This window comes from Rattus rattus, chromosome 4, assembly GCF_011064425.1.
Source record: "Rattus rattus isolate New Zealand chromosome 4, Rrattus_CSIRO_v1, whole genome shotgun sequence".
Taxonomy (NCBI): domain Eukaryota; kingdom Metazoa; phylum Chordata; class Mammalia; order Rodentia; family Muridae; genus Rattus; species Rattus rattus.
The window spans coordinates 163,361,883-163,412,640 of NC_046157.1; the positions used below are offsets into that span (position 1 = coordinate 163,361,883).

Here is a 50,758-nt window from a genome sequence, read left to right on the forward strand (position 1 = left end):
TCTAACATACTCAACCTGTTATCAAGGCCTGGAACCAGGAGAATGGAAGGGGCGGGCCTGGGGGCTCAGAAGACGCGCAGAGTGGTGAAGTGGGTGTCCTCAGAGAAAAGGGGTCTTAGAGAGCCACGGGTGCAGGACTAGGAGAGGAGACACTGACCCTGGGCTTCTCTAGGGCGGATGCAAGCAGCAAGCAGAGGCGTGCACGGACTGGATCTGGCGCCCGCCTCCTCTTGGGGGTCCCCTGTGCCTGCAGAGCGCACCCTAGCCACGAGGGGGCGATGACAGTGAGGGCGGCGCGCGCGAGGCGGGGGATTCAAGCGCGTTATAAGGCGCCGACCTGACCAGCCCTGCTTGTTGCTGCCGCCGCCGCCAGCATGGCCTCGACCCGCAGCCCCGGTGGAGCGCGCACGCTGCTCGCCTGCGCCAGCCTGCTCGCCGCCATGGGCCTCGGTGTCCCGGAGTCCGCCGAGCCCGTGGGAACCCAAGCACGACCGCAGCCGCCCGGGACCGAACTGCCCGCCCCGCCAGCCCACAGCCCGCCGGTAAGACGCAGCGGCGCCCCACATCTTTCTGTCTCAGGGGTCCTGAGACGGTGAGAAGGTGGCACCCCTTGCTGCTCAGTGTCCAACACTGGGGATACGCCTCTCTCAGGAGCTCAGTGAAACCCAGGGTTGGGTGGATGTGCCCTCTGTACTGTGGCTTTGGCGGCAGAATTCCACTAGGCCAGTAGGAGAAATTGGGAAAGGTGTGAAATGCAGTTAACTTGCTCCTCGTGAAATCGGAAGGCTAGTGGGAGAGCAGGGCTCTCAGATCTAGTTCCTTTTTGTTAGGTGACTGCGTCTGGGAAAGGAGTGATGTAACCAGCCGCTGCCTCTTCCCTCCCAGGATCTCCACCTGAACTGCTGGGGTGGAGACGCAGACTGGGGAGGGTGTGGCCAGAGGCCTGGGGAGGGCGGATTGGTAGCCTTCATCGGAGCGGGTCAGTCCTGTTGGTGAGAGCTCATAGAAGAGTTTCGTGTCTAGTTGTTCGCACATGCTGTGGGCCAGGCACAAGGAAACCCCAGGCTAGAACTCTTCTGTCCTCAGCTTCTCAGGGACCAACAAAACATCCACTAAGAGGGGGCGACCGCAGTGAGGGCGGTGCGCGCGCGAGGCGGGGGGGGGGGGAATGAAGCGCCTTATAAGGCGCCGACCTGACCAGCCCTGCTCCCTGGGCCCCCTCTGCAAGGTATCACTGGGTCCTTCCACTATTCCATTTCTACCTCAGCCAGCTGCCTCCTTCGGTCTCGTAGTACAAATGTATGTCGCTGTTGTTGGCGGCCTCCCCCCTAACCCAGTCATCAGCCTTCAAAACATTAAAGAGGTTACATCATAGTCATCAGGAAGTGGGGAGTAGGCCGGAACTTCCCAGGGCAGTTTTGGCCTTGGGCCCTCTTTGGATGTGTCAAGGTGTCACCCAGCTCCCACTCCAACTCCTGGAGCCCTGGACCAACATGGCTTCATGTTTTTTCAGTGCTGCCCTCAAGCCAACAGTGATCTGAGTCCATACACAGGCTATTGGTCCCCTGGAAGGGTCAGTACACTTGTCCTGACCTGCGATGGAAAACACTCCATCATGGTTTCCACTGAGGGCATCAGAACACCAAGAAGCATAGCTGCCTCCATCTTCCCAGCACAGCAGCCTGGCCCTTGACCTAGGAGACACCAGTTTGGGTAGTTCTGAGATTCTGGGCCTTTCTATCAGACACTGGAGTCTGTGCCCATGACTTCTTTTAAGGCCTCTTGAACCTTTGCCTTCCTAGTTGGTAGCCCTACATGGGACCCAGACCATCGAGGCCCACTGACCTTGGCTCCTTGGGCTAGTGTTTTAGAAGTGCTGAGGAAGGAAAAGGTCCCATGCAGTGGCCTGACCCCTCTGACCCACCGCTCCCCATGACCTATGACCACAGTGTCCCTGAGGCTGGTCCTCTAGATACTTCTGACTGTGGGGAGGGACAAAAGGACCTGTTGTCAACCAGTATGTACATATTTATAGTTACCCTGCCTAAGCAACTGTGGGTGCTGTGACTGTCAAGGACAGTGACACTCAAGGAAGAGTAGGACGATCCTATAGCACCTGTTCTGGAGCCCCATCCCAACCTTCCTGTAGCCTCGGCTCTCCCCCTCCACGGGCTGGGGATGGGTGCAACACTACCTTCAAGAACACAAGTCACAAGGGCCAGGTGCTACCAAGCAAACCAACCGTGACTGTCTGTGTTCTAGGAACCCACCATTGCGCATGCGCACAGCGTGGATCCCCGGGATGCCTGGATGCTGTTTGTCAAGCAGAGTGACAAGGGCATCAACAGTAAGAAGAGGAGCAGGACCAAAGCCAGGAGGCTGAAGGTGAGCGACTTGTGCCCACCACCCTCACGAGCTCCCCCAACAGCAGATGCCATAGAAAGAAACACAGAATCAAGTATGCAGCCCGGGTCCAGTGAGTCGGGAGTTAGGAGCCCCATACCCTTCACTCCATACTCTCAGGATGCCAGGTCCTCCCTAGATTTTCCTTCATGGCAGAGGGAAAGGCTTGCCCAACATCTGCTTAGGAGGGGAGCTTCAGGCTGCTGTGATATAGGGTGGGAGCCTCTCGGTATGGCCCTGGCCTGGTGCTTGGACTTGATGGATGACTTCTGCATTGAGTTCCTCTAAGTAACTCTGGATCAAGGCTGGGCTTCACTGTGTATTGGGTTTTTCTATGGAGGGTCAGCCTTACCTGCCCGGGATCTGACCCACTGGGCCTGACAGGGTCCGCCCAGCACCCTTAGGCCACTTGGCTTTGCTCAGACTTCTCTATGCAGGAGCTCGTCTTCTTTTCTTAGGTCCTGACCCAGAACACTATAAACTCTTTCAGGGGGCCCAGAAACAAGTTCTGGGCCAAGTGCAGTGAAGACTTGCTGTTATGTCCCATGTTGGACTGAGGAACAAGTCCCCAGAAGCAGCCTGGGGTGGCCCTTTATCTGAGTATTACATCCAGAGAGACAGCAGTAGGGTTCTTCTGCATACAAGCCTGCCATGCCCCGGACAGCCCCTAGTTAGTGAGCCCCACCTCTGCACAATCCCATCCTTGCCTAAGGCTTCCATTCCTTGCTTGATGAGAGGAGTATGAGAGCCCTAAGGACCTCCACCAAGGAGGGAAGAGCCCACAGCCAACGTGGGCGCTTTCCTGCCTGCCTCGCTGTAGGACCCGGCAGGGGTCACCCATGCCCTCCCCTCAATTGTTCTTAACATGTACCTTCCCTTCCAGCTTGGCCTGCCAGGACCCCCAGGGCCACCAGGTCCTCAGGGTCCCCCAGGCCCCTTTATCCCATCTGAGGTTCTGCTGAAAGAGTTCCAGTTGTTGTTGAAAGGTAAGGGTGCCACCCTGTGGGCACACGTTCTGGTGTGGGCATGGACCACCTCTAAGAGGGTAGACTTCAGGACCCAGCAAACACCTGCTATGTTGGTTGGCAGCCCTACCTGCCATGGGGCGGGACTGTGAATGGGAGAATGTGGCAGGTAGAAGCCTCAGGGGGAGAGGCGTTTTATTGGTCTTTTCTGGGGACCAGCCCTGCAGCCCTCTGCTGGGGGGAGGCTGTCACTATCTTCTGCAATTGACTGTACCATGGAGAACTACTAGGATCCCTTTCCCTGCTTCCACGACACGGCTTATTTGGTTTTTAATAAGCTTGCAAAGGATGACGAACCTTTGTGTTTCTTCCAGTGTAGCCACAATAGGTATTTATATACAACTTTTTCCAAAACTACGGGTATGAGGTTAGAGAACAAGGGTGCTGGGTGCTGGATATGCACCTGCTGGAGCTTGTGCCAGATGGTGTGAAGGGAAACTGGCAGCTGCTAGGTCAAGCAGCAGTGTCCCCAGGACCGCCAGTCTCAGTCTCCATGCTCTAAGGCTACGGGCTGATGAGCAGAGTGGTCCACTGCTTTGCATCAGGCGCGGTACGGCAGCGAGAGAGCACGGAGCACTGCACCAGGGATCTCACTACACCAGCCTCGGGCAGCCCTTCCCGTGACCCAGTCACCCAGGAGCTTGAGAGCCAGGACCAAGGGGCAGTATTGGCACTGCTGGCAGCTACCTTGGCCCAGAGCCCGCGGGCACCACGTGTAGAGGCCGCGTTCCACTGTCGCTTGCGCCGGGATGTGCAGGTGGAGCGGCGTGCACTGCATGAGCTCGGAGTCTACTACCTGGTGAGTGGGGACACAGCTGGCTGGGCAGAGCAGGGTGGGACCTACGGTGACCTCATCTGTGTGCTCTGTAGCCCGAAGTTGAGGGAGCCTTCCGCCGGGGCCCAGGCTTGAACCTGACCAGTGGCCAGTACACTGCACCCGTGGCTGGCTTCTATGCGCTCGCTGCCACTCTTCACGTGGGTGAGGTCCGGGGCGTGGTGATGGGAGGGACCGCCCACTGTCCTGGCCCTGCCAGGGTGCGCGAACCACCATGACCTGTCCTCCCTCCCCCGCAGCACTCACCAAGCAGCCAAGAAAGGGACCACCACAACCCCGGGACCGTCTGCGCCTGCTGATCTGCATCCAGTCTCTCTGCCAGCACAACGCGTGAGTGGGCGCTGCAGACTGGCCCTCCCTTTCTAGTGTAAAGGCCTTCTCCCTGTCTACTACCACTGGGGGATGGAGGACCTCCACCCCATCTTACCCTAACTCCTTCCAAGGACTCATGAGACAGGCTCTTCCTGATTCCAAGACTCTCATTCAGAGGACAGAAGGAGAGCCCTATCTGCAGGGGCCTTTGCAGAATTCCCTAAGCCCTTCTTTGGTTATTCTTCCACTTCTTACCTGCGAACTTGCGCTGAAAACTTTTATTGCTTATTGCTGGCAGTGTCCACCCCGAGTGCCACATTCAGCCCATGAGAACAGGGACTGTGACCCTCTGCCTGGTACCTGGAATGAAGGCCAGGCACAGGGCAGGTACCCTGCATAGTTGGAGGAGGTGTGAATGAATAGGGGATGGCTCAGACTTAGGCTGGCTTTGGACTTCCTGAATCTGTTTTCTATGTCACCTGCTACCTCCCATCTTGGTTTTCCATCGGAGAACCAGGCCTTTGTGGCCTTGCATGGTTCGGGCCTTTTCTGTCTTTCCTCCTGAGGACTCAGGTTCAAGTACCGCCTCCTAGGGACGATGGCTCTGGGCCTAGCACTTTCCTGCTTATGGTGTTGACCCCTGAATGAGTGCTGCTGAGTGCAGAGTAAAGCTGGTGAGGCCTAGGGACAGGCTGACCCTCTTTCTGCCTTGGATGCAGCTCCCTGGAGACTGTGATGGGGCTGGAGAATAGCAGTGAGCTCTTCACCATCTCAGTGAACGGTGTCCTCTATCTACAGGTATGTGGGGCTGTGCTGACCGTGTAGGTAGGAGGTTTGGGGGGTGTTGGTAGGTGTTCACGGCTATCAGCATAGCACCCTGAGGAAACACCCAAGTGCTGATGCTGGCTTGAGGAGAGTCGAGCTTCAGGTCCCATTCTCCCTCTAACTCCTGTCCCCCCCCCTGTATTGTGAGGCTATAGTCTCACTTTCAGACCTTTCAAGAATCCGATAAATGTGGCAGACAGGTGCTTCCAGCCACCCATAGTCAGGAGGGTGGACACAGAATTTGATGAGGCCTGAGCCCCTGGGACTGTGGGAGGCGAGACAGCTATATTCTCAGTGGAACCTCAGTGACGGTCTCTTTTGTCTCTGTGGTTGGGATTTACTAGAAAGGGAAGTGAAGAGGTGTGGAGCGCTCATATAGTTGTTGAGCTCCAGGGTGGGTGGCTTGGCTCAAGCCAGCTGCAGTGCTGGAAGCCTGTGTCCCACTGAACTCAAAGGGGGTGTACTACATATGGGTCCTCAGAAGTGACGTCCCTGGGTGTCAGTCTTTATCCTGACAGTTTTCAGGGACCACACTGGGGCACCGGAGCAGAGTAATGCTCATGAGGGCTCTGCAGGCCACAGCCTGAGACAAGGGGAACCTGCTGGCCTCGTAAAGCCGACCTGAGCCCTGAGCAGGAGCTTGCTCCCATACACTGGAAACACGGGAGAGCAGCATAAGAGCCAGACGTATTTGGTTTGAGTGAGACTATCCAGCATTGGCCACTGTGGAATAGGTGTGGTCTTCTCCCAAGTGGGGCAGAGCAGGCCACAGTATGGCACGACTCGTGTTCAACGCTGCAGGCTGCCTAGCATCTCTGCTGCAGGGCCAGCCAGATAACTGACACATGCTCTTCCCTACAGACAGGACACTATACTTCTGTCTTCTTGGACAATGCTAGCGGCTCCTCCCTCACGGTACGTGGTGGCTCTCACTTCAGTGCTATCCTCCTAGGCCTGTGAGAGGCTGCTGCAGGCTCGTACCCTTACCAAGCAGCGTGGTCGATGTCTACACTGCCAAGTGACAGTGGTCCTGTGCGGAAGGAAGCCCACTGGACCTCTGCACACGCTGGCCATCACGTTACCTCCCAGCTCAGCCCCTGCACTGCTGCAGCGGTGACTGGAAGCCAGCTCTCCAGCAACTTGTGGATATCGTTCAGTCCTGCTCGGCTCTTCTGGGACCATCCAGCACACTTGGTGGCACTTGCTATATCCCCAGCTGCAGAGCGGGCATCCTTGTAGTTCTATATCAGCTCGAATTCCTTCCTGTGGCCCAGCAAACCTGCCAGGCCACTCACTACCTGGGACAGCCCAGCCTACACAGGGCAGGGATATAGGGAAATGACTGTAGGTCTTTGTGCTTAAGAAGGAAGCCCAGGCCTTCTTGGACCATACACTGTCTACCTGGGTTCCTATCCTGGAGCACTGTCTATGTCTCTGCCTACAGTACAGCCTCAGGGACCTGGGGACTTCAGGGACCAGTGACCTTGGGCCTGGCACAGTTTCTCCTTCTGGGGTAAGCAAGATGAACTACAGGCCTCCTGGTGAGCACCCTAACACACTGGAGCTGTACTCCTGCCATACCTCACGGACGAGGCCGTCTTTATCCTCTACCAGCAAACTTCTGAGGCTCTGGCTCACTGCTAGGGCCCACACATTAAACAGAAGTTTGAGCATCGTTATGCACACAAGGCACCTGCTCACAAGTCCCGTCCCCACACCCCCGTCCCCGAGACTCTGTTGCAAAGGGGGTGATCTGGCTGAATGGGCAGCTTGGTGATGAAGATGGCTGGGGGCTCTCCCCATGAGAAGTTGCAGGGCTGCCATCCTGCAGCTTGTGTCAGCACAGTCTTCCGGTTTTTAACGAAATGTGGGACCAGCCCCTGTGGTGGAGAGGACTGGGCCCTCCAAGTTGCATGACCTGCTGATGAAAAGGAGATGACAAGCAGCATATCCACGCCCACCAGCTGCTCTGGGATCTCTCAGCCGAGCAGGAGTGCTCAGGCCCGGGATGGAGGGAGAGCTGCCGGCAGGAGCGCTCAGGCCCGGGATGGAGGCATAGCTGCCAGTTGCTCCATCTCTCAGCTGATGCCAGGATGAGGCTGCCCATCAGAATGCCCTTCTGTAATCAGACCTGTCCCCAAATCAGGCTGCCAGCACAGAGCAACAGCTGACTGGAGGGCTGTCTGTGAGCAGGCCTAGCCTGATTCTCAGTAGGGCTGGTACCCACCCTACCAGGAAGACTGTGCTGGCCTGGGTCCTGACTCCCTGGCACTCTGATAAGGACACGAGGTGGACACACCCCACCCTTTTCTGGACTTCACTTTGTATCCAGTGGGCACAGGCATGTTAGTGACATTATCTTCTACCCTTGAGAAAGCCATATAAGCACATATCTTACCTTCCAACAAGCGTGTTACCCAGCAACTTAAAAGTATTTATTGTGTCATATCGCTAGGAGAATGTATTTATGTAAGGGATCACACAAATCCATTAACAATGAAGGGCAGACCTGAGAAGTGTGACTTCTCTTTCCAGTATAACTCACCAAAGACCATGAGGGGCAAGCTCTGGAAAGCAAGGGAGAAATGCCTTTAGTCTTGGGAGTCCCACTGAAGGTAGCAGGAGAGGTTCTTACTGACCAGGAAGGCCACAGTGCCAAGAGTCATCCAGACAGAAGCACTTTGGGACATGGGGCACTGAATGACTCCTGGGTTGCTCTCAGAGATTGCTGAATTAAACTGTCTGGTTTTCTGATGAGTTGGTGTTCTGTTTCTGTATGCCAGGCTGGCCAGCCCTGGTCTCCGAGCAGGGTTGCTGCTTCTTATTCCTTGAAGATGGTACAGCACTTGTGCTCTTGAAGCTACTTAAAACGCATTTCAACTGCATTTATTTGGGAGGCACAGATATGGAGACCAGATGACAACCACAACAGCTTTGTGGGTGAATTTGGGTGCTTGGTAGGAAGTGCCTTTAGCAGCTGAACAAGCTCACTGGGCCCACAGTGTTATTGTGAGAGGGTTTTATGCCTCCTCTTTGTATGTAGTATGTGCAGAGGTCAACATAGCGTGTTCCTCAGGAGTCAAGCACTTTGTTTTATGCGGACAGGATCTCACTAGGTTCCAGATACAAGGTCTGAGGATCTGCCTGTTCTTACCACTCCAGGGATTCTACAGAAATAGGATTATAAGCCGTGTGCCACCACACTTGTCTTCTATGTGGATGCTGGAAATTAAACTCAGGCCCTCACGAAAGGCAAGCACTTTCACCAAATGAGCCAACTCCAGCTCAACCCCTCCCCAGGTTTTTTTTTTGAGACTGAGTCTCGGGTACGGCAGGCTGGCCTCAAACTGGCTACAGTGGAGGGTGGTCTTCCAATTCTGATCTTCCTGCCCCTGATCAAGCGCTGGGGCTGTAGGAATGTACTGCCATGCCTGGTTTATGGTGATGGAACCCAGGATTCCACGCATGCTAGCAAAGCCCTCCACCATGATATGTTCTTCAGCCCTCAGTAGGTTTTTGAGACAGGATCTTCCTATGTAACCCAGGCTGCCTTCTGGGTGTTTAAATGTGGGGACATTTGTATGCATCCACTTTTTTTTTTTTTTAATTATATATAAGTACACTGTAGCTGTCTTCAGACACACCAGAAGAGGGCATCAGATCTCATTACAGATGGTTGTGAGCCACCATGTGGTTGCTGGGATTTGAACTCAGGACCTCCAGAAGAGCAGTCAGTGCTCCTAACCGCTGAGCCATCTCTCCAGCCCATCCACTTTCTATCTATGGCTTTACCATGACAGAGCCTCAGAAGCCATCTATGCTCTGCACAGGATATTCTGAGGTCCTTGCAGCATCACATCCATATTTTCTAGCAGAGAAGGATTGTCACTGTCACAAAACCGGTCCTCAGAGGCAGCTGTGCAGTATCACAGCCCCGGCCAGTGTTCACACGATCTGTAAGAGCTTATCACTAAGTAGCCCAGCATTCATGTGCCTACAGCCAGCCTAGAAGGTTCTTCAGGGACTGATCACGCCAGGGGTTCCCTGCCATGGGTTAGACCGTCCACTCAGCAGCAGAACCAAGCACTCAGCTGTCCTGAGACTGGCAGTGAGTTTGATGCTGTGGTGGGTGGTGACAGCTGAGTGAAAGCCAGGATGACAGTCATCATCCCAAAGCTCACTTCCAGGGGACAGGAGGGAGCGGATGGCAGGTGTCTAGGGACATGGTGAGCCTGGCATGCCATGTGCCATGTGGTTAACTCACCTATGGACCCCATTTTAGCCACACCTGGGCTCCTGCCAGAAACGCACAACATGCACTCTGCACAGAAAACTCAACAGAGCCCCATCAGCATCCCGTCATCCTACTGCGAGGCCCCACTTCCCAAAGGGTCATAGGGACAGCAAGAGCCTGGGAACTAACAGGTCATCATGAGTTTGTCCAAGATGCCCATGATGGTTCTGACAAGGCCAGATCCAGAGCACATTCTAAAGCAAACACAGTTAATCCAGGACCAGTCACTCAAATAACTAGGAAAAAAAGAAACCTTTATTTACAACCATAGAAGCCCCACAGGAGTACACACAGCGTGCACAAACAAGATGAACCTGCAAGTCAAGAGCACACGTGCAGTGTGCAGCCTCAGTGTCCTATCCTCACCACCATCACCGTCACGTTGTCTGCCGAGCCCCGCTGCACTGCCTTGTTAGCCAGCCTGTTGCATGCAGCTTCATAGCGGGCATCAACAGCAGGCTTCCCTTCTCGGGTCTGGATCTTCTCATCCTACCAAAGGGATGGGATCTGAGTGAACAGGGCAGCAGCGTCTGTCATTCTCTCCAGACACTGCGGCTAGGACAGGGCCTGCTCTGTCCTTAACCAGAGGCTGGCAGGACAGTAACTGGTGATCTCCACCACAGGGCTTATGCTGAAGAGTTCAAAGATTACTCCTGACATGGAAGGAGGGCTATGGAAAGAAAGCAGCTGAGACAAGCAGCACACCCTCTAAGATGTCTCACCTCAAGGCAGGACAAGATGAAGTTCACAGCTTCTTCTGGGGTAAAGACCTTGAAGAGCCCATCACAAGCCAGCAAAATGAACCTAAGGTATAAGGAAGAAACCAGGGGTCTCAGCCACAAGCCCTTGAATGGAAGGTGACCTGAGAGCTCAGTGAGGAGTGGCTGGCGCCTACGGTTAAGGAAAGCCCTGGTTCCACTCAGTACCCTAAAAAGAAAAAGAATAATGGCGCACAAACGTCATCTCAGTGCTCTGAAGGTGGAGAGAGGGTCATTCTGGCTACACAGCAAGTTTGACACCAGCAGGGCTACAGGACACATTGTCTCAAAAGAACCAAACCAGCCAGGCTTGGTCATGTGTGCCTTTAGTCCCAGTACTCAGCTGGCAGAGGCCAGCCTGGTGTATACAGTGAGACCCTGTCTCAAAAAATAAAACAAGGGGCTGGAGAGATGGCTCAGCAGTTGGGAGCACTGACTGCTCTCCCAGAGGACCTAGGTTCAATTCCCAGCTCCCACTTGGCGGCTCACAACTGTAACTCCAGGATCTGACAGCCTCATACAGACATACTTGCAGGCAAAACACCAATGTACATAAAAAACAATTAATTAAAAAAACAAATAAAACAAAATCCTCAAAACTAAAACAGTAGTGCTGTGCCTGTCAACAGCTCAGTGACCAAGAAGAATTTAAAGCAGCACTAGAATAGCCCCTTCCATTCCTTCTGCTTATAGTTTGCCTCAGCCTTCCCCATCCTGCTAGGGCCAGGAGAGCGTGCTGTCTGTTGCTCTTAGCCACTCTTGCTAGCTTCCCTGTGCTACCCTCACAAGCCTATGCTGGTCTTGATCTACCTGCAACAGGAGACCCTGAACAGCAAGTCTTTCTCAGCCACTCGTCTTGATCCTATGATTTTCTACAATTATAAGCTAAAACCCAAAGGCCTTGGCGAACCCACAGATCCCACTCAGCCTGTCCCCAGAACTTCTTGTCACGTCCTCCTCCATCCTCCAAGTTCCTAGCCACCACTGTTAGCACTGACCTGGCTGTTCATGTTGTACTTGAGTGAGTTGATACGGTCTGGATAGATAGTCCCTCTGGAATGGGTGTCTCCCCCACACTAAAGCCTCCTAGTACAACTCCTACACTCCTGTGGGAAGGCCAGTGCCCATCTCATTTGCTTCCTGACCACCATGGACCCCATGAAACTAGAACCCACAGGTGTCTGCACCCCAGGGCCAGGCACACTGCATACCCCACCCCCTCAACTTCTCCCAGCAAAGGCTGAACAGAGATTGGAGAAAAATCAGCAGGAGAAACAAGTCCCTGTGTGTGTACACCCACACTTGGTGACCATTTGCTTTTACCTGTCATTGGGGGTCAACTGGCAGCGTCTGATATCAGGCACGGATGTGACCCCGCAACGCTTGTACTGCCCATCTCCAATGGAGCGGGATACCTCCAGCACGCCCAAGACACGGCCATCTCTAAAATGGGGGACAATGGTAGACTCTCACTTGACTGGCCATGGGCCCCTGAAAGTAGAAACTGAGAGTCCACAATAACTGAGTCTGACATTTTTTTTTTTTGTTTGTTTGTTTAGTTTTTTTGAGACAGGTTTTCTTTGTGTAGTCCTGGCTGTCCTGGAACTCACACATCAACAGGACACAACCTCACTCGTGATAATCTCACTCACACTCACATCAGGACTACAACCTCACTCGTGATAATTTCACTCACACGTTTTTTGTGAGAGGAAAAACCAGACGATCTGTAAATAAGAAGAGGTACTTTAGGCAGACACTGTGATCAAAGAGAACCAGTGAGGAGTGCCGCTGCCCCCATGAACCATGCTAGCCCAGGCTCCCATGGTTGACTCCCTGGGCTCTGAGGCCATCATTTTTAAGACTTACTAAATGCCAAAGCAGTGTGGTGGTTTGGTATCCCTGAGGCTCCTAAGTCACACATGAGATGCTGTACAGATAGACAGGTGCGACAGGAAGCTCCTCCTGGGCTGGTGTTACAGTTCTAGAGGCAGGACTCAGCTGAGCCTTAATTCCAGTCACTCCCGTGACTCAGTTCAGTCGCCCTGAATGAATGTGTTTTAATCCCTAAAGACTTCTGCTGGCCCCTGGGAAAAACAGAGCATCCTAGAATACAAATTATTAAACAGAACTGGAGTAGTGGAAGTGCCTATGAGCAGTACTGAATAGGAAGAGTAGGGATGCTCAGCTTGGGAGCACCCATATAGGAAGCAGCCCCAAACTTATGAGCCATGGCAGGACCTCTAATGCAGCTCTCAGATCTAGCTACATGCAGAGCCTTCCTACTCCAGTTCTCGTAAACTAAGACTCCTGCTCTTCCTGGGCTTGGGGCTCATCTGGTTGCTGAAGAAAGTAGGAGAGCACTGACTCCTTTAGCAATGTGGGAAAAGGGGAAGAACGATCCACCCTAGAGAACAGCAGAAGCCCAAAGCCAGTGATGACACTAGCACTTAGCCCAGTCACAGGGCCACGGTGCTGACAGACTGTAATGGCAGTGCCTTCAGAAAGCTTCAGGCTAGACCGTTCTGTGTCAAAGAAGACCAGGCCTCTTCATGCTCCCAGAGGAACCCCTGCTGCACACTGCCTTCGCCGTAATGCACACATGCCAGTCTTTATGCCATCTGTCCATGGGCCACACTGCTGCCCTCTTGTGGCTACTGTTAACGCGATGTAACAGTGGTTCTCAACCCTAAGACAGTTCCTCATGCTGTGGTGAGACCCAATCATAAAGTTATTTTGTTGCTACTTCATAACTGTAACTTTGATACTGTTATGACTTGTAATGTAAATATCTGATATTCGACCCCTCTGAAAGGGTCGTTCAACAACCCAAAGGGATCATGGCCCTTGGGTTAGGAACTGCTGGTGTACAGGAATCTGGTGCTGAGTCCTGTGTGACCCCATGTAACCTGAAGAGCTGCAGTCTCCACAGTGGCTGCCTCTCCCTCCATCCCCACCGGCAATGCACAGACGCCCAGCTCTCACACAACTTATAGAACAGATTCAAACTTCAATTTCAAAGCATCCCAGGAGCTTAGCTAAAAGTAGATCTTTGAACAGATCCTCCAACAGAACAACAGAACAACAACAACAAACCTTAAAGGACAATTATAGAAAGAACCAGAAAACATTTGTGCTCATATTCCGAAGACAATGTCCATGAAGTAGAAAAATGAAGTCCTCATTTGGCCTTTGAAGACAGTGGCAAGTGAACTGAGACAGCACAGCCAGCCATGACCCTCGGTATCAGCAACAGCACGCTCTGAAGGCGCCCCTTACTAACTAATTTCTGAGAGAGTGCCTCACCACATTATGCAGGTGGGCCTTGAACTCCTGAACTCAAATACTCTGTCTCAACCTCCCCAGTAGCTGAAGCCACACATATCCCCATGCCTAGCTCTGAATCTGGCCCACTAACCACTAGAGATTTTCCTCTGGAAACTAATTCATTCAGTGCTAAGGCAGGCCAGTAATCCCAGCAGTGAGGGGCTAGAGGCAGAAAATCAGGAGTTTAAGGCCAGCCTGGGCTAGATGAGACTCCAGTAAAAAAACAAACAAGGACAGTATGAGAGAAGCTTCCCAGACACACTGAAAACAGTGAGTGGTAACTATAAGTATTGACTTGAGACTGACTTCGTCTCTCTGTGCAGCCAGGCATCCACTCTCTACCTTTACTGAGACACAGACGAACTAACTTATCCGTATGCACTGCACCAGACCTGGGAGTGGACCTTAGTACGCACACTAATCCTCAAGCGTGGAGGCCTCAGCTCCTGGGGCTCCTATAAATGCCCTGGATACCTGACGTTGCCTCCGGCCTTCTGTATCCTCATGCGCTCTTCATACTGAGTTGGATTGTGCTCTTTGCTGAGGCTTAAGGCTGCATGCTTTTGACTTTCCTCGTTATATCGACACAGGATCGCCTGGGAAGACAGAGACCACAAACCATGGAGTTCAGTGAGCAGCATCTAGGGCTCAGTTGAAGGGAGACTTACAATGACTTCACATTCGGTGGCCTGCGACATACAGAAGCTCAGAGAATCCAGCATCAAAGAAATAGCAATAGGAAAGTTGTTCTCACTGTCAGGATGAGAAATCCTCAGTTTTGGTATACCATGGGCAAAGTCAGAAGTCTGTGAGTTTATCTAGGAGAGGGGAGGGTATGGGCAAGCACTGTGTGTGCTGCCAAGATCACAGTTACTGTGTCTGCTTCACAGAGGACACCGGCGCCCAGAGCAGTAATTTGCCTAAAGTCACATAAAGAACCAGGGTTCAGACTGGGTCTGGGTTTGAAGAATTGCAGGGGAGGTGGGGAAGGGGGTGTGACACAGTTTTCCTCCTGTTCTGGCTTGAGTTACTTGTTCTAAACACTTACATACTAGAACTTGTCTACAGGGGCTCCTAGGAACATGAGTTCCCTGAGGACAAGCTGTCACCTCAGTTACAGCTACACTCCTAGTTATGGGTACCCAGCCCTAAGCACCAAGGAGGAGTTGTAGAGGCTGCGAAAGTGTGAGTGGTCACTGACAACTGAGGACACAGGGCTGGGTGGAAAAGCAGCATGCTTGAACGGAAGGCCACGCCCTACACCTCCTAAACTGTCCCTGGGCTCCTGGGCTGTGACAGGCTTGGCTTTGTACTTTCCTTTCAGAGCTTTCAAGCTGCTCTGCAGTCAAAGAGCTCTGGAAAGGTGGACTTAATACTTTCATTCACTACCAATGGTGGTCAGAAAAACAAGGATCTAAGTTACTGGCACACTGATTTCATTCCAAATCACAGTGTCACTTAACGGTACGCAAAAAACGAAACAAACAAAACCATACTGGCAGGGAAGAGACAGGATCTCGGTGTTAAAACAGACAGCTCAGGGTCCTCTGGGAGAACAGACTGCCCTTACTCAGCTGCTGATTCCTCCCCAGTGCACACTGGGACACTCCTTGTAGCAACCCCACTAGAAGGCCCAACAAGCCACCAACACTTTAACTTGCTGAAGTTCTCTCCTTGAGACACGCTGTCACCTAAGCAGGTGGCTCAGAGCCACATACCCGACTATCTCCAAGGTTGGCGATATACAGGATGTTGTCCACAGCCAGGACACACGTGGCAGTGGACCCGTCTTTCCAGGCAGGCTTCCTGGGGAAACACATTAGAAATGCAGTCACTACTACTGGCGAGTGCCCAGAGACTAACCAATAGAGCTACACAGCAAGTCTGCCAAGCTAAAACAGACTGTATCCTCTCAACTACTCCACAGTTTGGAAATGGGTGCTGTCCCCAGATGCTCCGGCATCAGAGCTTGGGAGCCCATGGTAACACTATTAGGAAGTACTGTGGACCTCTAGGAGATGGGGCCTTATGAGAAATCTTAGGTCACTGTGAAAGTCTCCTTTTAAAGAAGCTGTGGGGTCTTCCTGCAAAGTCCTTCAAGGGGACTGTGGGCCCGGGCCCATTTCCCCTGTCTCATGCTGTCTGGCACAGAGATGAGCATGCATCCTGATATTCACTGCCACCATGATGCACCACTCGAGTCAAAGGTCCAGACTAGCTGGGTTGCCTATGCTGCGCCGAAGTCCAGAACAGCAAGCTAATCAAGGCTCTTTACTTTAGGCGTGGAGGGGCCATGCACACCTGTGGTTCTCTCCAGAGGCAGGCAGAATTTTTTGAGTTTGAGGCCAGCCAGGGATACACAGTGAAGCCTTCTCTCAAAACTAAAACCAAACATCAATTTTCGCTAACATAGCCCAGGTCGAGGGCTTTCGTTACTGTGCTGCAGAGACACATCCTATATATGAGTGTCTTGCCTGCATGTATTCAAGTGCACACCTGGTGCTCCTGGAGACTGGAAGCGGACATTGGATCCCTGGGAACTAGAGTTATAGGAGTTGTGAGCGAAGCTGGGTCCTCTAGAAGAGCAGCCTGTGCTCTTAAACAGAGTCATCTCTGCAGCTCCAGCATACATTTTTCTAAAAATCATTTTTTTCTGCTTTTTAAATTTCATTTACTTAAAATATATTACTGTATGTGTGTGCATGGTGTGTGTGCGTGCATATGTGTGGAGGGCAAGGTCAACTTTTGAGGGAGTATCTCCTTTTACCATATGGAACTGAACTCAGGTCATGAGAGTTAGTGGCAATCATGTTGACTGGCTTCCCACTGGCCCCACATCCTTCGTAGTTAATGGTTGTAAGAGCTCACACATGGTGCTGGGTACTCCTGAGACAGAAAGCATTTTGCTAAACAGTATCACAAGACCTGAAGGGTGCTCGGGAAAACACCATGCACTGAGCATTCTGCATGGATGTATACTCACTGGCTTGAAGCCTGTTTCAGGAACTCTTCATCGGTGTGCTTAAAAGTATCTAGCAGGCACCTCTTCACAGTCTTCTCCACACTGATTACATCTCCTGGTGGAGAAGGGTCAAACAGAGGAACCTTTCAGGAGGAGAAGCTGCTGCCCACTTGGGTTCTGTTGGTCGTGTTCACATATAAACTCCTTCTAAGCACGTCCTTGTCAACAATCTGCCTCCTCACCTGAGGGAGTGCCATGTCAATCCAGGTGCACTGTTTCCCCAGCTGGGAGGCAGATGACAATACACATTCCAGACACTCAACAAGCTAAGATCTGAGGCGTTACTCACACAGCCTCTTCTGATCCCTGAGCTCACACCTTTAAAAGTCAAAGACTTTTTTTTTTTTTTTTTTGGTGACATTCTTGTGTAGCCCAGGCTGGCTTCAAACTCACTGTGCAGCTGAAGTTGACTTCTGACCTTCTGATCTGCCTCATGACCCTAATACCCAGTATCCATGGTCGTGAGGACTGAATCTAGGGCCTCATGCATGCTATTCAGGTGAACTATCAACTGCTATATCCCTAAACACATCAATGACTTTCCGCCCAAGCAGAACACCCAATCTGACAGACTGAGCCATGCGAACAGCAGGTCAAATGTCCACAGGGTCAGTTCTCAGTCTCACCTTTAGGAAATTTCCTGATTAAGTTCTGGTGCAAATTCTGTGCAGCAAATTTCGAGGCTCGAATTCCTCCATGTCCATCAAAAACAGCAAAGTATGAAACCCGAGTACTAGAAGAATGAATTAAAAGTTAATTACATCCTTAAACCAATGAGCACACCTCTTTACTGAAACTTGCATTATTTAGTTTTGAGATGAGGGCTCCATATTTAGCCCAGTCTGGCCTCCTTGTGGCCCTGCCCAGCTGTGCTGAGGTTCCAGATGGGTAATCTCACCACTCTCAGCTTCATTAAAGCGTGTGGGAAAGGATAGTAATATTTAAGAGAGTTAAGTAAGTTTCATCCACTTTAATTGTTAGAAACTCAAATTTGAGTCCAGTATAGTAGCTCACACCTGTTACCCCAGAACACAGGAGGCTGGAGTGTGAGAACTGATAAGAGTTTGAAGCCAGCCCAGGCTAAGTTGTGAATTCCAAGACCTGCTTGGCATACAGAGCGAGACCTTATCTTAAGACACAAAACCACATTTGTTTAAAAAACTAAGCTATGGGCTGGAGAGATGGCTCTTGCAGAAGATCCAGGTTCAGTTCCCAGCATCCATTATTCCAGTTCCAGGGGATTCAAAGCCCTCTTCTGACCTCTCTGGGTCACATGCATGCATGTGGTACATATACATACATGAAGGCAAAAACTTATACACATAAAATAAATAAAATTTCTAAAGTAAGCTATATAATTTCTTAGTGAATTCAGAACTTTTATCCCATTTAAATCAGACTTTGTTAAAAAATGAAAAAAAGTTACTCATCTACAACTCTTGTCAAAGATGTTCATAAGAACTCGGGAGAAGTTCCAAGACTGTTGCCTAAGTGTTGACTAATGTCTAACTGCAAAGCTTAGATCTTCTCATTCCTATTTCCTACTCAACATTTGTGAGAAAACCCATAGATGGTGAAAGCCACGAGGCAGATGTGGAGCACACGCCTTCAATCACAGCAGAGGGAGGCAGAGGCAGGCAGATCTCTGTGAGTTAAGTGCGGCTTAGTCTGCACATTGAGCCAGCCACGGTTACATAGTGCTACCACGTCTCCAAAAAATAAAAAACCTACTTCAGGGCCAGCGAGATGGTGCACTGGGTAAAAAGTGTCTGGAAAGCCTAACAACTTGAGTTCAATCCCTGGACCCACTCATGGTGGATAGAGAACCAACCACAAAGCTATCCACTGACAACTGCACAGGCACCGTTTCCTGTGTGCACCTTCCACCTGCATCATACATGCACACAATTTTAATTTAAAAAACTGCATTGGAAAGAAAACTCTTTGTGAGAAATGACATTTAGGGTTAAGATCAACTTTTCTTTCAACTTCTTTGCATTCCTTTGCAATGTAAGACATTATGAGAAAACAAGTCTCATCTGGCTTACGACTTGGAACCTGTCACTGTGCAGCTGGTATTATCTGGGGATTCTTCCCCAGGCTCTTTCCTGGCTTAGAACCTACCATGTTCTTGTCTCTGTCATGATCATTGGCTTTGCAGTAGCCACAATGACAAGCTGGATGGCAGCTGCTAGCACACTGTATGTGTCAGGGAAAACCACAGCATGCACATTGTGCAATTCTCAATTACAGATGAAATATTTTAACTATGCAGTTGTTCAATACCTCATGCTATGTATATAACAGAACGATGGCAGTCATGCAATGTGCTACTGTCTGCTTGTATCTCCTGGGCCTGAGAACTGACCAGAGGCTTTAGTTCCATGTGTGCACCGCTTTCTTTCTTTCTTCCTGGTCATTTTGACTATCGTGGTCTTATTGTCTATCTGTACAGCTCTCCCAGTGCCATAGAACTCTGCTCGGTTTTGTTTTTGTTAGTTCTAAGGCTTGCCAGGAACTCCACATCCACTGAGTGCTGGGAATTCAGAACAGGCTGACAAGCATGTACCACCACACCCACACGTCCTGCAGGCTTTACTCAGTGATCTTCAATCCATCTACTCTCTGGGACACAGAGGCAGCTCATCAGTCACTAGGAGAGCACAATTGCATGAAGTCCGTAGCAGGGGAGGCAGTTCCCACTCAGCAGCACTCAGGTGCAACCCTGATGAAATTTTAGACTGGTCAAATCTTTGTTGAGGGGCAGTCCTATGTTTAGCAATGTAATATTCTTGTCTCTACCCATCAAACACCAATATCCACTACTTGCTGCACTGTGACAACAAAAATATCCTCAGATGGTAATAACTATCTCAAAAATATTCTCCCATCTAAGATCCACTGATGCAAAAAGCAGGTTACTCATGGCATCAGTCTTTCTTGGAGAAGCGTCTTCACACAGTCCAAAGCTTGGTAGAACAGAGGAGAAACGAACATCACCAGGCTTGCTGGAATGTACACTCACATGAGAGATGATGGAGGATTACACTCCTGAGTGATATCATTCAGGATGACATGGGCATCCTGCATCTCCTCCCTCTCACCCTTCCGCTCTGCCACGTAGCCTTTCAAACCAAAGATCACCGAAGAGGCTGAGGAAAAAAAACAAAAAGCCATACAAAACTGTGCCTTACCCTCTAGAAGCCCTAGTCCCAGAGCAAATAAGAGGTACTATGGCAGCCCTGCTCAGCGGCATCTCCGTGGTACTAATAAGCACGGTCCCTCAGGGCATCTCCCCAGGTCTAAGGCTATAGCCACAATCAGGGTTCTGACAGAAAGCCTGAGCTGTGACAGACATGAGATCAGAGGTGAGCACAGACAGAAGATCTGAGCTCCACCTAAGGAGATCAGAGTCAAAGAAGTGCTGCCTCACGTGGAGGTGGGACTAAGGATCAGAGGAGAGATCCCCAAGGGTAAACTTAATCTGCTGACAATTTAATGAGGACATAAAAACTCCCATTTCTAAAATCTTCAAATCAGTAGAGTTGGCAACTACACTGCTGGAGACCCTGAAGTATGTTCTCCGTATGCGCCAGGCTGCCAACAGTGGTAACGGCCACTTTCCTGCCAACTGAGAAGTGAAGGGTCAGGGAGTCTGCAGCAGCACAGAATGGCGTCACAGTTAGGGCTGCCTGGTTTAAGATCTCTACAAACCCCTGGAGCACTTCTACAAGAGATGCTTTGGCCATGCCCAGCAGCACTGCCACTCAGGTGCACTACTCTCACTCAGGTGACTCTTCATAGAGGAAGTGAAAGTTTTCAGTCATTTCTCTCCGTCAGCACAGAAAGGGAAGTCTACAGCTATTTCTCTTAGTCAAAGCTTTAAACAAATTTTTAAACGAAGAGTTTTTAAACAAAGACTAGTCGTCAGAAAGAATGGATTGTCAAAAGTCAGCCATTTCTGAAGAGGACTAAGAAAAACGTCCTTCTCAATGCTGAGGAACAATATGGTTTCCTGTCAGGTCAGGCGAATACATGAAAAGCAAAGGCAGTCTTACATATCATTTGCAAAAGGGGGCCAAGCCCACTTCTTACACTCAGAGAAGTGCTACAGTTAGAAGCTGACACTGGCTTTGCTCTGGGATGTTTAAGGTATAAAATCTGATACATTTGTTTTCAAACTGTCTGAAAACCTTTACAAACTTTCTTTTCCACAAGCTCTTCACCGCCATTCTTCTCTTCCTCAGGGGCTTTCCTCTTTGCTCCTTTTCCTTCGTTCTTCACCACCTGGGAGCCTGATGTGGCAAGAGAACCTAGAAATGAAGTAAAGGCCAGACAGAAACAGCTACAGACTGCAGAGTCACCAGCACACCAGGCTCCGTCCACTTGGGCTGGAGACATGAATGCACGTTAGGCAAGGACCAACACATGCAGTGCCCAGGAAGTGCCCAGGCTACGACTTCTGATTAGAAAGACAGAAGGAAGACAGGGCAACATCCAGGCAGAATCAAGAGCCTGAGAGTCTCTGACCAGGAGATTTCTCAATAGCAGAATTTTGAATACAAACTTAGACATCTAGCCTGCAGCATATTCATGATGTGCTACATCCACAGACCCTTGGTGACTGACAGGGCTTTCCCAAAAGCTGCAGCAAACATATGCTCCTGAACAAGTCCAAACAACACATTCCTAAAAAGCTTAACTGAGGTTAAAAGGCAGGCTCTATCAGAAAGCTGGAGCTGCCCCTGCCTCTGTATCAAGCAACCTAGCTGCCTGACCCAGCAGTACTTGTGTGTTTGGAGACCATGAGGTCTAGCTGGCTTCAGTTTCTAGTCTTCCAGCCACAGTTTCTTCACAACATGGTGAGGGTATATCATCTCCAGAGACTGTGTAAACATCAACAGGGACAAGAAACAAACCACCTACTGTGCTGCCTGTTAGGTCAAATGTCTGTGAGTGCTCTCTGCAGTCACTATCCAACCTACTTGTTAGCAAAAAGAAGAAAAAGCTCTGGGCTAAGTTCCTCTCCTTGCAAGAGCTACAAGAATGTATGTTACAGAATGTATGACACTCACATAAAAGAGCAACTTACTGAGAAAATGTCTCCATGAGCATCAGGCTGCTTACTGTTTTCCTTTCTGTATCCTTTCTAATTCAAAATAGACAAGTATACTGCTGTTAACAGCCTCTAGGTGAGTGCCACTGCACCACAGGACACGGTCTGTGTATCAGAGACTCTTCATTAGGACCTGTCTTACAGACTAGCACAGGGCCAACTCCCATAAACTATCTGCCCTCTTGAGAAGAACAGTTTTCTAAGAAATCCAGAATACTGAGTACCAGATTATACATGCTGTGTAAGTCTTCTAATGAGTAACAAGTAGCCAGGCTGAATTATTTTAAAGTTAAACCTACACTTGATTTGCATATTAACCCTCATATAATTAAGAGCACTGACTTTATTAGGACAGTTTTCAAGGCTGACTGACATGAGCATGCTGCAGTTTTTGATATATGAGTCCCTAGTCCTGAAAACTTTGGGATTTTTTTTTTTTTCCTTTTCTTTTTTTCGGAGCTGGGGCCCGAACCCAGGGCCTTGCACGCAAGTGCTCTACCACTGAGCTAAATCCCCAACCCCAAACTTTGGGGTTCTTATAGAAGACAATTAAATGCTTTCCCCCTAAGCAATCCTACTGATTTCACAGGGAAATATGCTATGGAAATGTTCACAGGCAACAAATGAACTTTTAACCACAAAAAAAAATAGAACCACCTGCAGCCTCTCCTCAATCTCCACATAGCAACTCCAAGTGAGAGGCTGTCAATTGGATGGGATAATCAGTCTGCAGCTATAACCTAACAGTATACCCATCACTCTTCCCTCTCCCTTACAGAACACAAAACAGAACACTGTCATGCATCTGTGTCTGTGGGGGACGTAAGGCAGATCAGAGTAACAGACTGAAATTTTTAGAAAAGTTAATAGGAAAGTTCAGAGGACTTTCTGACCTTTTACACGATTGTTATTATTTTGAGGCATGGTCTCATTATGTAGCCCAGGCTAGTCTCGAATTCAAGTTCCTTCTGATTTAGCCTTCTGAATACAGAGATGACAGGCAGGAGCCACATGCCTGGATCTTAATTCTTAAAAAAAAAAATCAGCCTAGCAGGTGAAGGCAAAGTTAAGGACAAGTGACAAACTGGTTGATACAGTACTGAGGTTTCTGATCTCTGCTTCTACCTGAGGGTGTCCACTCAGTTTTAGGAGACCTTATCTACACTATACTCTAATGTCATTCAAAGTCCTGCTAAAACCTGTGCACACAGTTTACACGGTGGCAGAATACGGATTATTTCCAGCCACACCTCCATGTTATTTGCCTACCTGAATTGCCGCTGCCAGCAGGTGGAAGACCATCAAAGAGTAAAGGTCCCCCAGATCCTGAAACACAGGAGAACCCAGAGTGAGTCCAAAATGACAAAGCAGGCTTCAGTTTCAGAATCCATCCCCACCAGGACACCTATGCAGCAGGATATTGAGACAAATTCAGAACTGTGTCAATCCAGTGCAACTCAGTCTGCAGGGAGTAATATATCCGGAACCTAATTTAAAGTCCTATGATTTCAAAGGAAATAGAAATTCTGTCTTAAATGAGCTGAATCTCACTTCAACCAGTAAAACACTGGACTGAACCAGAGGAAACGTTGGTCCTGTTTATGCAGCACTTCTCAGGCCTACCTACTGCAGGTCTTTCTGCCTTACCTGAGGCCATGGGTCAAAACTTAAAGACAGCCAACACCTAAAACATCTGTGTGTTAAAAATGGGGGAAAGGGAGAAAGATTGAGACAACTACAATCCCAGGACGAGTAGACGTTGACACACACCTGGGAGAGCCTGAAGACTGTACCTGAGTCAGTACTGCTGGTCGGGGGCAGGTCCTCGAAGAGCACGGGTCCTTCCTGTGCTTCTTTCCCTAAAACAGAAAACCTGTCTTAGAGAGCAGATGGTCACCAGGTCACACTCTACAGGGAACACACAAGTGCCCTCTCCTTCTGTGAGGTATGTTGCTATGAGTTAAATTTTCTCTTTTCTGTTAAGCAGACATAATTTAAAAAAAAAAAAAATCTCTTCAGGACAGCTATTCACTATAAAAGGTCTCTGTTTCCAAAAGTCACAGTCAACATGAAAACAATGAAATGACACCCTAGCAGATGCTAAATTTAAAACACATTTAGCTTTTTTCTTTTTGGGGGGAAGGATCAATATAGCCCTGGCCTGAAACTCACAATGAAGACCAAACTGACCTCAAACTCACAGACCTCATCCTCCTGCCTCTGCAGCCTGAGTGTTGAGGCAAAAGGTGCATGTGCCGCCATCGCTCTTCCTTCCCTTTCTCTTCCAGCCCCAATATTGAGTGTGGAATGCATGCTAAGTGTGTGCTCTACCAGTGAACTAGACGCAGTACACCCTTGTTCCTAAAATCTTCCCTTAAACGAGAATCACTGAAAGAGAAAAGATGACTTTGGTACCTCAAGGCAGAGTTGAGAAGCAGAGGGAGCCTTCAAAGGCCTGTGGAAACTACTGAATGCTATTTTGGCGACCTGTGCAACAGGTGAGAATCTGTTATAACCCAGTGTCACCAGCAAAATGAGCCAATGGAGAAAACTTATCTCAGCTGAAAATGGACAGGCCTCAGAAGAAAGCCAAAAAAAAACGTTCCTGGTTTTTTTTCTTTTCTTTTTAATCTAAAAAGAAGATTAAATTCTAGATGTTTGGGCTGGAGAGATGGCTCAGCGGTTAAGAGCACCCGACTGCTCTTCCAGAGGTCATGAGTTCAATTCCCAGCAACCACATGGTGGCTCACAGCCATCTGTAAAGAGATCCGATGCCCTCTTCTGGTGTATCTGAAGACAGCTACAGTGTACTTAAATATAATAAAAAAAAAAAAAAAAAATTCTAGATGTTTTATGCCCCATTATCACTTTTCGCATAAAATGTAATCATTATTCCTTACTCCTCAGCTTCTAGAAGTCTTCCAAAAGTCTACTGAAACTATTAAAATATACGAACTGACACACGAGAATCTAGAGAAAAACGTCCTGGTGGGAAGGGGTAAGCAGACTCCTTACCTACACTTTTCAGATTCGGTTATGCAGTATCAGTGGCAGCCCAATTGTATTAAATGGGAAACTATCACAATAACTCATTTTCAGCTGCACACTATTCTAAGTTAGTTTAATGAAACCTTGTGCTATCCCTAACCCACTGTGTATCTCATCGCCCAAGGCATCTTTGGTCTCTCTGTACTGCCTGTCACTTAACCCCTCAGATTTGGGCCATTTGGGTTATCAGAGTGACTGTCACAGAATTACACTATCTATATTTAAGCAACTTTTATTTTACCTACGAATGTCCCCAAAGCACACACTATTTTTTTTAATTACATTTATTTAGTTTTATGTGTACAAGTGTTTTGCCTGTATCTATGTCTGTCTGTATACCGTGTGTATGCCTGATACCCGGAGATCAAAAGAAGGCTTTGAAGCCTCTGGAGCTGCTGGTGGTTGCAAGCTACCACATGGGTGCTGGGAATGGAACCTGTGTCTTCTACAAGAGCAAGAAGTGCTCTTAGCCACTGGGCCAATCTCTCAAGCCCCCAAAACACACACTTATTATGGTATTTTATGATTATTTTACTATTCGTTTCTGTCAAGCTCTCACACAAGTACAGGATAGAACATAGAGTTTTACAGAGTTTTTAGCATCTACATAGGTTGTTAGAATGTATTGCTGGGTATAAATGACCACTATATAGCATGCTTACCTCCTATGGTGCTCTTGCAGAGGATCTGGGGTTAATTCCTAGCACCCACACACCCAACACAGACCTGGTGCTACTGTTTGTTTTAGACCACATGTAAAATATTAAATCAATTCACTTAAATTCATTTATATTCAAGGGGTTTATTTATGATCATGATTGTTCTCCATATAAAGATGAGCTGGGTATCAATTCTCCTTCTGACATGTGTATTTACATATGAGTGTGCTTAAGCACCGTGAGGATGGAGGGCAGAGGTAGACTCTGGCTGTCTTGCTTCATCTCTCTCCACATTGTATATCGAGGCAGGGTCTTTTGAAGCCAGAGCTTGCTCATTTGGCCCATCTAGCTAGCCAGTTTGCTTCAGAAATCCATCTCTGTCCCCAAGTGTTGGGAATACAGGTAGACCTCATGCTCACCCTACATTTACACAGGCAGTGGGGGTCTGAACTCATCTTCAAACAGTGTGGCACGCACTTTACCCATCCCTGTAGCCTAACTCTTCTCTTTAAAACAAAAAGTAGAATTTATCAATTCCAAAGAAATAAATGTCTTGGGGATATTTAGAAGTACCTAAATGCATACAAATCACCTAAAGCTAACACAATCTCTTTTATTTTATTCCCATATTACAAATGAAAAGATATGTTCTAACCTTTAGGATTCCCCCAACAAGCTGAGGAATCACAAATACTTTCATTTTTTCTCCAGACACACAAATGTGTGGAAATGTCCTTGATTGTCCCCAGCTCCTTTTAGGTTCAATGAAGCACTGCTTCTGGAACTACTCCAATACCCAAATCCAGAGAGGACTGCTGTCTTATACGAATGTCATCTTACTCAAACAACCCACCGTCCTCGTCCCCTATGTCACACCCTCTCTAGAATATTTGTGCCCACCCAGTATACAATAACTACAAAAATGCCCCTTGACTGCATCATTTAAGCAAGGATAACTAGAAACCAGTCTGCACATGCTCACTACCGCTTTTAAAAATCTGTTTCCATTTGTGGTACATTGAATCCACAAGTATGGCACCCACAGACACAAGTGAACCAACTCTAAGAAGCAGAACACTAAAGTGTTACTTACTCTATGTATTGATTCCTCTACAAAACCCCTAATATTCTATAAGCTCACCTCCAAAGGTCTAACAATCAAAATGCCTCTTCCCCTGACACTCAAAACTGTATTTGGTTGGAGGATGATGAGAGAGCTCGGCAGTATTTCCTCTTGCAGAAGGCCTAGGTTCAATTCTTAGCACCCACATAGTGGCTCACAACCATCCATAACTCCAGTTCCAGGGGATCCAACACTGTCCTCTGATCTCTGGGGGCACCAGACACGCGTGGTGTACATACATACAGGCAAACACCCATATAACCTAAGTCTTTTTAAAATTAGATAATTGGGACAAGCACACCTCATTCAGTGGGTCAGGATAGCAGCAGACCCAGCCTCTTAAGAAGAGAAGCATGTATATTACAGCCAGGAGGCCGACCTGAGCAGCAGCAGCCTTCCTCATCTAAGCGCGGCCTTTCCACTACTCAGGTCCAATAGGAGAAGTCTTTGCATAGGTACAGGTGTCTTCTCAGTTCTCACAGGCACTCTTCACAGCAGACGTCAGCTTCATGTCAGTCTAGTCCCTCTTCAGCCATAACACTGAGTGTTCAAACAGCACTGTCACTAAAGGACAGTACCTTGTACCCTCTCACCAGAAGTATTAAACAAAGAGAGACTACGTTCCCATCTTGCTAGCCACAATTGAGACTGAGTTGTAAAATGAAATACTCACTGCTTCTAAGACGCTCTAAATGTTCTAACTCAACTGATTACTATAACGACCCTATAATGTACTGACTGTTACTACTCAATGAGAAGGAAGCTGAGACCCCCCAAGGCCAAATACCTGCCTAAGATAAGTGGACTATGGGGAGTGGAATGGAGACGCAAACCCAGTGTTGGCTCTTGCTGGGCACCTGCCTTGGACTTCACCAAGGCCAGGCCACATCCTTACAGTTCTGCAGCACAACCCCAGGATGGCTCATGAGAACCTCTTTGGTCATCCTGCATATCAGCAGTATGGTCAAACATGTTTGTATGTGGATCCTTTAAAATGTCCTGTAGGTTACGAACACCACATTGGACCTTAAACAATGGTGTGGGTCGCACATATTATACTATGGGACTTACCAGCCAAAACTTTGCAGCATAACACTAACAGGGAATGAACTGTGTACCCTTCCAATCACAGCTAGTATCATCCATTCCCTCCTTCCCACTATGTATCCAGGCACCACATCTTCTCCATTCTATATAAGACTTCTTTGTCCTTTGTTTTCTTGAGACACTGTTTCACTATGTAGCCTGACCGTCCTGGAACTTGCTGTGTAGACCTAGACCAACCTGGCCTTGAATTTAGAGATTTGCCTGCCTCTGCCTGCTAAGTGTTGGGATTAAAGCTATGTACTAAGGGGTTGACTTTTTATTAGTTCTGAGAATCTTCCAATCATTAGGCATTACTATATTAATCCTTCAAAACATATATTGTAATTCTTTTCTCAGTTCACTTTAACTATGACTTACTTTTTCTTGCTTATACACTGTTTTAGAAATAATGCTTTCTTCTGATATTTTAACCTTTCTGTTTGTGTTTTCAATATTTTTCAAATAAATACTCATGAAGGTATATACTGTGTCTGTGTAAAGGCTAGAAGCCTAAGTCTGCACACTTCCTCAACTGCTATCTTATTTTTTACTCCCACTGCTGAGATTACACACATGTCTTCACATTGGCTCCTAAAATACATGCTTTTAAGTTACTCTAGCAGGCAAGCAGTCCTTGACAACTGAACATCAGTTTTATTTGAGGAACTGAGGAATAAACTCAAAAGATTTTTCATGCTGAATATGTGCTCTTCCACTGAGTAACAGCCACTGACCGACAGATGCTTTTGCTTTCTGGTACCAGCTCTGCACCCAGGGCCTTACATGTGCGAGGCAGGTGTTCTACCCTGGGCTCTAGCTCCAGGCTGACCAGCAGTTTTGAACCTAACAGTCTAACAAGCAAACACTCAAACCTCTCTCTATGAAACCAAACCATCTATGTCAGCATTTTATGTATAAGTTCTTCTACTGACATAAAATAAATATAATTCCTTTCTGCAAGAGATTAATCATTTTCTAAGATGATATACTCAACTATCAAAATCTTTAAAGTCCTGGAGTGAAGCCTGAATTCAGTACAATATCTATAGACATAAAACACGTACTTTCTACATACTTTTTCCAGTTTATAAAAATTTGTCTTGTGGGTATGAACATAAGATGTGACACTAAGGGCTGGAGAGATGGCTCAGTGGTTAAGAGCTCTGACTGCTCTTCCAGAGGTCCTGAGTTCAAATCCCAGCAACCACATGGTGGCTCACAACCATCTGTAATGAGATCTGATGCCCTCTTCTGGTGTGTCTGAAGACAGCTACAGTGTACTTATATGTAATAAATAAATCTTTAAAAAAAATGTGACACTAAAATAACAAACCAAAAGAATTGAACAAAACATGCCTCGTGCTGAGTGCTGGCGTCCTCTTGTTACAGAATCACTGCAACTGCCCCTTTAAGTTGCTGTTACAGAGCAAACCCAGGGATGTCACTCCCTATCATCTACAAAACCCTGACTGTATAATCCAACCTGGGTCACGCAGTCCACTGAATGCACTTATAGGTTCTCTTTATTCCACACAGTACCTGCAGGAGGCGCCACCTCTCACATGTATTTGCCAACAGCTCCCGAAGGTGAGAGCAGTGCAGAGTTTGATCTGAAGATACAGCCACTTCCGTTTCCCATACACCTCACTCTAGGGTGTGGAAATGACTCGACTCTTTTTTTATTGCTCCCAGTACTATTTTGCAAAATTTGATATACTGACCCCACCATGGATGAGTAGGGTCACTATATAATTTAGTCTTTTTTTTTTTTTTTCTTTTTTTCGGAGCTGGGGACCGAACCCAGGGCCTTGCGCTTGCTAGGCAAGCGCTCTACCACTGAGCTAAATCCCCAACCCCTGCAATTTAGTCTTATCCTTCTGACTATTTAGCAATCCATTCCATCTACTGAAGCAACGTATGGTGTCTGAACATGGTCAGAGAATGGAGTTCTGTGAGAATTCTAAGTGCCTGTGAGAAAACAAGACAAGAGAGTCTTATGACCTCAGTTTATTCAAAACACATAATTGTTCTTGGGGTGTGTTTTGTGTTTTCCCAGGTGTATCGGATCAGAGTGAGTTTATTTTAGATTACTTGGTATTGTCTACCGCTATTATTCAATCAAATGTCTATGCCGTTATGGGAAACACTTTTGCAAAGTGCAGCTTGGCCTTCTGATTGTACACTTTACTCATGCGACTCTTAACCCTCTGAATGAAGTTGGCTATATTACATGAGAAGCCAGTCAGCCTCATTTATCAGCTCCATTCCCCCAGGTCCTACTACCAGCTAGAAGTAAAGAGTACAGTATACAAATTACTTTTAAACCACAGCACTAATGATTTATTGTTTAAAATATAGTATTAATTTTTAAATCATCATCTTGGAGCTTGAGATGATGGCTCAGCAGTTAAGAGCACTGGCTGTTCAATTCCAGCACAGAAATGGCAGCTCACAACTATCTGTAACTCGGGTTCCGAGAGATCCCACTCCCCCCCTCCTGAGCCTCTGTAGCTAACAGACACAGGTGGTGCAGACATGCATTCAGGCAAAACACTTGTAACCATTAAAACAAAACCTCCTCTTGTTAGGGTGTTATGTAACTATTTTGTTGGTACTGTTGCTGTTTTTTGAAACAAAGTCTCATTATATGGTCTACACTGGCCTGGAACTCTGCCTAGGCCTCTATAGAGTGCTGGGATTACAGGTGTTATGGGGTGGGGGGTGCTCCCCCCACAGGTTTATCTAAGATGTTTTATCAGTTCGCTAAAGTAACTCTGAATCTAAATTCTCCCAAGCTCTTCAGTATTTAGCACTCAGCTTTCTATGCTCCACAAATTCTGGAAGCCTGTCTTGTTTTAAAACTTCAAGAATACTTCAGTGTCCATATCCTTCTGTCAAGAAGGAAACAGTTCCCTGATGCACTCCTGGGGCAAAGAATCTTAAATACCCCACCACCACTATGCAAGGTCAGCCTGGGTTGAAAGCTGAGCTTTGGGGGTAGCCTGGGGGAGGAGACCAGGATGGGCCCCCTGAACTTATCGGCTAAGTCCCAAGTTCTAGTAAGGAGTTAAGATTTTATGTCAAGAGCCTTGACCAAGGAGAAGACCCAAAATAATTTTGAATAAAAAGCAATAGGGACTACAAATGATAACAAATTTCTAGGCACAACTGGTAACCCAATCCAAGCACATTCAGACACAGGTTATATATACTCCAGTGACCGATGCAAGACTGCCTATATGAGGCCAGCTTCACTCACAACTGTAACGGCGCTTATCTTCAAAAAGAATGGCTGAATCAAATTCACAGACTCAAGGCCTAGTTACTTAGAAGATCCTGTACCATCAGCGTGGTTGGTGGAAGTAAGTAACCGTGTCACTACCAGAAGCTACAAAAAAGATGACACTACAAAGCATCTCAGTAGTCTGGAGGTGCGCAGGTAAGAAACCAAAGCACAGGTCGTGAAGAGTACAGGTCAATACCTTCTCATGACCCCAAGCCCCAGTATTCTTCCATGCTAGCCCGTTCTGCTGTGCCAAGCTGGAGATCTGAGCCCTCCCACTTTTGAACATTGTTCCATCTCGCGAAGCCCCCGCTAAAGGCCGCTTCCTTCCCCGGCCTTTCTCACTAGTCTTCGGGTACCGTTACTCTGGACGCTTGGTGCTTCCCATGGTTCTTACACATGCATCTGCGATCAGAACTGAACGCTCTGAAGGCAAAGGCTGGGTCTCTCCACCTTTCTATTCCCTACCAAAGACGTTCCCAAAACCTGGGCTGTATACGCCCCCCACCTCCGGGCCAGCCAGTCACAGCGCCCTGCATTGGCCGTGCAGGCGCCCCGCACCGAGGTACTGGGAGTCGAAAACTTGTTAAGTTCTCGGGATTTCCAGTACGCAGATAGGCCCGGGACCAGTACATTCGGCTGGGAGTCTTGCTGTGGCCAAATTAAAGCCATAGTGCCCCGACCCTACGGCGCGGGACTTCGTGCGTGTGCCACGCGAGGCCCGTACAGGGACCGCGCGGTCGCTGCGGCCTCGGGAGGCACAGGCCGAGACTGAGACGGCGGTGGCGCGAAGATGGCGGAGGCAGCGCATCCCGGCGCCGCCCTCTTCCCCGTGCCGCTTACCGGCAGACGGCCGCGGCGCGCGCTCGGGCTCCGGCAGGTCCCCGAATAGGTCCATGGCGGCGGGGCGGTGGAGCGGAGGCTCCGCGCTAGCCTGGGCGGCGGCAGCGGCGGCGGCGGCGGCGCCGTCACTCACCGCGGGAGACCCTGCCAATCGCGCGCCGCGCAGCCGCCGCCCCAGAGTGCTACGCGCGGGGGGCGGGGCGGGGGTGGGCTGCGCAAGCGCACAGGCACTTTTAGCCTAGACATTTGGTCTCGTGATGAATTGTTTCGGCGTTTCCCGGGAAGAAGGGAGTAGTGGCGCCGAGCCTGACATTTAGACTGGCTTTTGGCCGGGAGGCAGGTCTGCACCTGTCCGCTGTGCCCAGTGCGACCGAGCAGGCAAAGCACCTTCTGGCCGCTCGGAAGCAGAATGGCGCTCAGCGGGGCCTCAGCTGTCCTACTGGGATAAAAACAAAACACCATCACTGTCCAGGCCACAGAAGTGCCAAACATCCCTCATCTCAGCCACCGAAACTGCTGCTGCTTTACCAATTACAAAGTTGTGTTCTGTATTCTTCCTGGTTTCAGAAAAGAGCCGCTCGTGAAATTACCTCCTCTTCCTACCCTACAACCCACGAAGACCTCACTTCCTTAAAGGTACCCAAATTTACTGACTACACACGCAAATCCTATCAGTTTTTTCCAACACCACCTTACCTGTTTTTTCTCGTGTTGTGTGGACTTCCTTGGTGCAGTAGGTAACAAGTCATTGCTTCCTTGCAAATGTAAACCAGGTATTCTCCAGCTGCAAAAGGTGGATCCACCCAGCAGGCCTCCAAGCCACTGTTTGAAGTCTTTACTGCACTCAGAACCGTCCCTTCCATGATAGATTGGGATTTTGAAATAACGGCACTTTGTCTTCTGTCCCTATGTCTCACCCACTTCTCAGCCCACCCCAACTTGACATCACCCACTATGTCTCCAGAGTAGCTCTTGCTAAGTGTCTTAAGGTTTCCATTGCTGGAAACAGACACCATGACCTAGGCAACTCTTGTAAAGGACAGTAGTTAATTGGGGCTGGCTTAGAGGTTCAGAGATGCAGTCCATTATCATGGCAGAAAGCATGGCAGCATGGTGCTGGAGGACCTGAGAGTTCTACATTTTCATCCAAACGAATCCAGGAGCAGACTTTCCTCAGACAGCTAGGATGAGGGTCTCAAAGCCCATTCCCACAGAGACACACCTCCTCCAACAAGGCCACACCCCCTCCAACAAGGCCACACCCCCTCCAACAAGGCCACACCTCCTCCAACAAGGCCACACCTCCCCCAACAAGGCCACACCCCCCTAATAGAGCCACTCCCTGAGCCAAGCATATTCAAATCACACTAAACTTGCTGATTTCCCATTCCTGCAAATAGACTTGGCAGCCATCATCCCACGTGAATTCTGGACCACATGGCCTGTCTTTCCCTTATATGGAACATCTTTCCAGATTTTCCCCTAATCATTACTCCATCTCTATCTGGTTTACAGGCTCAACTTCTGTCTGGCTGTTTGATGAAATTATCTTTTGTGGAGACAAGAACTTTTCTAGCTAGGCAGGGCTGGACTGGAACTCACAATGCCTCTACCTCCCCAGTGCTAGGACTATATATAGGTCTGTGTCACCACCCCTGGCCATTAGAATTCTGACTTGACCCTAAGTTCTCTTCTCTTTCCCTTCATAATCTCATCTACATCAGGCTTGGATTGCTACCCCTTTAGACAGGACTTGTTAATTTTTCTACCACCTGGAGAGCTCTGGTTCCACCAAGTCCCTCGGATGGGTTATGGGTGATCACAGTACCTTGACTCCCTGACAGATTTTATCTTCTCTACTACAAATCTTTCCCTTACTCTGTTGCTTGGCTTAAGACACTTGGGCAGGTAGCACGGCACTGGGAGTATGTGTTAGAGGTTCTTCACTTCATGGTGTACAGGAAGCGTAGTTGAATGGCAACAGGAAGGGACCAGGACAAGACAAGTTCCCAGTCACCTGCTTTCTACAGTATCCACTTCCCACTGCTCCACCACTTGCCAACAATCTATTAAAATGTTAACCCTGCCAATGAGTTAAACCATTCATTAGGTCAGAGCCTCGTGATCTAATTTTTTTTTCAGAAAGCACACACTCTCTCTTGCCCCCGCCCAATGTATTTTACTAATTTTGTAGACATCTGTTAATCCAGTCCAGTTGACAGCCAATGTCATGCATCACAGTGCCCATGTGCAGACATCTGTGTGGACTTAAGTTCTCTGCTTCTTTGGCTAGACAAGAAGAGTGCATTTCTTTGGTTATATAGTGAAAGCATATTTAGTTTTGGAAGAAAGTGTGTGTTCCATTCTACCTTGCCACCCATGATGGAATGGGAGTGCCTGCTCTCTGTATCTGTGCCAGCATTCTAGCATTTGGTCTCAGTATTCTGGAGTTTAACAGGTGTGCGATTAAACTTTGAAGTCAAATGCTAATTACAGAAAAGTGCATGAATCATAAGGCTAAATGACTTCCACAAGCCAAACACAGCCCTAAAACAAAGGTCCAGAAGGAGATCCTGTGTGCTCTGCACACACACATTTCGGGCATGATCTCCTGAGGTCACTGTTAGCGCGTGGCCCTGGAATCTGCCTGGACTTGAACTGCGTGTGTGGAAAAACACAGGACAGAAAACCTACAGCATGTTTCAACTGACTTTCCTTCAGCATCATCTATGTAACATTGTCACATTGTCGAAGCTGTAATCCACCCATTTACGTAGGCACACCACTCCCTGTGTCTCTGCTCTCAGTGAACATGTAAGTTCTGACCTGCCTGGGAGCTGTTACCCACAGTGCCGCTCTGAGCATTCTATATCCATCTGGTGGACGCAGGGTTTCATTTCTGCTGGGAAATGCCCAGAGATTGGATTGTTGGGTCAAAAGCTATCTTTATGCCAATATTGAGCTATATTGTCAATAGTCTTAGTTGGCTTGTGTTTTGTTGAGATGGAGTCCTGAGTAACCTAAGTCAAAGTTTACCATGTAGGCCAGGGTGGCCTGAAACCTGGAACAATCCCCCTGCCTCATTCTTCCAAGTTGATTACAGACACGTGCCACCATCTCAACTGGTGAACTATGTTCAAGTGCACATCAGAGTTACAAGTTCAGCCCTGATCAGGTGTAATCGTGGCGCTAAGCACGCTCGTGTCGCAAACCATCACTGTAGGAACATGGTCCAAGAATGGAGTCCTGTAAGGATTCTGAGTGCTGGTGAGAAAGGTCTTGATCAGTTTCTTCAAAACACAGAACTGTTCTTGGAATGTGGTTGCGCTCTCCTCCCAGGTGCGAGTTCACTTCACTCATTGCTGTTAGTCAAATGTTTACGTCTCTATGGAAAAACACATTTTTGCCAAGTGCAGCTTGTCCTTGTGAGTGTACACTTTACTCGTGTGATTCTTAACCCTCAGAATAAATTGATGCTCAGAATAAAGTTGGCTATCACATGAGACTGTATTCCGCCTCATTTATCTGCTCCATTCTCCCCGGTCCTACTGCCTCTAGAGCGGTGACATACCATCCAGTACCAAAGCTGTCCCTATAGTTCCCATTTTAATCTATTTTTAGACTTTCAGATATGCATACAATGTCATATTCACTCCCCACACAACTGTTCCGGGTGACTTTGAGTTTTTGAGACAGTTTGTCCTGTTCCTCTGCTTTGGGAATTTGCCTTCCTGGCACTTCATGTAAGTGGAATCCTACACTGTTCTGCATTTATTTCATTTAGAGTTTCGAATCATATGCACATATATCTGCTTCATTCTCTTCCATTGAGAAGGTCCAATCGCATGGACTGGTCATGTTTGCTGACATCTGTGTTCACCTGTTGAATACATTGCTCCCACCTTTGGGATACTGTCAGTTCTGTGGACACAGCTGTTTGCACTGTGCTATAATTTTCATATATGCTTAGGATTGCCACAGTGGGTCACATGGTAATCGTGTAGTCTGAGAAACTGATTTTTTTTCCACCGGAGTTATGCTATTTTACCTTTCTAGCTAGTGGTTGCTGTTTTAGTGCTGGGGCTGACCAGATGTGGCGTGGCTAGGTCTTGCAAATGCAGAATGGCACATGGAGGTATATGGAGGTACCACAGTGTGGATGAGCTTTGCTGTATGCTTGAGGGACAAGACGGTTCCATGCCTGGCTTCAACTGGTGGCCTATTGAGCTGGTGAAGGAACCTAGTAAGTTCCTCCCAGCCTACTGAGTCTGTGGATGGCCAAGGTGATTCTGGTTCAGATATCTGAAGGAGCAGGACAGAGGCAGAAAGGAATTTGGCACTGAGCAAGGGAAGGTACGGTGTAACTCTAAATTCCTCTTATTTCACCTCAGGCTATTCCAGTTTTCCTTCTGTTTTGTCAAACAGAGCAAATCAGGGATTGAGGTTCACCAGTAAAGAGATGAGCTTCAGGCAGGAGTGGATACTGTTTCTCACTAGTAACAATGTAGATTTTCCCAGTACATTTTATCCCCAGCACAAACAGCCCTTGATAGTTTACTTCTATAAACAAAAAGGTGCCAACTCATCATGGACCCTGAGCAGGGAAACTCTAAAACCTCCAAAGTTACTAGAGATTGCCATGGGATGATGGAACACCCTGTTGCAGAACTAATGTCTGTAGGGCAGGTGCAGGGAGAGTTCGAATTTCATCAAAGCCTTAGGGAGCTCTGAGGGTTAGTGCACCTGATCTTGTCTAGGAGGAGGAAGAGGTGCTCTCCCCAGATACCGGCTCTGATGCTCTTCAAGCCTTATCTATGACCCCTATGGATAACAGGCAAGGACACAGGGACAGACTTCTCTGCTTAGCCATCATTTTCCCCAGTCTAAAGGGTCTCTGAAGTATTGACTTCAGAGCAAGGCCCAAGCTTGTTCTTTGAGAGACAGCCTAACACCCCAGCTTTAGATGCCTTCTGCCGCCTGGGGAAATTCAAGGGGATCAGCTCCCTTGCAAAGGGGTCACCAGAGCCCAGAGGCAGCTCTACAAGCGTTTACTACCTCCGGCTCCCTGTCTATCTTCAGATGTTACAGTTCAGTGTTTTAAAGTGACACACACTAGGGTAACAAGACTGAACACAGTAGTGTGCCCTGGTGAGGACACTGGGTTTGGATGGTATCATGGCAGGCTGTAGAGATGGCCCATAATGAGGTGGTCCTCAACATTTCCCTCCCTGGTGTATGTCCTCCAGTGTAGACCTGCTCCCTTTTAGTATGGCCTTTTAAGGTTTTTTTTTTTAGATTTTTATTTTATGTGAGTACACTGTAGCTGTCTTCAGACACACCAGAAGAGGGCGTCAGATCCCCATTATAAATGGTTGTGAGCCACCATGTGGTTGCTGGGTATTGAACTCAGGACCTCTGGAAGAGTAGTCAGTGCTCTTAACCACTGAGTCATCTCTCCACCCCATTAGTATGGCCTTAAAATCAAAACATTCCAGAATTTCCCTTATGAAGTCAGATGGACGACAGAGTCCACTTCTTCATTTGCTCTCTGCTTAACCAGGCAGGAGGCACTCTGTGGCTAGGCCCCCTGCAAAGAACTCAGTGAGGCCTCCAGCCAAAAAGCAGAAAATAAGACCCTTTGTGGGAAAGGAACTGAAGTCTTGTCCACTGTACTTTGAGAGTGACAGCATCTCCTCTTGGTTGGGTCTTCACATAAGAAACCACAGCCAGAGCGCACTCAGACTGTAGCCTGTGAGACACCCCCAGGCAGATACCGCTAACCACTCGGATTCCTAAACCACCGAACCTGTAATATGTTTAAGCTGCTAAATGGTGGGGTAGTTTGTTACACAGCAACAGACATCTCTGGCTGATTCTTACCCAGGATAAACCTCTTGAGGATTTTTGCTCTGGTCCTGCCCCACCACAGGACAGTAGGGAGCATGACTGGATGGGATAGTGTCAGCCTAGACCTCCAGTTTTGAGGAAGCTGCTGCCAGGAAGCCTCACAGGATCAAGGTCCAGATGGCACAAGCTCTGTACCCAGTGGGAAAGGAGAGGTCAGTGGCGCCACAGAAGGCGCCACAGAAGACGGCACTGCTGAACCCTTCTGACATAGCCCAGCACCCTCCAGGAAGAAGCTGCTTCCCGCATGCCCATTTCCCTTCCACGGTCAGAGGGCAGGGGCTTTATCTCAGGGAGCAAGTTACTATAGGAATTTGCTGTGGAAATCAGAAATCTGAAAGACAAACCCAGTCCTCTGCCACCCTTGACCACCTCCATGTCCTACAGGGCTGATGGGCTACTTCCTTAAGGCAGCCTTCTTCGGGGCCTGCCTGTTGGAGGGCATCTCAGCTTTTCCTCAACTCTCACCATGCTCATTACTCTGTCCTGGCCTTGTGTCTGACACACTGATGCTTGGGAAGTATCGTCCCCTTTGAAACTACATTCTTAAGTCAGAGGCTGGGGGCCCCCAGGACTAGGCTGAATTTCCTGCTGAAACTCCTCCTGGTCACAAAGAGAAACAGGCTGCCTCCAGTGATTTGTTCACAGAATTCCCAAATGGGATGGAGAGACTCCAGTCTCCTCCTTCATGCAGAGGTTCAGGCCTGTTTGGGGCCCAACAAGACCCACATCTTGTCTGCTCTTGCAGAGCACAGGGACAGCCAGGCCTCCAAAGGATCTCCCAGGGACCAGAGAACTGGTGCGGATGGGTCTTGAGCCAAGGCAAAGCTACAGGAGAAAGAGCAAGAGTCCAGTGCTGGCAGGACTTGTGGGGTTTCTTTGTGGGGCACCAGATGGTGGCCAGCATCTTCTGGAAGTCTCAGGTTTCAAGTTCCCACCACATCCTTAGGGAGAAAACAAACAGAAGTTTGACATTCCATCCCGTAAGCAGTGGTCCTTCTTTTCTCCCTATTGCCTTTGTCCAGCATCCCCACATCCCGCGGATACCCAGGGCTGCTTCTGTGGACTCTCAACTCTGTGCGTGCACTGTGGTTCCTCCTCAACTACCACTCAAGACCAGCAGAAGCACTGGGAGCACTGAGGAGAAACAGGAAAGAAGGGCACTCGACCTCCCATTCCTGGGTTCTTCAGTCTGACCCTCCTCCCACAGAGCACTCACCTTGGTGAAGGTAGGCATGGTCCTGGACATCCTGCTTCTCTGGGCAGGATGTCCAGAGCCTCCCTCAGCATGGTGAATACAGCAGCTAAGGTGCTGCCCAGTGAGTGGCTGCTCAGATCCTGCAACAGAAAGACAAGGGGAAGTCAGAAGGCTACACTATGGCTTCTGGTTCACTCATTGAGCGCACGGGGGTGGGGTGGGGATAGTGGGGACTGGTGCTGGGCGGCAGGGGGCTTGGGAGCGAGAACAAGCTTCCTAGGTAGGGGGATAGGAAAAAAGCTGGAGCTTCAGTTGTGGCAGTCCACGGTGACGGTTCATGGTGTGGCTACGGACCTAGGTAGCTACAGACATAGCTAAGATGGGTGAAGGTCAAAGGTGTTGGGCCTGGAGACGAGGGGGACACCTACCAACGGTAAACCACCTCCATGGTGTTCAGGGGTTTCGGAGATGCAGTGCCATGCGCGCTGCTCCTCCCGCAAGCCTGATCCCTCCGTAGCTCAGCAGAACGCGGCCGCTCCTCCTTCGGCTGCCAGCCCCTCTGGGGCCCTTGGCACCGTTGGCATCGTTGGCACCGTTGGCACCTGCTCGCGCACAGGTTTCTGGGAGCGCACGGGAACTACCTCTCGCAGGAGGGCTGGTGGCTGCTCTCCAGAGGGGCGGGGCCGAGACTTGGGTCCAGCCCAGTGGCTCTGAATCTACCGGTCAGCTCTTCGTGGCTAAGGCCCCTCCATTTCTCAGTTCCTCCGGGTTCCCCAAGATGGGATCCTCAGTGGCAAGGAACACAGTGGAGATGGATTGACGGGAAGTGGGATGACAGGAAAAGAAGGATGTTTTTTAAATTTAAAAATAGTATTTTCTATATATGTTTTGCCTGCATGTTTGCTCACTGTGCATGTCTTGTGCATGCTTGGTGCTAACGAAAGCCAGAAGGCGGCAATGAATCCCTAGACATTTGAGTCACAGATGTTTGTGAGCTGCTTTGCGAGTGCTGGAAACCGAACTGGGGCTCTGCAAAAGCAACCAGTGTTCTTAAGTACTGAGAGATTGCTCTCCGGCCTCTTTTTTTTTTTTTTTTTCGGGGCTGGGGACCGAACCCAGGACCTTGCGCTTCCTAGGCAAGCGCTCTACCACTGAGCCAAATCCCCAACCCCGCTCTCCGGCCTCTTAAGATTATTTATTTATTTAATTGTTTGTTTGTTTTGTTAGTTTTGTATTTTGAGACAGGTATAGCCCAGGGTGCCCTGGAACTCTTTGTGTAGAACAAGCTGAACTCACAGTTTGCTTCTCCCTCCTGAGTGCTGGAGTTAAGGTCTGTGCCATTACTACTGGCAGCTCAAGATTAAAAAATATATTTTAAAAATCACCATGTGTGTGTGTGTGTGTGTGTGTGTGTGTGTGTGTGTGTGTGTGTGTGTGTGTGAGAGAGAGAGAGAGAGAGAGAGAGAGAGAGAGAGAGAAGAAAGAAGGAGGTAAAGAGATGAGAGAGAAGATGAGAAAGAAGGAGGTAAAGGAGAGAGGGAGGGAGGGACGGAGGGAGGGAGGGACAAGGAAAGAGAGTCAAAGGACAGCATTGTGGAGTTGGTTCTCTCCTTCCATCTGGGGCTGGAACTTAAATCAGGCTTGTACTGGCAAGTGCCTTTACCAGTGCGCCATCTTACCAGCCACAAGATTCTCCCCACCATCCCGGTGCCAAGAAGTATCATCATCTGGGAAGTGCATTCAGGCAACAATCAGAGGTGTTTCTGGTAGTTTGTGATGCTCATTTGACATGGTGGTAAGTGGTCAGGATGTAAGGAGCTACCAGTTTGGAGAGAAGATGGATAGATAGGGCTGGGGGGGGGGGCGGAGGGCGTGGTGCAACAAGGTAGAGTTGAGGGTTGTAGGATAAAAAGGCCAAAGGAAAAACACCCTAACCCTGACAACCCCAAGCCCAAGCCCAAGAAACACAATCCCACCAGTCCTGAGCTTGCCACAGAAACGCTATATAATATAAACCCTGCCTTCCGTCCAGTTCATTGCTGCTTCCTGCCTGAGCAGTGGCAATCCACCCCCCAAATCCCCCCCTTCCTCTGCCCCCTACCCCCCACCCCAACAAAGCTCTTGCCTGATGTTTTTTGTACAATATGACTTTGTGGTATTGGCTAGTTACTGCCAGGATACCTCTTTGAGCAGAACTGTAACACTTTCTCTGGGAAATCTCTCCCTGCCGGAACCGAGTTGTTACACTGGCATCAGGGGAAATCTTCCCCCATAGCTGGAGTGGGGCTGTAACATCCGAGCTGCAACACTTACAAGGGTAGAACTTTAGGATGAAGACAGATTAAACAAAAGTTTTCTGGATAAGGGAGTGATAACCCAGGAGAGGTTACATTGCAAGTGGAGATGGGCCTGCATCTTGACCATGACATGTGTCATGGAGAGGCAGACAGGTGGGGTTTTTGTTTTTGAATTCAGACATAGCAAAGAGGGAATGACTCACAGCAAATGAATCTGACAACCAAGCAACTCGGCTTTAAGTGATGCCGCTAATATCTGGAAGCAGGATTCACTCCAGAAGGGGCACAAGTCAAATCACAACTCTGACTGGGCAGTGCACAGCATGGCATCACACCCGTATCCACTGGTGGCAAGGACCGTGACTCAGTGCTGGCTCTGTAGCAGATGTTCCTTGAGAGAGAGAGGTTCCTTGGGAGGAATGGCAGCTAACTGATCACAGCCTCAAGTCTGTTTAGCCAGGTCAACCAGGGTGCTAAGTACCCAATGGTCAGCAAAGGTAAAGCCAGGCCAAAAGATCCTAATGGGAAGGCATGGTCACTGGAAGGGTCCCTTGTTGTTAGCATGTGTGACTTGTGTGTGTTGGGGTACATTGGAGACCATCCTCTGATGAGCTGCCTAGAGCTTGTTTTTTTGGTTTGGTTTGGTTTGGTTATTCATAGCAGGGTTTCTCTGTATAACCCTGGCTGTCCCGGAACTTACATTGTAGACCAGGTTGGCCTTGAACTGGGAGATCCATGTCTCTGCCTCCCAAGTGCTAGGATTAAAGACCTGTGCCTCCACCATCTGGCTCTCAATTTTATTTCTTAAAAAACAAAACCGGTTTCCATCACTGCTACCATAGCCACATCAATATTATCTTACCTAGCATCTCTTACAGACAGCGAAGGACTAATTTCCTTAGTCAAAGGTGGAGAAAACAGTATTTCAGGAGGCAGGGGCTAGGTATACATCTTTCTTGGTTTTGTGAAAGTCTGAAGGCTCAGTGTTCTCAGCCTCGATTGGGTCCTCCCACACACCTCCATTCCAAGTCAAGAATCCCACTCCTTACCAATTGATGCCCTCCATTAACCACCAACACTTTTTGAGGTTGGGTCTTGAATTTTTGCTGTAATTCAGCCAGCCTTATGAGAGCTTTGTCTGATTTTTTCTAATATTTAAGCTCTGTCACTGCTGGAGAGAAGATTCTCTTCTAGGGCACACTAAGAAACCTTTAGGTTATTTATGTGTATCTAGAGCCGGTCAATTTATCACTGAGTTCATGGTTGTTCTTCACTGTATTCTGAGATGCTAGAAGTTACTTAGTTTGATCATGGAGCCCATTCTTTTCCTCGGTCACTTTATCCAAAGATGCCAGGATACCAACCAGCATCATCATTTTCCTTATTTTTTTTCCCACAAATTGTTAAAATTTTATAGGTAGGCTCACTAAATCTGTTGCTTCTCATAACTGGTGAATCAGGAAAATCAGATGCATTTGTCTCATCAAATTTGTAAAAATAGTCCACACCGTGGGCTTTTGGCACTCTCCAAGTTGCTAAGTGTGGTGTCCGTAAGTGGGGAGGCTTTGGTAACTATAGGTGCTGGCAAATTGGAAGGCCTGTTCCAGATACTTAAAAAAATTCATCGTTATACTCCTGTCATTCTAGAACCACTTCTGCTACCAAAATCTGTATTAGTCAGGGTACTCTAGAAGAACAGAACTTATAGACTGAATCTATATATCTATATATCTATCTGTATACCTTTATATCTATATCTAGAGGGGATTTTTAAGACTGGCTTGCAGGCTGTGGTCTAGCTAGTCCAACAATGGCTGTCTACTAATGGAAGGCCTAAGAATCCAGCAGTTGTTCTGTCCATGAGACTGGCTGTCTTCAGGATATGCTGGAATCCTGGAGAAGCAGGTTCTAGTGCCAGTGAAGAAATGAGCTTGCCAGTGTGCGGGAGAGCGAGCAGGCAAAGCAAGCAAGCTTCCTTTTCCCATGTCCTTCATACATGCCGCCGCCGAGAAGGTGCGGCTCAGGTTAAAGGTGGATCTTCTTACCTCAAAAGATGAAAAGTGGGTCTTCCCACTTCAAATGATTTTTAAGGAAAAAAAAATCCCTCGAAAGTATATCCAGCTGCCTGGGTTTTTGTTAATTCCAGCTGTTGTCAAGTTGGCAATCAGGAGTAGCCATCACACAGCACCACTCTGCCTGTTGAAACCCTGATTATGGAAATGCTTGGTATTGCAAGGACTTTTAAGCCACCAAGTCTGCGGTCACTTGTTTTGGCGATTATAGAAAATACAGAATCAGAGGCTTGGGGCCAGGTGGCAAATTTCAGGGGAAACTAGGGCATCAGATGCTGTAGCAGGAAGCCTGGGAGGAAGCCTAGGGACTGCAGAGAGGGGAAGGCAGGGTGAATGAAATAATGGCGTAGCTGAATTGGGCACTTGTGCTCCCAGACTATGCCTTAGGTTAAAACACTTCCCAGCTACAGCCAATAGCAGTTGTTGCTCCGGAAGCCATTTCTACCTCTGAGAAAGAGACAGTGCCTGAGGATCACAAAGAGGTTGGCTCTGGGTTGGAGGAACATAGAACTGGAGCTCAGTCGGTGGCTTATGACCTTGAGTGGGTCCTGGGCCCACTGGCACATTTATTCCAGGTCACTTTGCAAAAGGAGTAAGGCCTCCACTTTGACCAGGGGCCCGTGGAAAGACGCAAGTGCTGACATCAGAGCGGGATGCTCCTTCAAGCAGTCCCTGGCTAACGCTCTCGATGGAGGCATCGGAGCTTTAGTGCTTTGGCCTCTAGATAGTGACAGAAGTCACACAAGAGGGACCATTAGGTGTCCCTCTGGAACTCTACACTAGTTAGGGGTGAAGAAAATAACCCCAGGAATGATGTTTCCATTCCCTCGGCTGCCCACAGCTCAATCCCAATGCTAAGATTGAGTTGCATAGATTTCTAACCTGGCATAAAGATGAACCCCAAAATGCTGACACACTGGGGGACCTGAAACTTTTGAGAAAGACATTCTCAAAGGCATCTTTAAGATTGTCATCTTAAAGTGTGACATCTAAAGTGTCACGTGTCAGTCTGCCTGCTTGCAGCCTCATGAAAACCATCTGCTTTGGGCTCTTGGAGGGAAGGGGGCTCTCTAATGGTACCAGGGATTGCTGCCAACTGACTATGGGTATCTATCTATACTACATGCCCATCCTATCAAATTCTCGAGGAGTCTGACCTCCAGGGTCTAGCCCAACCTCAGGCCCAAGGCACTTTCACAGCAAGCACCCCCTGTCTTTACAGTGGCACCAGGGGAAATGCCTACCAAGAAAAGTGACAAGTGGGTCCACCAGTTGGCTCAGCTAGTAAACAGGCTTCCCAAACAACCTGAGGACCCAAGTTTGATCGTGGAAAACCAACCCCCAAGTTATCCTCTGACTTTCTTATACATGCCTATACGCACATACAATATTTTTAAAAAGGAAAAAAAAATGGCACCCTGAGAAAGATTGACATCTGCACCACACTCATGAACCTGAGGCCAAGACTTTGAAAGACACTTCCAAGGCAAAGAACTAGCAACTAGTCACCAATGGTAGTCCTGGGAGCTCAGGAGAGAACAGTACAAGGACAGGCCATCTCCCTGTGGCTTAGTTACCCTGGAGACAAACCCCATGCTAGTGGAATCGTCTAGGACACATACTCCCAGGCAAGTGGGGGAGCCCTGAGGACCCGGCCAGCAAGTGGGGCCACACGAATGCACTTAGTGTTGGATGCAGTTGAACAGTCACACATCTGACACATCAACGACGGCACACCAGGGGCGACTAACTCCAGAGTTCTTTATTTAATTCAATTGGAACATCCGACGGCAACCACATTCACACACGCAACTGTTACAAACAGGGAGCACCTCTCAGTGACTGCGGAATATGCTTGCCTCTCCTGGTCTCCTAGCCAGAGTAGCAAATCTGAACTTCTATTCAGGTCAGGACTGCTATGGCCTGTGTGTCCCTGCCCAGGACACTCATGCTCAGCCTCAAGATTGGCCACTTCTGCCCTAGATCCTAGGGAAAGGTGAACATGAGGGAGTCCTGGTAGCTCTACAGGAGTCTCCCTTCTTTCTGTAGTGTCCTCCCCCACCCCCACCCCGGCCCCCATCCAGAGCTCTAGGGTCCATGAAATTGATTCCCTCACAAAATAGTGCTAGGGACCTGCAGGGGCTGGTCATCAGGGTTACCATACAAGCCATCCATTCATTGGACAGTGGGGAAGGCATATCTGGGGGTTATCCTGGGCTATCTCCACCTCATCTGATAGCCAAGAAGGAAGCAAACTTAAGGATGGCAGCCCACCCACCATTCACAGGTCCCTGGTAAGTGTTGGTCACCAAGGTCTCCACACACTCTGGGCCCGGCGAGCTGAGGTCAGGCTGCCTAAGGATGTGGGCACCAAATCTGGCCCCTCGGCAGGCACCCGGTTTAGTTCAGCCTCCGGGATCTCCTCTAGGTCAGAACACAGGTCGTCCCCGGGACCTGGGGGACTGGACAATGGGGACTCTGGGGACCCTCCTGGAGGCCAGCTGCTCCTCCCAGAGCCTCCAGGCAGCCCAGCTAGGGAGTCCCCCAGCAGATCCCGAAAGCTGCTACCCTCGCGCAGCGGCATGGACTCTAGCAGGTGGTTCAGGAGTTCAGCTGAGACAGTGGCATCGATGGCTTGGCACGTGGACACGAACGTGTGCACCTCATGCATGCATTGGATGTAGCCAGCAGCGAAGCGCTCGCTTGCTTCAGCCTGCAGCTGCTCCCGCTCTGTGCAGGAGGGTGGGAAGAAGAGAGCGGCATCCCGCACTGTGAGCAGTGACTACTGTGGTTCTGACGATCCGCTCCGCGGGTTCGGGGCTCACCCAGGAGACACATTAGCGTGTCCTGGTCTGGGGGGAGCCCTCACCATGTACAGGACCGAGGCTCCGGGAGCCGACGTGTCCGGCTCTTGGATGGCAGGCATGCCCGGTCAGCGCCCCCGCCCTCGATCCCCGCCGCCACTCACCGCGCGCCCGGCCTCGCAGAGCGCCCTGCACGCGTCGCACAGTCAGCTCCAGCACCTCGGCGTTCTCTAGCTTGGCCTGCACCTGCGCAGAGGGTAAAGGAGTTGAGTCCGGCTGTGTCCGGGGCGCACCCTGAAGACCCCCCGCACTCTTTCCGCCGCACCTCGGTGCCGGCTAGGAGCAGCCGCAACTCCTGAAGACTCTCGTTGATCCGCGCGCGTCGCTTCTTCTCCACCAGGGGCTTCCGGGCCTGTGGGAAGCGGCTACTGAGCCCCTGGCCCGTGCAGCCTCCCGCAGGCCCATCCACCCGCAGCCCCTGTCCGCACCTTGCGGTCCCCCCGTGCTTCCCAACGGTCCTCATCCTCCCGGCCTGCACGGTCCCTGTTGGGCGCCTGGGGCGGAGCCATGGTCCACAGCGCCCGGAGCCAGGCGCCCAGCGCCTTAGTGCAAACCCCTCTGCGAGGTGGGTCGCAGCCCAGAGGCCTCACTAGCAATCCCGAGTCTTCCGGCCCCTGGGGCCCCGCCCCTTTTATAGCAACTTATTTACATGTCAATGCACCGATTGGCTGTGCGTGATCGGAGCGGCCAGCCGCGAGGCAGCCTACAGCCAATGAGAGCCGCGGGCTTTGTTAGGCTCCGGGGGGCGTGAGGGGGGCTCTGGCAGCTGGCGGGGCGGAGCCCACAGTCCGACCTCCTGCCACTTACTCAGGGGTTGGACTCCTGGGCAGTGACCTCCGGCTACTCTCCTGCTGGTGTGCTTGTACTTCCCTCCGCCGAGTTTTGAGCCCGGATCTTCCAGCCTGTAAGCCCGGGCTTAGCTATACATTCTTCGGTCCGTACATCTATCCATTCCTCCCTTTCGCCCACCCCTTCACCCATCCATCCTTATGGCGCATTTGCTTCCCCTGGTTCACCAAAAGTGCTCTCCAGAAAAGCACTCCAGTCCCAGAGCCGGTTTCAGTCAGGGCATTGCCAAAGTCAAGTCCATGCCCTCGGGACCTGGAAGGAGCTTCGGGTCACCAGTGGCGAGAATGCAAAGTCCAGGGAAAGTGGGGGCCATTTTAGCAGTAGGACCAGGATCCTAGTGTGGTTTTTGAACTTATGAGGACACCTATAACTTTCTTACTCCAAGGTCCGCGGTCGTTCTTACTGAACCTCTCTTTCTCTGTGTTCTAAGTCACACAACCACTACCTTGTCTATTCTAGCTCCACCCCCAACCGCCCCCTTCCCCCAAGCTTCTCCTTCCTAGTTCATCACCACGTACCCGCCTAAGCTCCTCTTATTCCCCTCTAGTCCCTCCGCACCCCCATCCAGTGGTCTCACATATCCCTGTCCCTCAAGCCCACGCTCACATCCCTTCCCTGCGAGTCCCCTTAGTGTCCCCCACCCCCACTCAGCTCCTCCCCCCTTCCATCCTTGGTTCCTGCAGGCCAAAGGCTGCCGTCTGGCCCCGGTCACTTGATGCCCGTGACAGTTGGCAGCTGCAGCCGCTTCGGCCGGGAAAAGCGGCAGCCCGGCCAGGAGCGACAGGTGTTGGCCGCGCCTTTGTCTCGCTGGCTTTGTCCCGCAGGCTGCAACAGGCACGCCTGTGTCCGCCAGACGCCCAAGCCCCGCGTCGTCGGCGGTCCATCTGCCGGCCCTGCCTTGCCGCGGGAGGGCCGTGTGTGTGTGTGTGTGTGTGTTCGTTCGTTCGTGCGCACGCCCCCCCACCCCCTCCCGGCAGTGCCCTTGGAACCTCTGGCCCTGCTCCAGCTTTCTTGGACTTCTGCTGCTGCCTTAGAGCCAGCCTTTACAGACTTCATCCTTAGGCCTGGACACCAATAAGCACCATTTCAGTTGCTGCCTGGGCACCATTCAGGTCTTGGTAACTGGTGCTGCTGGTGCTTCAGTCAGCCTGGCTGGAAGACCTTTGAGGGAGAGAAAGGACAGGCAAAGACTGTTGGGCAGGGAAACCCCTTACCCTCCTAAAGATGGGTCTGGCAGACTCCCTGTGGCTCCACTACAGAGGAACCTCCAAAGGCTTCAGTTCAGGTAGGATAAATTGGGTGAGAAGTTTGAAGTTTGAAGGTCTCCAGCGTCACCTTACTGGTGACCCACTCCTGCCCTCTCACATTTGCCTCTGAATTGTTGCTCTGTGTGCTGGTCCCAGGCATGTCCCCCAGCTTATTACTAGGACTGTTTTGGATATTACCAACATGCTAAAAAGTTTGCTTCTTTTCCACCGCCCTCCAGAGGCTGCTGAGGGTCCTCCACTTTTCCTGGTAAGAATCCTCGGTGGGGATAGAAATGATCCCAGTGGACCCAGCCATAGCTGGTTTGTGACTTTTCTGTTTAGAAATCAGCTTGTAGTAAAGGAAATTACAAAATGATTACTTTTAAGTTTCCATTACTTTGAGGTAGGCAAAAATAGCCTTCGGTAGTATTGTGTGTGTATCTGTGTGTGTGTGTGCTCCTAGTTTACAAACTGTGTTGTACTTCTCCCTGTATCCAAATGAGCAAGGCCAAGAGATAGCTCCTGTTAGTACTACACAAGGGCTCTGAGAAAAGGCTCTTCAAAATACCAGTAGAATACCTGACTGGAGAGTTAGAAGCAGGGGGCAAAGAAGACTCAAAAAAGGCAAACTGTACAAGCAAACAATGAAAACCAACTAAGAACTCCAGGGAAAACAAAGGTACCCACGAGGAGAAATGTAAGCTTAGTCTGTTCCTAGGTTTGAGAATCAATTAATCATGGACAGCAAAGTTTTGCCCAACACTGTGTGAGTTGGGGTATGTTGCAGAGTGCTGTCTAGAATGGAGAGAGAGAAAAACTAAGCACTTGGGGGCTCAGTGTGATTAGGCATTCTCCTTGGAAGGAAAGAGTAGAGATAAGGCAGGGCATGGGTCAGGACATGTTTTTTTTTTTTTTTTTTTTTTTGGGGGGTGTGCTGTTGCTTGAGGTCTCATCTGCAAAGCTTCAGTTTATTTTAGTGAGTCCATTGGTCAGGTGGCTAGACTTCCAGTCCCAGCAGCTTGACTACACACCCCATCTTGAGCTCAGGAAACCCTTTCTCCTGTCTATCTCCCTCAGATAAACTACTAGTTCTTGCCATTTGTCCCCTGGACCATGTCCTACCTTCAAAGTTTGCCTGTGTGCAACTTCCTTAGCATTAGGGCCTTTTGATCCCCCACTCCCACTCCCCACCCCCAGCCAGGAACAGAGGCCAGCAGAGTCTAGGCAGGGCCATAGTGGCCACAGAGTGACTAGTTTGTAGCAGAAATAACAGGCTGTAAATCCCCAGAGGGACAAAGGCGGCAGCAGGCCTGCAGACTTCCAAGCACTTTGTGGGCAATCTGCCCAGGAGACTCAGAGAATTTCCTTTTGGTTGGAAGAGAAAGGAGAGGGGCTGTCCTTTGGGCAGTAAAGCACAATTAGAGTCCTCCAAAGGAACTCGGTGAGACAGTCCTACCTACTATGAGAACTTTGTTCCAGACCGCACCAGTGCTCACAGTCAGAAGACAGGTTCAGAGCACTCAGAAGCAGAGCATGAGGCCCAGTGTCATGTTGCCCCTCTGCCTAGGTCCCTGGGACCCTGGTTTGGAGAGAGGAAAGGGAAGCAGGCCTCTTCAGAGTAGCTCTTATAAGCTGTCAATCAGGAAGGGCCAGGGTAGGAGGCCTGGGTCCCCAGTGATATCTATGTAGGTACATTCTAACGGTGTCCTTTCTAGCCTGGTACTCATCTGATTTCTCTGCAATCAGCCCTGAGGCCAACACACAGGCAAACAGCCAAAGGCAGGGTTAATGGGAAAGTGAGTGCGGTGGGGGGGGGTCATGCTAGGCTGAGGGTCAGTCCAGTGAATTCGCTAAACAACCGTATGCATATAAAAAGACATCAAGAGAAAGGGATCCAGGGATGCCTGGCCAGATCTGCATTGTGGGAAATTCCTGCAGGGTTTGAATGGACCAGGGAGGATGAGCATGTGAGACACATAGATAGGAGGTGAGCCACCAAAGACCACTGTGCAAGAGAAGTAATGAGCTGGCCTTGGGGCCTAGAGAGTTCCTAATGTAGCATCTTTGAAGTTCTTAAAAGTGTTTTTTGAAATGTCATTCTTTTTGGTTTATTGTTCTATGTTAAGTATATATACAGTACTAGGGTATATATAGGTCAATGGTAGAACACACGCTTAATTTGCATGAGGTCCTGGGTTGAATCCCCACTGTCTCATCAATCAGAGCATACAGTTGAAAATAAAAATATACTTGCTTTATTTAACAATTTTCTAAAAGGCAAAAAAGTCATAAAAAGACACAAGCAGTCACACAAATATATTGCACTGGGTGAAGGTACGTTTGGTTTGCGCATGAACAAACCGCTTGT

At 49.3% G+C, this 50,758-nt stretch overlaps 3 protein-coding genes and 1 long non-coding RNA gene across 7 annotated transcripts; 1 reads left to right on the plus strand and 3 right to left on the minus strand.

Annotated features, from left to right (window-relative positions):
- The first annotated feature begins 374 nt into the window (after window positions 1–374).
- Erfe (erythroferrone) lies at window positions 375–6,551 on the plus strand. The gene is made up of 8 exons (XM_032901633.1): window positions 375–542; window positions 2,263–2,385; window positions 3,287–3,389; window positions 3,974–4,227; window positions 4,299–4,407; window positions 4,503–4,593; window positions 5,295–5,373; window positions 6,262–6,551. The coding sequence occupies exons 1-8, from the start codon at window positions 375–377 to the stop codon at window positions 6,358–6,360; spliced, it is 1,026 nt and encodes a 341-aa protein (XP_032757524.1). The 3' UTR covers window positions 6,361–6,551.
- A 3,376-nt stretch (window positions 6,552–9,927) lies between these two features.
- On the minus strand, window positions 9,928–32,126 carry Ilkap (ILK associated serine/threonine phosphatase). Of its 3 annotated transcripts, none has more exons than XM_032901630.1 (12): window positions 31,960–32,126; window positions 23,711–23,776; window positions 23,187–23,243; window positions 20,995–21,114; window positions 19,827–19,953; window positions 17,428–17,534; window positions 16,763–16,856; window positions 15,498–15,585; window positions 14,254–14,375; window positions 11,776–11,895; window positions 10,417–10,498; window positions 9,928–10,183 (listed from the first exon to the last, which is right to left on the minus strand). In XM_032901630.1, exons 1-12 carry the CDS (start codon window positions 32,012–32,014, stop codon window positions 10,043–10,045), a joined length of 1,179 nt encoding a protein of 392 aa, XP_032757521.1. In that variant the 5' UTR covers window positions 32,015–32,126; the 3' UTR covers window positions 9,928–10,042. The 3 variants fall into 3 exon arrangements, with proteins under 3 accessions (XP_032757521.1, XP_032757523.1, XP_032757522.1); XM_032901632.1 differs by having other exon boundaries at window positions 21,005–21,114; window positions 23,688–23,776; window positions 31,960–32,117; XM_032901631.1 differs by having other exon boundaries at window positions 23,688–23,776; window positions 31,960–32,117.
- Window positions 32,127–37,748: 5,622 nt separating this feature from the next.
- On the minus strand, window positions 37,749–39,646 carry LOC116898266. The gene is made up of 3 exons (XR_004387647.1): window positions 39,490–39,646; window positions 39,083–39,201; window positions 37,749–38,807 (listed from the first exon to the last, which is right to left on the minus strand). It is a non-coding gene; the product is annotated as an uncharacterized LOC116898266 (long non-coding RNA).
- Window positions 39,647–45,171: 5,525 nt separating this feature from the next.
- Hes6 (hes family bHLH transcription factor 6) lies at window positions 45,172–46,903 on the minus strand. Of its 2 annotated transcripts, XM_032901636.1 has the most exons (4): window positions 46,723–46,903; window positions 46,560–46,646; window positions 46,399–46,480; window positions 45,172–46,160 (listed from the first exon to the last, which is right to left on the minus strand). In XM_032901636.1, exons 1-4 carry the CDS (start codon window positions 46,801–46,803, stop codon window positions 45,736–45,738), a joined length of 675 nt encoding a protein of 224 aa, XP_032757527.1. In that variant the 5' UTR covers window positions 46,804–46,903; the 3' UTR covers window positions 45,172–45,735. The 2 variants fall into 2 exon arrangements, with proteins under 2 accessions (XP_032757527.1, XP_032757526.1); XM_032901635.1 differs by having other exon boundaries at window positions 46,560–46,900.
- Window positions 46,904–50,758: the final 3,855 nt, after the last annotated feature.

Bases quoted from the DNA above. Each gene is read 5' to 3' on its own strand.
- Erfe (XM_032901633.1), top strand. From the start codon at position 375: ATGGCCTCGACCCGCAGCCCCGGTGGAGCGCGCACGCTGCTCGCCTGC. The intron at 2,386-3,286 runs GTGAGCGACTTG...CTTCCCTTCCAG, and splicing joins CCAAAGCCAGGAGGCTGAAG to CTTGGCCTGCCAGGACCCCC. The intron at 4,594-5,294 runs GTGAGTGGGCGC...CCTTGGATGCAG, and splicing joins TCTCTCTGCCAGCACAACGC to CTCCCTGGAGACTGTGATGG.
- Ilkap (XM_032901630.1), bottom strand. From the start codon at position 32,014: ATGGACCTATTCGGGGACCTGCCGGAGCCCGAGCGCGCGCCGCGGCCG. The intron at 15,586-16,762 runs GTGAGTATACAT...GTGTTTCCCCAG, and splicing joins CTGAAACAGGCTTCAAGCCA to GAAGCCTGCCTGGAAAGACG. The intron at 11,896-14,253 runs GTATCCAGGGCA...CCCCCATTTTAG, and splicing joins AAGGCCGGAGGCAACGTCAG to AGATGGCCGTGTCTTGGGCG.
- Hes6 (XM_032901635.1), bottom strand. From the start codon at position 46,757: ATGAGGACCGTTGGGAAGCACGGGGGGACCGCAAGGTGCGGACAGGGG. The intron at 46,481-46,559 runs GTGCGGCGGAAA...CCCTCTGCGCAG, and splicing joins TGCTCCTAGCCGGCACCGAG to GTGCAGGCCAAGCTAGAGAA. The intron at 46,161-46,398 runs GTGAGTGGCGGC...CCTCCTGCACAG, and splicing joins TCTGCGAGGCCGGGCGCGCG to AGCGGGAGCAGCTGCAGGCT.